A 72,089-nucleotide genomic window follows, 5' to 3' on the forward strand; every position below is an offset into this window, starting at 1 on the left:
TTCCGAATCAAATCCTACGTTTGACAACTTGTAAATCCAAGCAGAATAACACAACCCTAAAATACCGTTGACATTTAAGTTTCGTGATCACCATACTATACAGAGCAACCAATCCGATGCGACTTCCGCTCGTTCGCTCATTCGAAACACTCGGTACGTTTGGTCATGTGACTCGGCTGTAGCAACGTGAATGTGACTATTACGTGATTCAAGCAGACTCCGAACTAGGCCGATAAATCAGCCCTTCACCCGTTACGATCTTGATGTTGGGGTTAGGGGCTGATTTCATGTATTCATTGAACTCTGCAATTATCAGCAGACACTTTTGGCTGCACAAATATGTGTATATTTCACACACTTACCGGTATTTTTCGCGGCTGTTGAGCTCCCGTCGGCTGAAGAGTTCATTTTGCGATATGTACAGCATATTTCCGAATCAAATCCTACGTTTGACAACTTGTAAATCCAAGCAGAATAACACAACCCTAAAATACCGTTGACATTTAAGTTTCGTGATCACCATACTATACAGAGCAACCAATCCGATGCGACTTCCGCTCGTTCGCTCATTCGAAACACTCGGTACGTTTGGTCATGTGACTCGGCTGTAGCAACGTGAATGTGACTATCACGTGATTCAAGCAGACTCCGAACAAGACAGGTAAGAAACATCCTTTGTAGTACCATTCTCGTACAGTTAAGTTAACGCGTGATTAGAACGAAATGAATGCAAAAAATTAGACAATGGCGGAAAATACATGCTCGCTTTGTGGTGTTCACCTGGGCGCAAATCGATCCAACAAAGTTAATTTACATGGAAAACTGAAGAGACAGACAGAAACAGCTCAAGATGTGCTACATGATCATTTGGGGCTAACATTTACTCCAGACAGAAGTGCATATATATGTTATGCTTGTTCTACTGTGATTAGCAAGGTGAAATGACAAACTTCCAAGTTATAAGGGTCCCAATAATGGTGCATTTAAATCCAATTTTAGAGATTCAAAACAAGAATATAAAAAAATTACAGCACTTGTTTACAAAAAGTGTTGCCACTTTTTCTTTATTTATTCTATAGTAGTGAAATTAATAATTAAATAATTAAATATTCACTTAATAATCAGTATGACACCCAACATTAGGAAAATCTCATTAAACAATGTTGACCCTAAATCATAATGCCTATGCAGATTCCATATCATAAACATCTCTCTCTCTCTCTCTCTCTCTCTCTCTCTCTCTCTCTCTCTCTCTCTCTCTCTCAATGTTATTTGTAACCTTTGACAGTAAATTTCAGATACATATATTTTTTTAGAAAAATAAACAGTAGTGAAAGGTATCAATTGATGCTTGAAAAGAAAGAAAGATAAAATGTTGATTAAAGTTTTGTATGGTTTTAAGAACTGCCCAATTCCTATAAAAACTATCAACACATTTGTGATATTTTAATAATTATTATTTAGATCAATAAATAAAGATAACAGACTTGAACTATAATATCTTGAATTAACTATTTGTAAATAATAAAAATATGTCATACAGTTTATTTAATTAATACTATAATTCAAATGAGATATTTTCATTTAGTTCTTTAACAGATAATTGTTATCTGTGATGGATGCCAATAAATTTTGATGCGTTTGGACAGGTAGTCTCTCATTAACATAAATAACAATATGCAATATATTGCTAACAACATAATATGCTTATTCATGTCAACATGTACTAAATGCATTATCATAAGTGATAATAACATTAGTGCAGTTCAACCTCTCAAATTAATGTGAGCATTGTCTAATATATACATCAGTTACATTAGACTTCTGTAATTACTTAAACCTTTACAATACAAGTATCATTATACTGTGCATTTTATTGAAACAAAACAGATTTCTGCTGGCAAGAGAATATGGAGTGAGGCTATCCAGGACCTGAAGTCATCCTCTAAGAGGGACAGATATGTTGGACAGAAGGTACTAGCTACAGCCCCTTCCACCCCCCAGAAGAGCAAAAGAAGAAAAATTGTTACCAGCACCCCAATCAAGGTAACCAGAATAATTATAAGTGTCATTGAGTTCTTGCAGCACAGTTATATTGTAATGAGAATTATGAGATATTGAAAGTTAAGAGAGAGAGAGATAAGAATAAACTGAGATTTGTGATAATGGTAATATTTATTAAATTTCCACATCTTTTGATTTTACTACATTTCCCATTTGGAAATTATATTTCTTTAATACATGAAGTTTAGGTTGGATTAAAACTGCCATTGTTTTTCCTTCCAAATAACTACACAAATTTAACTTTTATTATCACACCGAACCTGTTCTTTCTATTGTATACCTTTTACCCTGGGATCTGATGTTGATGATATATGCACCTAATAAATCAGTGAAAATTTATATTGAAGACATTTATTCAGAATATATTAAAACATAACCTCCTGGCTTAGGTTAATCAAGCTTGAATTAGATTTTTAGACATAATATTGCTTGCTACTATCCAGAACTACTGATGCTAGGTGGCCTCACACATCTTCAACATGAAAATGGTACTAGGCACTAATATATTTGTTTGGCTTTATTAACTGTTATGATATAATCTTGCTAGACATTCTGCAGTCTTTTAGACTGCACATATTCAAATGTATTTATGTGGACTATCACTTAGAACAATTTGTTTAACTACATGCTGTTATTAACATATAAAATTTTAATCTCACACAACAACTTACTGTACTTGATAGGAATTACTAATTTTCAAATAAATATTTCACAATTAAAAATTCTCCTTTTTTAACTTCCAGACAAATGTAAAGGTTACTATAAATAAGAAGATGAAGCATATATCCTATGCAGCCAGCCTCATTAAGAAAAGCAGACATGTGACTGCACTTCATCTTCTCCTGCAGAAAAGTAAGACATTTAAGATGGCCCTTCTGAAGGTAGTGGGGGACATAATTAAGAAGGAGATGAAAGCAGTATGCCACCCTGCCTTTAAGTCAGTATGGCGAGCAAGTGGTGACCCTTACTTACAGATAAGCAGCTTCAACTGGCAGAAAGTCCTTGCTGAAAGTGAAGAGAAATGCCCTGTGCTGTTGTCATTGCTGAAAGCAGCAGGAAGTAAAAGCAGGACAGAAAAAAGCTTTGCCCGTGGAATTCATTGGCTTGCTCCAAACATAGGAGCTATCATAGGCCAGATAGTCTTCATGAGGAATCCTGGTCACATGAAGCTTTTGCAACAGATGGTTGGGGTGGAGATGTGGCTTGCTGGTTGTTCAAGAGAAGTAAGTTATAATTGCTAAGGATTAAACCATCTATTTTTCAGGAGGTAGAGCAGGTCAACCTGAGATTATCGCTTGAATCCCTTGAGCTCCTGTTTTTAACAATATTAATATCATGCCAACAGATTTGTGAAAGGATACATTTTCAGGGCAATAATTTTTAAAAGTGAATCTCAGTCACCATTAAAAAAACAATTAATGTCTGATCCAAAAACAGTAGGAAATATTCCTCACACTGAAGCAGTTGTCTAATTTCATTAGATCTTGTATATCTATCAGTCAAGATTTAATAAACAGATATTGTAATAAACTTATTCTTTAATTGACTTTGGTATATTCTAACAAGAAATGCAAACGATCACAAGAATAAAGACATAAAGTTAAATGTTAAATATATAACCATGCATTAATAACCTTTTTATATTTCACAGGCCTTTGCTAGACTGAACCATCTGGGACTATGCCTGAGCATACATGCAGTCAGGAGATGCATTGACATGATCCGTCGGCAGTATGCAGATGACCTCCTGCAGCAGAAGTCACTCCTGACAGACAGAGCACCACAAGCCAGGAGACGCCTTTTTGACAATGATGAGCCTTGTAGGTATCATTATTAATTGGGAACATAAATTTGCATTACATAACTGAATTGATAATATCATCCACTTCCACCACATAGGTGGTATTTAACAATGAGAATTAAATCTATGTGTGAAGTTACCACAATTGTTAAGCAGTCATTATTTTGTAATGCGTGTAGTTAAATTATTTCTATTATTCAATCGTTTTTGTTACTTTCAGTGTTCTGCATAAGACCAAATTTGTACTATGAATGGATTTATGAATACAAATTTAGTTCCGTATATGCAAATGATAGATTCATTTGAAATTACCACTCTTCGGTATTGTATAAGAAATACATTAACACTGTCAGTTGTGGTAAACCCATGAGAAAATATGTTTTTTTTGGTTAGTATGATTTCTCAATTGAATTTGTCTTCTCATTCATTTTTATATTCTTTTTCCAAATTTTAAGTAAGTTGATTCTGGTATTGCTTCTACTTTATTAGTCAGTGAGGAGGTCGGTGTGAGGATGTTGGATGAGACAGGAAGCACTGACATGTACTATACATTAGAGCCGGATTCCTTGTCTGAGTCAAATGATGACCAGGTCAGCAGTACAGATTTAATGGAGGATACCATACATTGTGAGTAGGTAGTATAATATGTATGGGCCATGAATCAAATCCTTTCTTACCATTTGGCTATCAGATCCATTTACTCAGTTGTAGAAATATTCTATTTTTTAAACTTCAAACACACACACACACACACACAGAGTATGAAATATTGTCATTTTGCAATGAATATTAATTAACATTTTCAATAGAAAACAATTCAATATCATGGTAATTAATATTAATATTTTTTCCATGGGATATAATTGACATGTTTCATTATCAGATTGGACATCTAATCATAAAAGCACAAAAGTAAGATACAGAGTCATGTCAAATCACATTTTATTTTATTGCTCATCAGCATAAAATAAATACTGAGTAAAATTCAGTAAGTAATGGTGCTGAGATTGAATATATAAATTTAAAGGAATCCATGACTATTATATCCAACTTCAAAAATGGCTCTAATAACCAGTATCGGATGTATTTTGTTTTAAGTTCTTTGACATGATACACTAAATGAAACATGGAACAAAAATTAATTTCATCAGTTTAAACAAGTGTAAGCTAATAACCAAACAATGATTTCAGATGGTTTCTCAGATACAGATGACGATGAGATAACAATGGTTCCCATGGGGTACACTTTGGTATTTGATAATGTAAACCAGAAGACTCGTGCCCGCTACAGTACACGGGAACATGGAAATCAGATGCTCAGTATGGTTCAGGCTTATGCAGCAATTGACAGTACCTTGTATGGGTCTTTCTGATTACCCCCCATCACCCATGGACATCATGCATATCCCAGTTGAGTCATTCTACCCAGATCATGCAGACTACCAGCTTTTGAGGTTTGTTATGTATATTGATATTGTGCATTTAACTATTGTCCATTATCGTAGAATGTAATAATCATTTGTAAACAACATATTAGATACCTAACATTTTGTCCCCGATTTTAGATTACATAATAACTTATTGATCATTAATAAGCAACATGTTTAATTTCAAGTTCAGGACATTACTTGTTCCCTTTGCAGAAACCATGGATTACCTGATTTTTGTCAAGCTAAAACTTATATAAATTCCATTGTAAGTGATATAGACCCAGGGTCATTAGTAAGTTCCCATATTCAGATCATAATTACCTTAAGATTTCAAAATTTTCAGCAATATCTCACTGCCTTCATCAGCGAATAATGTTGCACTTGACTTATAATGGTCACATGGTGCAAGGAGATTGGTGTAGATGGACGGTAATTCAAGCCCTTCATCAATGTTTAGGTCATGTGATCAACATTTAGTTACTAATGATTATGAATTATCTAGAGCAAGGAAGCAACCTGTTCAATTACATGCAGGGTATATTGTTGCATTATAGTCAAGTCACAGTCTGTAAATAACTTTAAAGTAAACAAGATTTTATCATTCCTGTTTAAAGTTCAGCACTAAAATAATATTTTGCCGTGTATAATTTTAGAGGAATCATTTATTTAAAAACAATTAACATTCTGTATCATATCATTGGGATACATAAATCAGCTCACTCAAAGCTATAGGCACAACAGCACATCCAATACTCAAATTCATTCCAAACTTTCTATACTTTTGGACTTAAAGTTCTAATTTAAGTTTCACTTTGTATTCCAGGTAATTAATTATTAATTGAATTTTACTGAACTGTTTGGATTACCTGTTCTCCGTTACTTTGCTTAAGACCATAGAGTCATAACAGGTTCATTAGCTGATTAAATATAGAGATAATTACAAATGCATTCATACTTACATATAATTTTCTGTGGGAGGAAAGTACGTGCATGATATTACCCCCCCCCCCATGTGCAAATAAACCTGTAAAGATTATCATTGCTTTCATTCCTAATATAGTTATGCACAATAATATTTGCAAAGAATTTTAAACTAATATTAGTGTCAGTTTCTTGTAATTAGTGTCAGTTTCTTGTAATTAGTGTCAGTTTCTTGTAATTAGAAAAATTAACCTGAAAAGAGAAAAACTGTTATCTGTCTTGAATTTAGTATGTTATGTTAATTAATACTTAAGAGTTCATAGGTACAGATACCACTGAACTTCTGTATTGCACTTTATTTTCATAAAAACAGTTTTTGTTTTACAGATATGAATTCATTATATTAGTGCAAAGAATACTGGTGCAGGAAGAACCATTCAAATGCCTCCAGGATAGAGTGCAGGCCCACATCCCCCATAAATATTCAAAAGAACTTGGACAGAGGAGCAAAGTTGTAAGTATATATATATATATATATATATATATATATATATATATATATATATATATATATATATATATATATATATATATATATGTATGTATGTACTGAATTTTGCCACTTTGTGACAAATTAAGAACATATTTACATTAGAGCTGATCAAAGCAAAAATCATCTTGCAGTTAGTTATGCAGTTCCCAAAATGAATACTTTTTATCTTTTACATTGGTTGGTGTCCTTTGCTACTGAGGAAGAGAAGAGGCCCTTTTCCAGTAATGTGATAGGCTTGATGTCTTAGAAGAAGATCAAAGTTTTAGATAGTTTATTTGAGGATATTAATTTAATAGTCACTTAATGTTTGTAATTGATTGTATATTATACAAACCAGTCTGAATTATTATTTGCATTTGATTGTACTTAATTAAATACAAACTAGTCTGAATCAACCATTTTTGGCACAGAGAACCATTTTGTTTTGTCTATATTTGAATGTTTATTTACATAATAATAAAATTTCACCATTTTTTTTTACAGATTCCCTTAGGTGTTTTGGCAAAGGATGAGACCAAAATTGCAGATATGGTTGATATCTTGGTAGAATATCAACAATATGTCCCAGGAAGATTGGACTCGGACCCAGTATCCTGTATTCTTTATGGGGATGCCCTCAGTTGTGAAAGGGCAAATGATGCACAAATTGCAAGAATCAATGGGGGATCCAAGTGGGACCGATTACAAGGGCTTGTTCCAGCAATAAAGGAGTGGCACAAACGTGGCATACTATTAGAGGTAGGAATAGGAAGCAAACAATATATGTGATTGCTATTTAAAATTCAGTTTCCACAAATTTTAATTGTTGATATGCTTTTTCTAGTATTTGAATATCTTTTGATCAGAAGAAGTACAATATTCCTTGTTATAATAAAGGATCAAGACTTAATTGAAATGAAATAAATTATAGATATAAACTCCCTATGCAAAATTATATTATATGCCCATGGATTCATGTGGCCTCATTTACAATTAACTAATAATGTTGAGGACTGCTTATCTATAGCATTATTTACATTCTGAATGGAACTTTTTTCATTCTCGAGATGTGTAAACTAGAATGACCTAAACACCGTTATTAAATCTAATATTGTAAGAAAGCATTTAAAAACTAATCCACATTCATATATTTGAAATAAAATTATTATTTAGTATTAAGTAAAAGTATAACACAAAAATTTTATATTGGGATGTTGTTTTGTAAATTAATTAGACAATATTTGCAGAGGGTGCATGCTGATTCTGACTTGTCAATTCATCTAGTAAAACTCCCTGCCAAGGCCTCACAAAACATACTGGAACGACATTTGCTCAACATTTATTTGCATATGCATATATATCTGATCCTATTTCCAAGTCATTATAAACAAAATCTCCAGATGTACCAATCTTACTTTTGACACATTATCATACCCAACAAATATTTACAATATATAAGTAGTACAGACCCAAAACCTTTCTTTTGCAGGATACATTCAAGCTGTTGTATAGACCCCAAAGTGCATGTGATGTGGGCACGTTATATTATATTAGAAACAGATACAGGCACCACAATGTCAACATCAAAACCAGCTCCTGCTTCAATTATGCCACCGATTTACTACGCTTTGCTACAGAGGCCTATATCATAGCCAGTTCAAGATCAATGATAGACAAAGACCATATTCCCAAAGACATTGAAAAGTTATGGTGCTATTTTCAGTCTATTGCAAAAAGAAAGTGGCAACCTTAGGATTCCATCCTCCAGAGCTACAAGACTGTAATGCTGATTCCAGCTATTGTGGCCTGTGCCAGTTAGAGAGTGATACTGAAGAGTTTATATGTTGTGATAATTACAGTTGTCCTAAAGGAAGATGGTTTCATCTCACATGTTTAGGGTTAAGTGACAATGATGTCCCAGCTGGTGAGTGGTTTTGCTCTGGACAGTGTGAGGTCATGTCAACAAAATGTAACAAAGACTACAAGTCAAAGCAGGATCACGTATTTGAATACTCCAAGGCTCTTTTATGGAGAGGTCTAGGAGAAATGGCCCGTCATGATGCTATCAGGGAAGGAGATGGAGATAGAATAATCAGCCACTGGAGGCATGATATGATAGAGTTCTTTGATCAGCACCACCCCAAGTACTTTGTATGTGGCTATAATCTTTTAAGTGCAGTAAATGGTGGAGTGTCCTCTCGTCTGGCACACCAACTTCGATGGAACAGAACAGTCAATACTGCAGGGAAAGAGGGACACAATATTGAAATGGACTTACAAATGGAATTTTTCAACAAAGAATACAAGGAGGCTGTCAAGACCGCCATTGGAAATCTGACTGATGACACCATAGCTAGACACAGCCAAATGGTGGGGATAAAGAAAACACTTCAGTATGTTTTTGATCACAAGATACTTAACCGTGGCAATTTCAAGCGAACAAAAGGTGTTGTGAGGAGGAGTGCAGATATTGAGGACCTTGTCAAAATCCTCTTAGACAACAAATGCTGTGAGTTAATCTCAGGAAGATGTCACTCAGCATTCCCTGATATTCATTCTCTTTCAAAATTTAATCAAATGGAAGAGTTTAAGAAAAGGATTCAGAAGCATCTAAAGAAAATGAGCAAAAGACTGGAGATTATAGTTGATTGAGACAACTTTATTTGCAACATTAAGTATATAAATTCATACTCTTCTTAATCTACTAATACCCAGTGTTACAACATGTGAGTTATGGATGGCTTTTGCAGAGAAGACATACCAGACTTGTTGGTTTACACCATGTTATATCACATAGAATGTATTGATGTATCTGTGACTGACTGTAAACCAAATATATATTTGTTATTTACAAGTACATGTAATATATAGTTTACATTAGGTTATTTAGCATAGAATGTGCTGATGTGTTATTGAATTTAATATTTAGTCCAAATCCACTGTAATATATGGGATTTTACAGCCATGATATGTTGACGTGTCAATTAAATAATGTCTAGGAAGTCTGGAATGGAAAGTGGAGCACATGGCTAGGCATTTTTTAAACATGTACTTCTAATCAGCTTTTTCTTAAATGTCAGCTTGTTTCCAACAGAATGATGAGTCAATGAATTATGTGCAGTCCACTTGTTAGTCACCAGTTCATGTAGTAAGCCTTGAATGTGATGATATGCCAATCAAATTTCTATGATTTTTTCATCTTCTGGTAGTTTCAGTGTTGTATAGCCCAGTATGTGCTGAAACATCAATGAGTTACATCAAAATCCACTTAAAATGGTAATATAATATATACATGTTACTGTACATGAGTACCGGTACATGCAATTTTTGTATGACTCATTGTTAGTATTTGTTTCCTGCATTACTATATATATATATATATATATATATATATATATATATAAATCAGCAGATAACTTTAAACCAATCTTATGTAGTAATTTGTTCTAAATTAGGTTAGAGAGCCTTGAATACTGTAATGTTTCACTGAATTACACATAGTGCACATTCCAATCTGTTAATATGTATTTCAACCAGAACTCTACAACCGATCAATGACATTCACAGGTTTTCCCGCACATCCACATCTGTACATACAGTTAACACAACACATACAGGCTTTACATTCACACCAATCACAATCCTCTTGAGTACACATTCTGGACGATGGTAAAGATGATTGGTCCATGTTGGAGAGAAGGAATTGTTCCAGCACACAATGTCTCAGACAGTCAGATTTGTTACAAAGCTTCTTCATATATTCATCTGAACAGCGGCTAAGAGACCTAGGAAATATGTAACATAATCCAAGTCCTTTATGCCCATCCCTAGAACATCTTCCAACTTCTTGCCAATAGGAGAGAACTGAATTTTCAACCCCCCAATGTACTACAACATCTATATCCTCAACCTGAATTCCTATACCAAAGGCAACGGTAGATATAAGAACTCGGATGGAACCCTGCAGTTTCACAAAATCTTCCAGAATTCTAGTCACTGATTCGTTATCTGTCCTGCTGTGGAACATCTCAACTAGACGATTATTGGAAGCTGACTGTTTATCCTTGTATGCATTCTCTGCCAAGTCTTCCATGAGCCACATACAAATGTTCTGGCAATCCCTCATGCTTTGGCAATAGACAACTATCTTCTGGGACTTCTCCTTCCTGGACATGACATGATGTGGCAACCATGCAAGTACTTCCTCATACTTCTCTGAGCACTTCTCCATATGTATGTAGATATTAGGTCTGAAAGAGAAACACTTTTTTAATACTAGTGTTATGTTACACAAGAAACAAATACAAGTCAGGACATTTTGTTTCACCTTACGTTTTATTCAATAATTTTTTGTGTCTGTTTAAATGCTCATATTTATCTGACAGAAAGCCCATGATCACTATTTATAATTTGTTGGAATTCATCACACGAAAACTGAACACTGCATTGCAAAAAGTGCAGTCACTTTAAGCAGACAGCAAATGGTTGATAAGAGAGGTGGCAAGTTTAGATAGGTAAAATATGTATGTAGAATGAAGAGAATGAAATTTGTACCTTGCTTGAATATAAGAGGTTTTCATCAGTGGAGAAGGGTGTGTGTATCACCACTATGGGAGTATGTGTTGAATAGTATAGAAGTTATGCTATAACAACTTACATTTCCCCTATTTGTTTCAAACAAAACAAAACTAAATAATGTGTTAACCCTATTTCTACTCAAGTATCCCTTGATTCTTGCACTTACCACTGCTAGTAGTTGTTTGTATTTGTATGTCAGTTCTTTATCGGATAAAAGTTTAATAGCATGTGAATAGGTCGGTAAGATGTGCGTAATGTTATGAATATCCACAACCAATGTATAGTTTTACTGTGGTGTTGGGGTTTATTTCAGGCAAATACAGCTAGAGACAGGTTTGTACAATAATTTACATATTTCTTGAAATAGTAATAAACAGACAAACAAAATACTTAAAATATAAGTGAAAGTGAATGGTCATAAAAATCATAGAACAGATGTTAAATAAAAGAATGAGGTACCGGTCTGGAAGTCTGGCAATGGTATGTGTGTCCCCAGTAGGAAGTGCAAGTAGAGTCCTCAAATCCTTCTCCACTTTTTTCTGTTGCTGTGGCAGTAAGGAGAAGAGATGGAATGTGTTGGAAATGAGTCACCAGCTCAGCCACTTTTCTATACTCCGGTCTAAAGTCAAGTCCCCTGTTATGGAATAATTAAACTTGCTATAAGAATGATTGTACTGAACTTGAAGTAAATGACCCAAGGCACTAAGAGCTACACGAGTACATGCAATTTTTGTATGATTCTGATTCAGAGGTAGTATTTGTTTACTGCATTATTATTTTCATATTGTCTCATTTGAATTTAGAGAGCTATTTTATCTGATTTGAAATACACACATCAAAGTCTTTAAATAACAGAATTTTACTGCATGGAAACAGGGACAATATTGTATTTAACTCCTATAAACGAAAGACAGACTCTGTGCCAGATGTTACACAATATTCTATTATGTTGTACAATAAATTTTAGTATAAAGAATATAATAATCACCATTGTGAAATGCAGTGAGCCTCATCAAAAGCAAGGAGACATAGCTGTGACCACAAAGGTTCTTGATGTACAATCTGTAACCATTCCTTCTTCATGATAGCCTCTGGACTGGCCAGAATAACATCTACATTTCCATCTTTGATATCTGTAGAAATGTGAAATTTGATTACTATCCTTTTCCTACATTAACAGTTTTTACTTTATTATTGTGTAATAGATTTGTTCTACATCTTGTCTTTGTAAAAGAATAACAAAAATATAAAACAGGTTATGTTTAAGATAAATACAGATCTGAATGAAGAAACTACTTCTTGCACCAAAATAACTTAAGGTTTCTTGTATAAAGATAGTCTACCATTAGTGTATGATCACAATATCCCATGCTAAATATAACAGTTGATTTATTTCTTTCAATAATTATTTGTATTACCTTGATTGGTATGTAGTAAGGACAAGAACAGAAATCAACACCACCATAAATCTCTTAGTATATTAGATACTTTGTGGAAAGTTATTAATTGGTTTGCATAAATTTTTATGCCAAATTTTAATAAATCATTTTCTTTTACACACACTGTTTTATATATGCATGACTGTCAATGGAAAATTACCTTGAATGGATTCCTTTGGCATGTCTTTTATAATGCATTGGGCTTTGATGCTGTGTGTCTTCATTATTGCCTGTTGGTCTAACATCAAGGCCCGTAGTGGTGATGTAACCAGCACTGTGTGGTGCTTACCGGTCAACTGAAGATCAAAAGAACAAAAAAACTATTATTTCATGCATGTTTAAAAAAATATTTTCTGAATTGTACTTTATCATTTTTTTATACAATGTCACATTTAATATTTTTGGCTTCCATGCACCAGTAATAGCCTTATCACAATGACAATATACAGAAACTGTTATGTGATCATCTTTATATGTTGTCAATGTGTTCTTACTGAATGCATGTTTCATTATTTAAATTTTCTAGACAAAAACACATACATGAATAATTTATTATATTCATTAATAAGAATAAAACAAAAGAACACTGTCATTTAACACTGCTATGAAGATTGATAAAGAATTTTCATGAATTGTGTGGTAATTATGTTTTATAATCTAGACAGGCATTCATAATTTATATGAATCAAAACATCCCATATTAGGTCTCCAAGAGAAATGGCATAATCAGTAAGATTCTGTCTAACATTCCATAAATCAGTGTATCCATCCAACACTTTCCAATGAACACTGGCAAGATTTAAATATCAAAACTATGAAAAGGACAAAAGAAATTATTATAACTTCATATTAATCCTATTAATCCAAAAAATGATAATGTCATACTGTCAATAATAATCATAATAATTTTATCAACGACTCCTGCTACATAATACTTTAGATCATCACAAATCTTGCTCCACAGCTTTTATGGTCACACTTAAATCCCCTTGTTTGAATACTGTGCAGTATATAGCTATATAACTTATATCTGTAAAATGCAATAATTATTACTTTTACGTATATTACTTCTTATAACTACGATGTTCTTTTGTTACGCACTATGACATCTTTTTTGTACCACATGATGTATGGATATGTATCTTGGGTTAGTGGCCTAAAACACAAATAAATATTATTAGTATCACCAACACAGCTCGCCCAATCGATTATCACTATTCTCACATACAAATAACTCCTACCTCAATAAAGAGCAATGTCATTTTATCAACATTTCCTAAATTCACGTTACCTTTCTCTTGATGATAGGGAAAAGAGTATATATCAGGCTTTTCCCGAAGCCGGTGGGTCAAAATGCAATAACATGCTTTCCCTCAACTAATTTTAATAATGCTTCTTGTTGTTCCACCTTTAATCTCACGTCATAGCCCAATCCGTCAAGAACACCCGCAATCATTTCGTCCATCATACTTTAGCGCTTTCCAGCATAACAACAGAGTCACATGACCAAGCGTACCGAGGGTTTCGAATGAGCGAACGAGCGGAAGTCGCATCGGATTGGTTGCTCTGTGTAGTATGGTGATCACGAAACTTAAATGTCAACGGTATTTTAGGGTTGTGTTATTCTGCTTGGTTTTACAAGTTGTCAAACGTAGGATTTGATTCGGAAATATGCTGTACATATCGCAAAATGAACTGTTCAGCCGACGGGAGCTCAACAGCCGCGAAAAATACCGGTAAGTGTGTGAAATATACACATATTTGTGCAGCCAAAAGTGTCTGCTGATAATTGCAGTGTTCAATGAATACATGAAATCAGCCCCTAACCCCAACATCAAGATCGTAACGGGTGAAGGGCTAAGCCCAACATCAAGATCGTAACGGGTGAAGGGCTAACCCCAACATCAAGATCGTAACGGTGAAGGGCTGATTTATCGGCCTAGTGGAGCCAGAGCTTGGGGAGACTACGATGAGGTACTAAAATTCATACTCCTCATTAGATAATTAAATTATATTAATATGTAACCGTGGGTGCCAGCACATAGCGGTGGATTTCACCTCTAATTATGTTTTGGTCTACATCCATACAACTTAACAGCGGACAACTAAATGCCCCCCCCCCCAAAATACTTTTGATGGCGCCCATGTATGTAATCAAACTATCTTTTCTCCTTTGATTTCCTTCTTTCAGATCTTATGAAAGGGGTAGAGAGAAGGATGGGAGACAATGTGATGTGTTTTCATTTACATAATTTATATATACAAATATTATTATCAGTCTTCTTTTGTGTGTACTATAACTGCTTACCTGGAATCTAGAGAAAATTTAAGTTAACATCCTCTTCATACTGTCAGGTTATCTTCAAGTTATAACCGGTGACTGCTTACATGTTTTCGCTGGTTTTTGAGATGGAATAAGGCGCCCACGTTTGTCACCTACCGTGCATGTCACTTAATACCACCAAAGCATGCCAGGGCGGTCTAGTGCAGGCGTGTCCAACCCGCGGCGTGCGGGCCACATGCGACCCAGTATTCCATATGGTGCACTTCGTGGTCATTTAGGCAGTTCTTTTGAAACTATGCATTTTAATTAATATTTATTTCATTTTCTGTATTGCTTTTTGATATGTATCTACCACAATATGTAAATATCTTATTTAATAATATTACAACCATGTAAACTGATGTTATTAGTGTTAGATACTAAATGTGTTTGATTTTAGTATTTGATGATTAAATTGTTATTGTTATTGCGGCCTTCGACCTCAAGCATTTTAACTCTTTTTGCTCCCAGTCAAAAAAGGTTGGACGCTCCTAGTCAGTGGTCAGCCTAATTTGCAGGTACAAATAGCTTTCTTTAACAACAGTGCACGTTCAAGTATTGCTTCTATATGTTAAACAGCGTATAGGAAGGTGTGATATGCTCGGCGAGGAAACGAATCTGAAAATGGTTTCTCAAATATACGCAGTTTTGAAAAATGAAAAGCTATTACAGAAACTTAGTTCTATATTTGTCTTAAGTTAACTCTCATAAGAATTGTTGCTAAATATGTATTGTCATTGTCGTGTAAGACACGTACAGAACGTGAATTTGAGTTGCTATGCTTTGAAGCGTAATCAAACCCAAATTCGAATGAAGAATGGTTTGTATGAGAACATGTCTTGTTCACTATTTACCGAGTTGCCAGCCGTAGACAAATACATGCTCTTAAACGTATTTCTCATCCCGTAACTTTTGTCGCCTTGGACATTTTGCATATCTGCAACGTTGACATACACTGGTTCTTCAGAATAGTTATCCTGCATTTGTAACTGAATATTTTTCATTAGTACCAAAGTCCCATACAAACCATCTCCTCTGAAGTATAAAACAATGGTGAAAAGTGAGGTATTTCAAAATACACATTACTTTTCCTTATGCATGCATGCATACATACATACATACATACATACATAAATGCACACACACACATACATACATACATACATACATACATACATAAATGCACACACATACATACATAAATTATATATATTACATACATACATACAGACATACATACATACATACATGAAGTCACTATATCATGAATGCATTGATTACCACCGGGAGTATAAGTCTATTTATGCTATTGTCATACCCATATCCTTCCTTCTGAAATCAGGCCTAGTGGCTAGAGCGTCCGCCTCGGATGCGGGAGGTCGAGGGTTCAATCCCCGGCCGAGTCATACCAAAGACTTGTGACTTATACAAATGGTGCTAACAGCTTCCTCGCTTGGCATTCAGCATTAAGATGTTAGTGTTATGACTGGTCGGACTGGTGTCAGGATAATGTGACTGGGTGGGACATCATACTACATGTCACACTGCCACGCTGCAGACATCGTAGCGATATGACTGAAAAATTGTTATAGCTACTTTAAAAATCAAAATCACTCACTCCTTCTGAAAACCAAGATACACCCTCTCCTCTTGTACGTATTTCAGTCGTCCGTTAGGATATGCCACAATACAAAGCGTGCAATACTCGTGTATTTCTCTTACATGTATATTTAGAACGCTAATTTTAGATAACGGAAAGCCCCCACATATTCCACCATTCCTGGATTTTATGCAGGGATTGGTCAGGAAGGAGGTAATCCTAAGGTAGGGATCTCTCTCTCTCTGTCTCTCTCTCTCTGACACACACACACACACAAAAACACACACACATGGAACTTCGTACAAATGAATTTTTGTTAAAGCTGTCCTAAAGAGAATATAATTATTTAAGGCAGTATCAAAGAGTGTACCGTAGGATTAATTCTAAGGTATATCAAATTTTTCAATGCTATCGATGAAGCACACGTTCGAATAGTATGCATTATCAACTCAAACTTGGGACATCCTCTACTATTGATCATAACATGGACAGTGTAGACAATGGGACGTCATGGACAATATATAATCTCAAAAGGGTAATGATTTAATATTGAATTTACGAAACATTTTGAATAATGTCCACCTTTTGCGAGCGTTGGAGCATAATCCGGACATTATTTAACGAGTTTCGTAAAGTTAATATTTATTCACTACCCATTTGAGGTTCCTTTTATCACATAGTTTTATTTCAGTAGAAATTCTTTAGATAGAAAGAAGAACGAATAATTTCGTTCATTCTGACACTGTACCTGTCATTTGTTTTGCGTAAAAAAAAAAGTCGAGAAACAAAGTTGAAATAGTAAAAGTATGTTGTACATTTTTGATAACTATAAATCAAAGTATAAGCGTCCATCCAAAAAACAGAACATTTTACAAAATACAAAAAAAATTGTCAACACAAGATGTCCAATGCGTGTGATGTCACATTATTTGATAAGGTGAATAGTACCGGTCTGAGTTGGCCAACACAACACAGTGACAGTGTTTAGGTTGAAATTCCACATCACAACAAAACATTACATTGTTGCGATACGGTTGTGAAAAGAAGATTACTGGATGCAGAAATATACATATTTACTGTAATATATTTGTGACCGGATATTTGCAGTATTTGATTTGGAACATTACATTGTACAGAAAATGTAAACAAGTCTCTTTTTGAGTCGGCCTTGCATCACATATTTACCATGTAAATACGCTGTGGTTGGATAAAGTTCTGTCAGTTGGGGAGACCGGTTTATTTTTACATTCTTCTGTGAACAAAGGTGAGTTTATTTACTTAGTAAGTTCGCATTTAAACCAAGCTTGTATATAGGGTGGATTCAATGCTACAGATATACCGCCCATCCATCTCCACCCCCACCCTCGTTATCATCTAAGCAATACGGTAGTTTTACTTGTTTTATTGTTCTTGTCTTGAGGTTTTTGCCATTTTTCATGTTATGATATGTTATACATGACATAAAAAATCTCTGTGGGGGTAAATTGGCAATATCGAAACAAACGAGACCATTTTTTCCCAATTCCCTTTCGCGAGTCGAATCAAAATATGGCGGCCAAAAATGTTCAATGAAAAATATTTCCAGGAGGCGAGGTTAAAAGGGTTTTCCACGATCGCAGCCAATCAGTAAAGCGAATACTGCACAATAATTTCATTTGCTTATTTAGACCAATCAGAATCACATAAAGTGATATGTTCACATGTATAATATAAAAATATGAAACTGCACACCCTGTTGTCAGAGTGTACCGACATTGTGATATATATATATATATATATATATATATATATATATATATATATATATATATATATATATATATATATATATATATATATGGGAGTGCCGAACATACAGGTTAAGTTACCATAGCCGTATAAATCAATAGACTTTAAAAAGGCATTTAGTTCCCTTTGAAATTATTTTTAAAGGGAACAATAGAGTTGCATTGAGAACTTGAACACGTACTATGGACTGGTTCTATCAGGAATCTTTTGATAGGCATAATGTACGTCATAAATACGATTGATGTCAACATGTTAGTGTCAATGATTAAACAATTTTGTGTGTCTATAGCGTTTACATTTTATCGATTATATATCTGTCTTAATATAGTATGACGTTATTCTGTTTGCGAGAAAGGTTTTATTTGAATAGATCTGACAATTCAGCTAAGTCAGGAATGTTATTGTTGGGATATTATGTCATACTGCACGTACCCTTAATATTTCGTTGTTGTGAAACCGGTTTTCTTAGATCATTTGTATTAAAATCGGAGCTGTTATATTGTGGGCTAGACTTCTTACTGGAGAAATAAGTAATACATTGTATGATATTGTGTTTATTATGCATTTCTCAATGAATTTTCTTACAGAGACAAATTTAGTATAATTTAGGATTGGAAAATGTAGCAATTGCAGTTATTCCTCCTTGCTTATTGGATGAAAAATGCATATATACACATTGTACTTTCTAATGTTTTATTTCCTCTAAACGTAGAACGTATCAATATGAATTTTTTTTGGGAACAAACATATGCAATAAAATGAGAATAACTTTTTAAAAGATTTCGAACAATGACTGATAGGTTTCCAGTTGAACCCGAAAGGTTGTTAAATTTGGATATATTGGAAAGTGCATCGCAACATATAGGTGATCCATTTCACTGTCTTTCCAATGTCAATATGTTGCTTAAATAAGAAAGCAATATATAAGCAAGAAGTATCGATAACAGGTTAATACTTACACATTTTGGAAGTTGCAGAATAATACAAATTTAATTTACAGGTTAAATTGAGTAAACTTACTGCACTGATATTTAAATCATTGTATTCCAATTAGAACTCGGAATAGTTATGTTCATTACCGTAAATGACTTTGTATTATTTTTCAAATGTATCCTTTGTTTGAGACACGTATTGCTGAATGATCGGGTATGTATACTAATTCAACTTCTGTATTTTCAAAATCTCTAAATATGAAAGAAGACAAATAAAATCGTTTTCTTTGTTTCTATGTCCCATAAATTTTTTATATAAAATAAATATATGAATTAGATTAGCAGAACTGTGTAATCTATTTAACAGCGTGATGACAACAAAATGAGAACCAGCCTGCTCCGTTTGATTCTAATGAACCGCCTTCGTCATAGGACTGGTAACTTCCTAAGTCTGTTTGTGGCAATTCAATGCCACCATAACATGATCTGTGATGAGTTATGCAACTGTTCTCTACTGTTTTGAACAACACGCATGATATAAAAGTGGATGACATAGTTCATTTATTAATACAAATATTGCATATAAATAACTTCTGTTCAATAGCTCTATTCACGCAATACCTCACTGCAACACGGCCTTTTGACGTCACATTCAATTAGCATTATTATGCAGGTCTGGATGAGCTCTATAAAGACTTTGTTATATTTTTTATTGACAGTTTCGTTCACTTCTTTCGTAAGCCGTGACGGGGATATTTTGTTTATATCTAACTTGCACATCGTGACTGCATATCGCGTTTCCTGTATATCGCGTTTCCAATCACAAACTGACACAGATGTGTGAAGTATTAATACAAATACTGGGAACGTTATATGCATCAGCTTTACATCTTTTAATTTAGATAAGTGATTGCAATTTCATGTTTAGATCTAAAAGGAGATAACAACCTTTGGAAACCTGTAATTTGATAGTACAAATCTTTTTCATGTTTTCCACCGGGCAATTGCGGACATGGTTTCAGGAGTGTGTATCGCCATCTTTGGAGAAAAGATGCTCTCCAAAATTAGTTACGAACGCCATGTATAAAAGGAGACATTCCTACAATTCAAGTTACTACATTGCTCAGGCTAAATTTGTTTTTGGAAGCAATATTTTACCATTTTCTAACAGAGGACGTTCTCAGTTGAAGGTGTGTCCTCAGTACGTTGTTATGCCATTTTATGAATATCTTCTATTTCTCCAAATACAAACGTACACATATTCATACACATTCATACACAAAGACGTATGCAAAATATATCCCTTTTACGCCATCGGCTGGCTGCTTGGGCAATTATACATTTTCACTCCTGACACCTGTCCCTGGCCCCGGTTCCCCCCCCCCCCATCTCTCTCTCTCTCTTTCACACGCAAACACAAACACACACACACACACACACACACACACACACTAACGCTTATACACATGCACACTGTTTTTCCAATTAACATGGTCCTCTTAAAAGTTTTACACTTACTCATATATTGTACATAAAGACGGTCTGGCAGAGAGAAATATATGTTACTTTTAGGACCAAAAATTAAAAATGTAAAAGAGACAACTATTGGTTTATATTAATACTGTGTTCTGAGCCAGAATTTCTATGTGGGGTACATTTTATTTTTTTATTATTCCTTTGTTTTAGTTTTTTTTTTCGCTTCTTTGTCTAAAACATTTGTGGAAACCATGCAAGCTCATTATAGTAAACGTTCAGTAACCTGAACTAAGAAACGAATCCATTGTTATATCAAGATCATATGCTACCCAAACGTAATCCACACATGGCAAGCAAAGTATTTAAGGTAACCATTTTTTAAATTAAAAAATAAATAATAAGTTTTAAAAACCTTTAAACATCACTCATTGTGTTTGTGGACACGCGAGGGTATGTGTGAAACAGATTAAAACATGATCAAGTTCTTGGATACGGGAACCCCAGGGTTTAGTGGCATTGTTGTATGATATAGGTGTAATCATTTGTCCAGTCTTAAAACTTCTCTGTCACCCCTAGACGTGTTGTGATTGTATTTTGTCTTCAACCTAAATGTTGTCAATACAAATAGTAGCAACTGACAGCTAAATTCGAAACACATTGTAAACTTTAATTTGCATTTACTTCTTTGTTTAGACTTCTTTGTAAGCATTTTCGAATTAAAACATGATCTTGTATGCCTCATCGTTTGTTATCTGGAGAAGATATTCTCTTCAGGGAATGCATGTCACGTGACTAGTCCTTACATTTGACTTTCAGCAATAACCAGTTGACACACTCGCGCATAAAAACTATTTCATGCAACATTTTGGGATATAAAGGGGAAAAGATCGTTTTAGTTGATGCTCTCCCATGTATACGTTGTAAAAATCTCTTCTTGTAAGGGATTGTTTGTTGCATTTGCAATTTGAGGTCAGTCATACGGATCATACATCGAATGTACGCCTACAGCTGTCGTGCGAACCACTTGGGCTATTTACGAAACAAGGATTGGCCGATAAGTTACGAGCGCATTGAGCTCTATTTTTTTCATTCGTTACATCTCGGTCAATCCTACAGTCAAACCAATCATAGACTGTGCGGTTTTTAAGCATGGTTTGTAGTAGGCCGATAAATCAGCCCGTCACCCGTTACGATCTTGATGTTGATGTTAACCCCAACATCAAGATCGTAACGGGTGAAGGGCTGATTTATCGGCCTATGGCTCCACCACACTGTACTAAAATTGCAGCCGAGGAAGATAAATTTTTTACAATATATTTTTCAAGGCAAAAATGGCATTTACACAATAGGTTAGGATTCTTAATATATCCTAATTAAAACTTTTGTGCTCCTGTGTATTTATCAGGCAAAAAACCAATTTATCACTATTGTCGGTCTGTAGATTTGTATGTGAATTCTTTGTTCTGCAAAGTTAATCGAACATGTATAGTTTGTGTTGCTATATGAAATTTTCAATTCACTTGTAAGAAAGCAAGCATTCGAACTACAAACTTAGCTTTTCACTGCTTACAAACCACAAGTGCTCGACGCGAGTATGATGAAGAAAAAAGAACAACAATAATCTGAAGGAAAAAAATCATACAGAGTGACAAAAATACCTTAGATTACCCCCATGACCCGTTCTGACATGGGACCCTCTCTATCATACTATATAAGAGAGAAGGTACGTAACTTCAAAGGTGCCCCGAGTAGTATAAAGCGCTATCCGTTACGGATCACTGCCATCTCACCTCTGTCTGTGTGGGTTCGAGTCTAGGATTCGGCTAATGTGAGTATGGGAGAAAACTTGCCAGTAGCCTCTCCTGGGTCGGTGGTTCTTCCTGGGGTTTTCCCGGGTTCTTCCTCCACCATTAATACTTGCTGCCATGCATAGCCTATCGTGTGCTGAAAAATGGCGTTAAACCCCACAACAACAACAACTTCCAAATACTTCGTTCCACCCATGACCCTCGATTTCCTTCCGCTATTTCCGTCTTTAAAGGGACACCACCACACTATATAGTTTGTTTTACTCCTGAGATATATTTCTATTTAACAAGACATATTGACTTTTTTGCGTTGTACCAAACTGACGTTATGGGCTCCGAAACGTGCGATTTTTGCGAATTTCTACTGCTAAGACAAGTCCGAACTCGTGTGACAATAGGTATAACCTTTTGAGCCAATCATATTTCGGCGTTGACGTGTGTGCAGCATAGTTTACCTATTTTAAAAATAGTCGCTTGTATACGATGTATGTGCAGTGAAGCAGACAATGCCGAATTCTTCCTTGGAACAGGATTCCTAAAGTTGAATCAAGTTAATGGTAAGTAAAAACTTACTTTTGCATCTACCACTGTTCTGTAATTAAAGAAGGGATGTATCGTAGAGTCGCAAACATGGTACATGTAGCTCTTTTCACCGGTAGGTAGGTAGGTAGGTATGCATGTATGTCTTTATATCTGTCTGCACGAAAGTATGCAGATGAATGTATTTTTGTGTATCTCCCATACGACCCATCTTTTTGCCAACCTTTGCTCTCAAATGCTTTAATATTTTATGCAGAAAGAAGCAACAAATATAGCAAGCTATTCTTTCCTCTCAGACCTCATTTATTTCAACCAAGTTAGAATTCCGAATTATGCATCTCCGAATATTAGTACACATAATAGTTCTGTTTGATATTAAATACATGAAATGTGAATGGGGATACCGAGGCTTGCTTTTATACGGTTCGTACTTTGTAAATGTATTTTTAAGGTATTGATATGTTTGCCAAGCGAAGAGTTCGCGAGATACAAATCATGATAGTATGTTAACCCATAATTTCATTTAAAAGTAAACATACTTGTAATTTGTTACTTTCATTATTTCATAGCAAAATCCATATGCTAGTATTTAATTAGTCTGTTAATTTCTTCGTTAATTAGTCTCATAATTTCATCGCTAATAAGTCTCATAATTTCCTCGAAAAATGTACTATTAATTAATCTGTGTCACGATGAACACGCATTACTTGGACACCTGCAAGATGAGAAAAATATCAAAATGGCGTCGATGAGGAATGTCAGTATTTATTGGTTTATACTAAGCGTTATTTGTTGAGAAAATACCTTATTGAAAACTTTTATTTAAAATTGACTTTATTGAAAACTTTTATTTAAAATTGACTTTATTGAAAACTTTTATTTAAACGAACCTATGTGATGAAAGCTGATGAATCGTAATATGATAAAATTATGTTCACTCTCGTAAAATATGCGTATTTACATTTGAAACGAGGACTCGTGTAATGTCATCTGATTCCATCCTCAACAAGAAGTCTGAATAATAATGTATGTGTAATTACATTTCATTAGATTTGTAAATTTATGTATTTCTCCATATTCACCATCAAGTGTAATCTGTATTCGATAACTGTAAAATTAAAGAATCTGAATCAGTAGACACTGTTGACATCGTCGCCAGTGCATTGATATCGTCAGCATTCACTGATAATGCCACGCCAGTATTCACTTCTAACCCCACTGCATTGATATCGCCAGTATTCACTGATAACGCCAGTGGAGCGATATCAGTAGTAAATGGGGTCACCCTAGGGACAATGGGACTTAGCATTAAAAACACCCCTGGGTCACTCTAGGGACAATGGAAATTTAACATGGAGAAAAATCGTGGGTCACTCTAGGGACAATGGGAATTTAACATAGAGTTTGGGCTTGTCTAGGGACAAGGGAAATTAACATGAGGAATAGAGTTTGGGCTTGTCTAGGGACAAGGGGAATGGAACAGGGGACTATAGTGTGGGTCTGTCTAGGGACAATGGGAATTTAACATGGGGAATAGATCGTGGGACTGTCTAGGGACAATGGGAAATTTAACATTACGGAAACCCCTGGGGGATATAGCCTCAAGGGAATTTAACATATGGAAATTGAACATGGTGGATCTGTATAGCGTCAAGGGGAATTGAACATGGTGGGACTATCTAGGGACAATGATGGTAGAGGGTCAAACACAACAGAGACAGAAACATACATACACTAGTACAAGCGTGGGATTTATATATAAAGCATTACGAAGACCTGAAATCTTGCTGGGGTGTTCAAAAATTTGCATAATTGTAATGATGCTATAAATAGCTATAATCAAGGAAATGCTCAACGACAAAATGGATGTGACTAAAAGTAACGTTAAAATGACGAAATTGTCCCAGAATTTAAAGGAAAATAAACATATCCCCGAAAATTAAGTTACAATGGTTTAGACTAAAATGGATAAAATTAGTAACTACTTACAATATCAACTTCTGTGACGATCGTGGATAAATACCTATGTATCTATAATCAGCTGAAATTCCTATGAAATCCCACTATCTATTTATAGCTCCAACTTGTGGGTTTTTCCTTTGGAAAATCCCACTATCTTTTTATAGCCTCAGCTTGAGTGACGTTCCTGTTTATGAATTCTAGTATATATGTATAGCTACAAAATGTGGAAATCCCCAAGTCGATATTTATAGTCTCAAATTTTCCAGCGTCAGTGACGTCACTGTACTGAACACTAGGGGATAAATGGCAACAGTGTTGCAAGTGGCTGACCTGAATACGCGCTACTGTAGGTAGGTAGGTAGAGTGTATCTGATAGGGATAAAGCGAGTTTTATAGGGACAAACAGAGACCAATACACACACACACACACAACATACGCGCGCAGACTCACACACACACACACACACACACAGGAAAGAGGAAAAAACAAACCCCAAAATATACTATCCACACTCGGGAGGAAGAAAAAAAAACAACCAAATATACGATCTACACAACGTACGCGAACAAACACACACACACACACACACACACACACACACACACACACACACAGAGGGAAGAGGAAAAAACAAACCCCAAATATACTATCAACACAGAAGGGAGATAATAAAAAACCCCAAATAAACTATCCACACAAACGTACGCGAACGCATACAAACCCCAAATATACTATCAACACAGAAAGGAGATAATACAAACCCCAAATAAACTATCCACACAAACGTACGCGAACGCATACAAACCCGAAATATACTATCAACACAGAAGGGAGATAATACAAACCCCAAATAAACTATCCACACAAACGTACGCGAACGCATACAAACCCGAAGTATACTATCAACACAGAAGGGAGATAATACAAACCCCAAATAAACTATCCACACAAACGTACGCGAACGCATACAAACCCCAAATATACTATCAACACAGAAGGAGATAATACAAACCCCAAATAAACTATCCACACAAACGTACGCGAACGCATACAAACCCAAAATATACTATCCACACAACGTCGCTAACGCATACAAACTCCAAATATGCTATCCACACTCGGGAGGAAGAAGAAAAAAAACCAAATATACGATCTACACAACGTACGCGAACACACACACACACACACACACACACACACACACAGGGAAGAGGAAAAAACAAACCCCAAATATACTATCAACACAGAAGGGAGATAATAAAAACCCCAAATAAACTATCCACACAAACGTACGCGAACGCATACAAACCCCAAATATACTATCCACACAACGTCGCTAACGCATACAAACCGCAAATATACTATCCACACTCGGGAGGAAGAAGAAGAAAAACAACCAAATATGCGATCTACACAACGTACGCGAACACACACACACACACACACACACCACAGAGGGAAGAAGAAGAAAACCATTATACACTATCCACACGCAGTGAAGAAATAACCCTTTATATATATACTATCAACAGAGAGTGAAGAAAATAACCCATTATATTCCATCAACACAGAGTGAAGAAGAAAAAGTTTTTTGAAAGCACCTAAGCCCTCACCTGCAATGACCAACTCTGCCAAACACCTACACCCCACCCACCCCCACTCCCAACACTACAAAACCCATTTAACCCGTTATTTTATGGCATCAGTGTGTGATTTAGGAAACATCAAGACACAAAATGATGGACGAATAGACTGACTATTGTTTACGGACTTGCATGCCTAAAGAGCGTGCGTGAAGGAAAACATCCTTCCATTTCAATTCTAACTAAAACATGATCCAGAGGGATAGAGAGAGGTGAAAGAGCACAATTTCATAAAGTGTGAGTAAAAACAAAACACGCCATCCTTATTATACAATGTCAAGACCAAGAGACACTTACGTTTTCTTTCTGGTCTATTCTCTTTTAGAAGGTAGTATGAAATTTCACATCAGGGCCAACGCATCGGCTCACTTTGTCAATTTTTCTATTTCCATGTTTTTACTGGCACAAGTTCTTCATCATCTTCAATTTCTTCTTCTTCTGAATCCCTCTTCTCTGTTTCGTCTTGGTTTTGTTTCTTCTCTTTTCTCCTAGGGCACTCTGAATTCCAGTGTCCTTTCTCCTGACAACGATATTAGGTATCTTGACTTTTGTCTCTCTTTCTTAGACGAAGCAGGTATTCTGGAGACAAATACCCATTTACCTTTGCAGATATAGCAAACTTCATTAGCACTTACACACTTTCGTATGACTCTCAATCAATGCTCTCCATTTATGCCACAAAACCACGAGTCCTGATTCACGCCAAAAGAAATTTCGTTTGGTCCATAAAAAATAGTATCACATCTGAGAAACGCAAAAACGAACTTCCAGAAAACTGAGAACGACGGCTTACACCTACAACGTAAATGTGTGAGTTCAAGTAGTGCGTAAAACTTAGTCAAATTAGATTTTTATAGTCAAGACGAAACGATCTCTTTTCGAACAAGAAAGCAGACACCAAGCGACAATGGCGATCCGTGTCACACAACACTTTTCAAAATGTATATTATCAGAGGTTTGTTCTAGCGATCTGCACGGTTAAATTAAATGTTGATGTATTTTGCAATAAGACGGACACAATTTCCATGGGATCGCCAGTATTCACCGATAATGCCAGTGCATTTATATCTCCAGTGTACTGATATCGAGAAGGCACTATGCAGAGGTACACATTTCTTAGGTCAAGATACAGAAAGCAAGCAAGGAGGAATTTATATTCTTAAAATCATATTTATTTGTAAAGAGACCTTTTCTATAGCAATACTGCGTGATACCGTCATTTAAAGAAACAAGAACTATTCTAAATTTGGTTTGCATGTATTGTTGCATACATGTAAAATCTGTGGGAATTGTTAAAAATGTTGTGTAAGCTCATTTGAAATGTACGGAGACTCTCCATCCTATTTGACATAGTTTTCACAACTGTGCATTTTTCTTGAAAGAATTTAAGTGATTACAGGATGAAAAACGTCAGTCGTTGTCCAATTCAGTTTGATCGAGAAACACACCAACATATACATGAAATATGAGACATGTCGTTGTGTGAACTTAACATACTTGAAATATTTCAACTGTATGCAGGAGTCTACAGTGAGAATTGGGGAGTGTCATACTACCAGAACACGCCACCGATTATCTCTCTCACCATTGATTTTTCCCATATTAGAACGAAAGGTAATACACTATAATGAAATGAGATATGTTTTATCATCGGTGACTACACACTATTTTAAATAAGGTAGCTGTCATTAATGTAATTCGATACCCACTTACGTCATGTTAGCTGATAACCCACTCTTAATACATATTAATATCGTTATAATATCAGTGCACTATATGAGACAATAGTGTGTGTGTGTGTATGTGTGTGTGTGTGTGTTTTGGATTTTTTTAACGTAGCTTTAACACTTTTTCAGTGATATCGTTTCGATGTTTGCAGTGGGCCAGTTTATAGTGATGTCTAGCACTGGGTCATCATGTCGCAGACGCGTAGCATGATGTCCCACCCAGTCACAATATCCCGACACCAGGCTGGCCAGTCCTAACACTAACCTCTCAATGGTGAGCGCCATGCTAGACAGCTGTTAGTACCATTTTTATAAGTCTTGGGAAACAATTGGGCCGGGGTTCGAACCCGCGACCTCCCGCATCCGAGGCGGGCGCTCTAACCATTCGGCCACGGGAAAGGTCACATAATAGAGTGAAGTATTATCATTTCATCTGATTTACAGACTTTTCATAAATATATTTTCTTAAGGAACGTCACTAAATGTGTCGATTAAAATTATTTTACATTTGGTTAAGTTTATCACAGGGATAAGTGGGTCTCTGGATTATCAATGAATTTGACGTCATCCTCCGACGTTTCGCGTACATCAAAAGTAAAGCTTGATATTTCAGGACTATTGTGGGGGTAGAGCAAGAAGTCATTTTCATGAGCATTAAAATGTGCGGCCATGTGCTATGCCTCCAGTCTCTACTTTTATGTGATCATTAATATGGACCGTTTATTATTACTTAATTCATAAGTATTCATTTTCATTTTATTTGAATAAAGACCGTGTGCATCGTTTTGCAAATATTTGTTCTCATTTTTTATAATCCAAGCGCGTTGTGACCATACATCTTAGTTTCCGATTATTGTAGCATGAAACCGCTGTCTGTCAGTTTCAACGCATTGCCCCATTGTCACACTCCTCTCTTTGGCTCTAATAACTGGCTGAACTATTAGGGTTTTTTTAAATGTATATATGAAAGGTTAGTACCTCAGTAACATTACAGGTAAATGAATATAATATCAATAGATATTTGCATACGTGGTATTTACTTGACGCTGATAGTTTCATAAAAGTATAACATGGTTATGTCTTGTTTAAATGATTAATTACAAGATTCGTAGGCGTACATGTTCAATTATAGTAGATGAATATAATAATGAACATAGTAAGTTATACCACGTTGAATAGATCACTGGTCTTAAAGTAATAATAACAAACAGTAGTTCATGGTGTATGTCATCAATTATATACAGTGTATTGTGCAATATCTCGATAAATATAACATTGACTAAAACTGTACTTGAGGCCATTGAAGAGCGCTTGTTTCAGCATTAAAGTTTGATTTATATATTTCTATGAAAGATATATACTAAACAAAATAGTTAAAATATCCCTATTGAAACGGTGCCCATTTACATTGCAGTAGACGACGTATTATTTTCATGATGCTTTATCAAAAGTGATGCTTATTTGTGTCGCGGTCTTCAAGAGGTTTACTATCTTGAAAATTTCTAAAATCGGTATGTCTTTTTCATTCGGGCAAAGACATTGTGAAACCCACTCGTCGACGCTATTTTCTTAAACTGCTTGTGAAAGGCACTCCCATTTATCAACCGCTGACATGTACAGGGGGCATTCGCGTACGTCGCATTAAACCTACACCCAAAACAGCCCGCTTTGTTTTTGGTTTAACGGCATTTCTAAACATTAGTGTCTATATCAAGCTGAAGAAATGGGATCTAACTGATTTTCCCAAGGCACGTCAAGGCAACCGACCGAAATTGGTCTGGGTGGGTATCAATTGGGTTACTATTTGTCGCTTTAACAACTGAACTACCGTGCTCTCTGTAGTGACTAGATAAATATTGGGTATCGGTCCATTAGTCTGATTGTCCAACTGACAAATCGGTTGTTAATATAAAAAGCCGCCCACTGTCCGAGCACTGACAATCATCTGAACACTGTAGAATTAGATTCAGTTTTCGAGTGTGAAATATAATACCAAACGTTGGCTGCTGAAAAGCTGATATCAAATATCGGAATGGTCTCTTTTGATGAACATGCAGCATGACATTGATTTCTGAAAGTTCTGAGCATGAAAGCCTAACATCAGGCCAAGTATTATTGACATGTTTTGTGCATGAAACACAAACACGAGCACACAACTGTGAAATCGGACCCTCTATTCTCTCAACTGTCTTGACATCGAAGTGGAATTCTGGTGAAAAACACCAAAAGTAGGCCCCATATTCTCAACCGTCTTTTTAGCTAGAAATTATGTTGCTTTTATAAAACGCCAAAACTTAGTTGTGTTCTTCTTGGCAACTCTTTTTGTTATGGATTTGTTAGACAAGGTACTACAAACTGTTGGGTCACGTGAGCAGAGATAGCTCCGCCTATATTTTTGTATTGCCATTTGAATAAACTATTGTTGCCACCCTGTGGTCTTAAACTAAACACAAGAAAAAGGCGAAACATAGCAAGTTTAAATTCAACAAATAATTATTTTCCCTGTAATGCAAAGGTAAAATTAAAAGGAACTTGCAATGTTTTGAATTAAATCTGAAACAGTCCTAAAAGTTGTCACAAGTCCAAATGTATAGTTTCCGAATAGATTCCATTAGTGTTCCAAATCACTTCAAGTCTTGAATGAGCTGATGTGCCAATAGTCTTAAATGTTCTGAGTGGCTAACAATCTTGCTGTATCACAAGGCTATAATCCAGATTGTCCTTGAATGAATTCAGAATACTTCCAAATTAGTGATTTGGTCCTAAATTCGATGATAACTTTGCAATTCCAATGAATAATTTAAATAAACATATTCCGGACAAATAATAACTGGAAACAATTAAAACTGATTCCACTACATGTTAAAATAAGAATAATAATTTTGAGGTAAACAACTTAAATACCTTCCTACCTGACCAAGGTCACAGCAAACATTTTCTGACAATACTGTCATCTTAATGGTAGTGGCTATCATATTTGTAAACAGTCAGATCTGTTAACTTAAATTTTGGCAAACTATTGATAAAGATTATGCAGGGTTTTTTTTTTCCAAGGGGAAAACCAATATCATGAATTAATTAAAGATGTTTTCCTACAAGTGATAATTATCTTAAAATATAATTTATAATCATAAACGAGATTAACTATGTTAAGATGTTGTTTACAAGATGACCCTCACAATCTATAATCATAAACAAAAAGAATTAAACCCAATTTAAATAAAGATAACTATCAATGTCTTCATTACCGGCAACATCTTTACAATTATAATTCGTTTCAACTCCATAAACGCTGATCAGTTTGCAAAAATTACCCCAAAAATGTTAAAAAGTTTTTATTTTTTTGTATTTTGTAAATGTCTTGAAGTGAAGATCATCAAAGTGCCGGAGCAACTCTGACAAAACAGTGGAGAGGCTTTTGGTCAAATCTGATATCGCGGTATCGGAACCTGTGCCTAGGTTTTCTTATTGCTGGTAGAACTGCTGGTAAAACTGTCCACAATCGTTTGCCAGTATTAACGAAAGTCTGTATGAAAACACGAAAACAAAATCACACACATTTATCGGAAATAAGTCAAATCATCCGGACAGTGTAACGAAATAAAACATAATCAGGTGCACATATTACGGGCAAAATGATACAGGCACACTGTGTCCGATATTGGGTGAATCGATCAACACTCACAACTAGCCAGCAAATCTGTGATCGCAGTGGTCAGCGGGATATTTTTCGTGCATTAAAGTTAGTCTTACTAACAAGTCGGCAGTCAACCAATAGACTATTCCGCAATCCGAACGTCCCCTACACGATTACTAGGTTAGTTTTTGCTACAAATCGGAAGGAACGTTATTCACTTTAACAAGATAAAGATATTCAGATAGAACTTGTACGTTCGAAGCAGCTAAATACGGAGCGACTAAACTTCTAAAGCAAAATTTGTGTGAACGATACGAAAGCATGCATTAAGCAAATTCCAAGTTTTTATATATATATATATATATATATATAGATATATATATATAGATATAGATGGACATATATAGATAGATAGATATATATATATATATATATATATATATATATATATATATATATATATATATATATATATATATATATATATATATATATATATATATATGTAACACGCTAATGAAATATATCCCTTCGTAGGTATTTTGTTTGGGGAGATGTAAATATCTATACGTTTTCTCCAGAACTAACATCACAGCGTAATTTACATGCATTTTCGTTCAAGTTCTGCAATTTTTCTCTTCGTGTCTAATGAAATATTGGTCTTAAATTGGGAGACTTTGCATGTAATTAGCACTCACTGAGATGTACATTTTGTCAAAAGCATTGACGTACTATAATTGGAATTTATACTAGGTCTAAATCAGCTTTATTTATGCTGCGTATTTAACAAAATTTTCAGTAATATTAGTTTGCCCTGAGGAGTAACAAGTAAACTGAACATTTTGCTTGAAAGTTATCCTTCAATTAGAAATGTATTTCATAAAAAAAACTTTTATCTTTGTGCATCAGATTATATAGCTAAATATGTGATATTTAAAGCTTACGTGCTTTAGAGTCCTTGCACATAAAGGTAGAACAATTTTTGAAACATTAAAATTATAAAACAAAATCTTCTAATAGAAGTTTCTAAAAATATTTGTTACATCCGGGACGTATGACCTGCGTCATGGAGATACATTTTTATAGCAATAAAACAAAATGCTTCAAAAGTCTAAAGCTGGCAAGAGATTTATAACCATGGACAACAGGAAAAGTAATGTCAAATCTGCCTGTCTTTGCACTTAAGATAGTTTATGTACGTTTTCAGTTATATGCAACGTTACAGAAGATGGAAACAAATTATGAATACGATGTGTTCCTTGTTCACTGTGAGGATGATAGAGGTACAGCTGAGGAAATTGATAAGGTATTGTCCGAAGCCGGTATGAAATGCATTGCTTCCTTCAAGGAAAATGCATTCCTACCTGGAAAAGAAATTTATGAGAACGTTAAACATGCCACAGAAAAATCGAGAATATCGCTGGTTCTCCTTACAAAGGAATCGAAGGATAGACCCTGGGTTACATTGGAAACCATACTAGCTTTGGAGAAATCGCAGCATCTTAAGCAACTCTGCATTAGGCTTCTCATAAAGGGAATACAGAAGTCGGATGAGGCAGAACTGAAAATCGGAATCCTTGGCAATCTGCCTCACCTATTCCTAGACGTTGGGAGCAGTGAATGGCCGGACAAGCTGGTCGAATCAATCAAAGGTGAGAAAAATACCTGAAGATGCATAATAATATAAGGTTATATTTTAGAAACTGGCATAGAATTCCATATATACCACTAATTATGTATTGGCAATATAACATGCTTAATTTGTCAGTGCGTCTTCGTATTGAGCAATTACATTTCATTGATGAAGGCTGCTCACTGAAGTTCATGAAAGTTATCCAAATTATTGATTTATATGTCCATTGCCATTAGGAGTATTTCTTTATAAAGGAAAAGGGGTGTTTCAATAACTATTTTGCAATTGCTAATTTCTCTCCTACTTCCTCCAAATTTATATTATACAATCATAGTTTCAGTGTCGTCAGTGCAAAATTATATCATCCCTGTTTTGTGTCATCTGAATATGCACGCTGAGTCTGTTTTATTTGTTTTACTTTAAAATAAGCATTTTTGTTTTTATTTTAGCACCTCTACCATTCAAAGAGATTTTACCTGCCGGGAATCTTGCCCTTGGGCAAGTATACAGTCTAACACTTGGTTTCTATGGTTACGTATTACCAGGTAAATCAAATTCAATTCTTTTATATATCCATGTGTCTACTGATGTTAACATATGGTAGGAAAAGTACTTTTTGTATTTCGGTGGGGTGTATCAATATCGTAAAACCTCAGTGATTCAAGTTTGTGTCTTTACAGATGGTAGGGCCAATTAGGATTGAAATGAAACTCTTACGTTGTATAGAATTAAGTGAATTATTGATATCAAACAGAAGTTGGCTTAGAAAATATTGAAAGATCAGTTATTCAAGACAACATAAAAATTTTCAAGCACCTTTCGTCTCTTAAACTTACTAAATACTATAAACACTGGGAATGTCATCCATTCAACTGACACAAAAATGCAAACTTTGTTTATTTATTGGTAGCTTTAAAGAATGCTCTGACCAGAAGTGACTACTTTGTCCCCGGAAGAACGTCAATGAAGTTTTTTATTCTACTGCCACATGACTCCAAAACGTATCCAAAAATTACCGATTACGAGCAAAGAATTATACATGTTGGCAAAATTGATGTCGCCCAAAACGTTCATGCTGGAAAACCGAGAGAACACAAAGTTGATTTGTACAGCATCAAAGACGATTCAACGGTAGGACTAACACCACCGAAATATTTATTTGTTCTGTCTGTTCCTCTTTATATTCGTATCATAATATAATTGGAGCGTTTTGACTATCCACACTAACTGTAACTTATTAATGCTTCATTGCATAAACATGACCTATTTTAACCATGCTGAGTTATCATCTTATACTGATGGTGTTCTGTAGTAATTATGGACTTAGTCAAATGGCGCAAATTTATAATGTTACACAGTTCTTGTAACAATGAATTTCGCTACTAACAATACTTAGCACAAGGATATATTGGTTGTTCTGATATTTGGGTGATATTACTTTTGTGATCCTTTAGGAAACGTTAGATCCTTAGTGTCCTGTACTAAAACTCAAACCATAATGCAAAGGTGACAAGCGTTGATTATTTTCAGGAGTATTACTTTGTTGCGGAATATCCCAATGTTTTGAATACCATGTACCAGATCCAGGAGCAAGGTATTGCTAAAATTGACCTCCGACTTCAAATGGCACGATTCTACTTCACGTTGAGGAAAGTTCTTAATCATGCAGTACACAAGGACTGTCAAAGTACATTCAATATTATCCCATATGATAGTAAGTAGTCTTTTTCATTTGTACTCACTGTTATGCTATGTGTATATAAAAGTATGTAATTTATTTTCATTGTAGGTGTAAACAGACCTCCTGTTATTAGACAAAACCTCGAGGATGTGCATTACTGAAATACAAAATCCCATATCCTCTAAGTATTGTAAAATCCAAATTTTAGAGAACTTTCATGTTTATTGTCCATTGTGTTAAAATATAGAGGATAGGGTGTATATTTCTGTATAACTAAAAATTATAAGGTCAAAGTAAAATCAATAAAACTTTGTTGGCATTGGTCTTCTATTATATAATAACAAATATAAGCGTATTAACAATCTGATGTTATTAATTGTATACTAGCTGTTTGAACATATTAAATGATGAATGTTATGGAAGAAAGAAAAGTAATTAAATATACCTTAAATGTGTTTGTACCGAGTATACTATATGGTGCACACATATTATATCATTATTTCTTTTGTCCTCGTGCTGTGTATTTTCAAGGGTTTGTTTAGATTCTGAAACGATCTTGTCCATGCTTGATATTTTCTAAAAGCAATCAACCAAGAGGATTGTGTGTAGAAGGGGCCATGGTCAAAGTAGCAAATATTAACGTTTTTCAAAGCTGCGAACAGTTTCTTAAATAGGAACAATTCAGTTGCGCAACGTTTGTAATTCGCGTATAGTGTTGAACTTGTATTTAGGGTTTATGTGTTGATTTTGTTTCTTGATGTTCCCGTTTAGAACATCCACTAAAGTGTTAGTCTGTTATGATTTTTCATTTGCTGTGAATGAGTCATTGTAAGAATTTACATGTACTAAATATGTCGCTCTTAATGTACCTTAAATGTGATAAAATTCCTTCAGCTACAGCAACTGATGACACGGATAGTCTCTACAACATTGTCTTGAGAAACATTAAAGAAGAATTGATGAATAGTCCAGAAGAAAAGGTGAGTTCAGTGTGATACAGTTCTATATTATATTGAAAACTCTAGGTATCAAAATGTGACACAATATCTTGAATCTTGACCAAAATCACGTTTACGTAGGAATGTTTCTTTATCATTTTCATCACTATTTTCAAACATAAGGTACGTACGATTTTCGTATCCGTCTCAATTTTTTTCAATACATAATGCAAAAAGTCACCATTTTGCATTTTTACAGCCAATTATTGTTAAACATATATATTCTTATGTGCCATTCCAAGCTAATCAAAATCGTATTTTCACGTAAATTCCAAACATTATATGTCGCTTTGTTGTTGTAAGATATGGTAGTTGAAACATGTTTTGTTTACCTTGATATGATCAGTCAGACGATAAGATAATTCAAACATTGAAACAAAATTAGACTTTCTCAAGGTTTTCAAACATTGTAGTAGTACTAATCAAGGACCACCTATAGTACAATCACAGCTGTGTAATGTCATAATTTATACGTTCTTTGTTTTGATTACGCTTGACAATGTCACCGGAAAAGCTCTATTCTGTAGATGTTTCTAATATTGCAGTTTAGTTCTCTGACAATTAGAGATAGTCACATCAGGTTAGCAATCTTCAAGACTCAAATTTTCTACGATGTTTTCTTCCATTAAAAACGTGACGTCGTATTTAAAATAAAAGTTCGAAATTGACAACGAAGATATACATGTACGACATACAAAGATTCCCAACACATACAAGTTAATTTTATTATGTTTAAATTATATTGTGTTCTTGACCTTTGTAATTGATGGTACGAGTTTGTGCCTAGCAGACTAATGTAATTTGTTTATTTGTTTACTTGTATTTGGGTTCTACACCTTGCCTTGATTATGACCTTATGGAAGCGATCTTTTGTATATTTTCCTGAAATTTCCTATTAATATGGTAGAGTTATTTGTTCGTTTTTTAGTTTTTGGATATTCTTTGAGAGGAATAATATATTTAAATTATTTATTAGAATTACAAAGTGCTCGTTAGCTTTTATGATTTAAACAATATTTTGGGATTACTGAAGACTCAAAAACATTCTGGATTATATCATTGTGATACATCAAGACTATTGGTACATCAGCACATTCAACATTATTGCAATTCAGTCCAAACATTCATTAACTTTGGACTTGTGATAGAACATTTAGTATTATTTGGGACTTCATTCACATAACTGTAAGTTCCTCATAAATTTTATCTTTGTCGAAACTTAAATTATTTGTTGATTTCACTAAACCTGTTGGTTTTGTTTCTTTCTATCACATACTTTGCGTTGTAGCATTATTTTTAAAAATGTTTGTCATTGGTTAAATTTAACGTGACATTCAACTTTTGTTGCATTAACCAGTTGGACTCGTTTCCTCATGGGTCTTTATATGGATTTCAAGGTCATATATATTAATAACCTTGTACCTCCACGACAGTCGCTTTGCCCTGCTTATCCTCAGACTTGGATAAATAATATTTTGTAGACCTTAGTTTTCAGGAGAAAGTTGGTATAGTTCAGCAAGAGTACCGTCAACTGTATATGTAGTGACTAGTATGGTGTGATTGGTTTCGGAAATTGGTCATGAAATGATCTCAGTTTGAAAACGAACATATGTCTTCTTTCAGTCACAATGACGTTGCCCTTCAACAATTTTATCCCCAAATCGATTGCCATTTTTCTTACTCAAGTCTACGCCATCATTAACCTTTGGTGAAGGAGCACGGTCGAGAACCGGTGTTTTGTCCAGATCACATTTTACATCTTTCTGCCACAGTAACAATGACCTTGGACATTTTGAAACTAAAACAAAAATTCTTTCCTGCATCAAGTGTAAGTCATACACAATATTTCGTCTACAGTGACTTTAGCATTCGATTTTTCAAGCCAAGAAGGAAACTTTCTTTTTAAAGTGACATTGTACATTTTAAACTTAAAAGCTGCTTCTTTATCTCAAGTACAAACCATCTACAAAACTTTGCAAATATTGTTGGTATAAAGCCAAAGTTACTTTTCAGGAATGAAAACACTAAAGAACATAATAAATTTTGTGCATATTTAATTGAAAATTTTAAGTTTATCGCATGTCTTACACGTGGAATGAATATATTTTGAACATCTTTGGGGCCTTTTATATTTTATATAACAGGTTATCACTGTTCAATATGTATATAAGAATGTTTTTCAAAATATAATACCTTTAGTAGATATCGTTATCTTTTATCCCTTGACTATTCTTACATCCCATATTATTAAGCAGCATTTTGATTGGTGTATAACCACTTTACTTGGACCATTCTGTGTGACGTTTGATATATATGACGTCATGATGTCATGTCTGTCTGCTCTATTTTAGCACTTTAATTGATCTATTTATCTAATCTCTGTGAATTAGTAACATTTCCAAGTTTACACTGAGCTTTTCATTATAAATAAAACCTTGTACGCTCTGTCTAAATATGGAAAAATAATTTTCTTTCTAACCTGCGCTTTGTAGCCAAAAGGGAGGAAACAATAACTAATATTCACGGGTGTTGGATGGAAACTTCTGACCAGAATTCGATTCTTACCTTGAAGTAGACTTTTCCTATTTTACACATATTCATGTGAAGAATTGCATTAGTCTAACATACGCACAACATAAGTAAAACATGTACATTAACAGTGACTGCATAATAGTGTGCCATTGCTGCCTTGGTATGATATCATCTGTTCTGCTTCCGTGTCTTTAGATATGTGATTCTACCGCTTCTTAGTTCTGTTCTTGTTATAATGCAGATTTTGAAACGAATTTGTTGTGTTGACCATTTTCAAACTTTTTAGGTATCCATCCCTATAACAAGGCTTCTTGTGGCTGAGGAGGACTCGGAAGTAAAGGATGCCACAATCATGTGGTGTAATGATGTACCAAAAGATTGCGAAGTAGCAGAAAGAATACAATCAGCCCTTAAAACCCACAACCTGACATGTGAAACTGGTGAGGGAAAAGGCAACTTCAGCTACATCAACCTTGGTAAATGGAAGATCATCGTGTTGTCAGAAGAAGGTCTAAAGAGAAAAATACTAGAACCTCAGTTCAATGCTGCTATGACGGATAGCATCGAGAAGAATCGTCTTTGCGTAATACCAGTTCTGCATGGTATGAAGATACAGGACGTGCCAGCTTTCATCAAATGGGTTACGTATCTCTCCGCTGACGAGGAGTGCTATGAGGAAAGGCTGATCCAGATAATGAAAGGTACTGGTAGCAAATGTTTTTTTTGTTGTTGTTTTAGATCTAAAGAACTGGCCATGACGTATATTCGTGCTGCGATGATAGATGACCTGTCATCTACTTCTTTATTTCTTCATTTCAAAATGAATATCGTCTCCAGATGTCATTATGATTTCCATGTGTATTATTGATACCCTATTTCAAGTCTTATCATCTAACATGAGCTAACTCCTCCACGTAGAGATGGAAATATGGCATGATCTAAACAATGAGAAAACAAAGCATTGTTTATATTGGTCAAGAAGTGACGTTCTTTCCGCCCACATATACTGCTAATTTCGATCTGAGTTAAGGTGTCTGGAAGACTTGTAGATTCTACGCCATTAGAGATTTTAAGAATATTCTGTCATTGTAGTTTTGTTAGGAATCGTACCAAGCCTCGACAGACTATTTGGTTTTGGATGTCAAAGGATATGTATCATGATGTTGTTTCACACCATTCTTTAAATAGCTCTAAACTGGGAATAGACCTCAGTACAAAAATTATCATTTATATATCGGTATGTACATGTATATAACAATATTGTTTAAATTGCACTTCAAAAGTTCCTGCTTGACAATTCAGTTGTCTATTCTTCGTACGTGTATTGGCATGTTGCCTTAATAGCAATATTGATCTGTACTAAATTCATCTTAGTAGTTAAAATTATATTTCCAGGTGAAGAAATGAAGATGGAAACAAAATTGCCTGCTGGAGATATCGCTACAGGACTAGCCTGGGGATTCATCCTCAACTACCTCCCCATTCCCTTACTTGGTATGCATATCTCTCCCTTTTATAGTGACACAAAATTTAGACAGTCATTTCTGTATAGGAAAACGCATAAAACAGGCACAAACGACTATAACTTAATAAAATAGCATCCCCTTGTTTATCGGATATTATGTGGTATATCCTGTCTGTGCTATATTCAAGTGATAAGATTTTTGCCGTTAGCGTAAACGTTTCTAAAATTTGGCTTCAGACGATATCCGGGTTGAACGGTAATCATTGTCTAACATTGACCAATACTGAATGAAAAGAAACAAGGAAAGGGCACCAAACATGGAACCGTTGACAGTTGAGGAAGTTCAAAGACCACATGCATCATAAACATTTTAGTTAAATGTCCCCTCCTACATTTTAATTTAGATCTCAATGCCAGATATAAAACTTCGTAGTTATCTACTATATTACATCTTTAGATGTGTGAAACGAGGTTTACTTTCTCAGTTATGTTACAAACTGATAATTTATACCTAGCACAGCAGAATTTAGTCTTGTCCTCGTCTCATTTTTGTAGGAACATCTGGAGATAAAACTGGTAAGTACAAAATGTGAATGTTTGTTCCATGTTTTAATTAAAGATTGATTAGTTTACCATCCTCTATTACTATTATAATACAAAACCATGTACAACACAAGGTTGTTTGCATTGTTAATTTACATCTGGCTAATATACATTAACATTTAAATTCCATTAAAATTAAGGTTGCAAATTCTGTACATGTGCCACGTTGTATTATTTTATCAAAGATGTATATGATTCGTCTTTTTATGTCGGTGATATCAAAATTGCTGTAATATAACCTCATTATAAATCATTTACATCTTCGTATCCCTTTTATCTTAACGAGTATGGTAAGTAGTCTGGGTTTCCAGCACTTCTTTAACAATATATTGTAAAATTAATAGAATATCCATGGATTTGGTCCACAAATGCATTTTCCGGCAGATATAGCCTGATTATACTTAAACGTATAAATGTCTGAAGAGAATATATTAACACACTTTAGTGCAACCTTACACTTTGCATTAGAAGCCTACACAGTTTCTCTCTTGGATTAACATTTTAAGATGAAGCACAGATAAGGTATGAAAGTTAAAAGCAGATCAACGAAAAGAAGGAACCCTTGTACACTCACTGTTGTTTGCTATATATTTGTCTAATCTAGTAGTTACTTAATATGTACAATTAATCTTTTTTCTTCAAATTTTAACTCTTATACTGATCGCATTTATTTAAACTCTAGTGGTTGAACAATACCTAGAGATGCTATTCTCTATCGCTTTTTCCATCACTGATTTATTGCTGCCTAAAAATCAGTCCGTGATTTCTTTAGTTGCTATTTCCATCATATGTTTGTTTTCACATTACACGATAGGATCGAGAATTCGTTTTCTCTAAGTACTGTCCAAAGACTAATGTCCTCAGAGTGTGTTCCTGATTTCACTCAGCTATACAACTTTGCCCATGTACAATATTTTGCCGTACTGTAAAGTAATATAAATACTTACACAACTTGTATGTGTAATAATTGTGATGTGACGAATTAATTCCTCAGAGAATTTATATCACATAGTTAACTAAGCAACACACTACCTATTGCAAAAACACAAATAATAATTGTATCATCGTGTCAATGCGTAAACCAAGATGGAAAACGTTATGGTCATTCAATAAATCACTAGAATGCTTTCATTTGTAATTTGTAAATGTTTGTTTTAAAATCCTAACAATAACGACAACTAACACAAAGAAGTCGCAATACCACTATTCTGCATTCAAGCAACGTCCATATCATTGAGCATGTCCTTGTACCATTAACAGAAAAGAAAGAAACTAAGCACAAATCCACCAAATATTATATAAGAAGAAAAAGTGGCACTTGCTACGCAATATATTATTATGATTATATAACTATACGGATTATCCTGGTAAAAAGTTCCTTTCATTCCAGATGTATGCAATCAGCTTTTGTGCCTAGAAATCGAAGTATAGGAAAGTGATACCTAAATACTCTCCCAGACAGCTCAGTACTTATTATTTACACTATCCCTCCTTCGGTATAGTCATTGCTTTGTTAACGTTGTTAATTGATTTTTATGATGGATGTATTCTTAAACTCGTACGTGCGAGATTGCCATTGTCTTGGTTGTAATTGGTTGCTTTGCGTGGTGGAACTGTTCTTGCAACTGTTATTTCCGAAATTGAGTATCGATTTACACAAAGCTACCTAGCTCCGTCCATTATCATTCTTTTTCAATGTGCATTTGTCGTGGTCGCCATTGTTTGATTTCTTTAATAGTACGTATTATTTTAGTTATTATTTGCCTTGGGAATCTCGAGGCTTCAGATCTATATTTGGCTGAATTGTGGAATAGAAAGTTATTCCTTTGCATGCCAATCCTTGGGAATGGTAATACGTCATGTCTGTTATTAATTCATTTATATGGTTATACTTTCTTATTTCTTTTATTTTTAAAAGTGTTAGCCTAACCTGAACGCCTGCTCCGCCTACCGTTATTAAAAACAATTTTCTTGTTCCTTATAGTATTGTTAACTACTTTTATGTATACCCAAAACGTCTTCATCTGTTTGATGGATTTATAACGATATATGCATTCAAGTAATTGTTTTTGTAGGCATGGTAATTCTAAACAAATGTTTCACAAAATGTATTACAACCTAATATAACAATACATTTACACACTCAAGTTCTCAAAATATCATTTGTTTAGAAATTCACTGCACTTTAAAACTTTTCCTTGGGAGAAACACAATTTCTTTGTATATATAGATTTGACAGGAAGGATATGGAAGAAATTGAAAGAGAAAAGCCTGAATTGTGCCTGCATTAAAAAGCTGTACATCACTGTTCCCAAAACATGCCAGTCAACACCTATCGAAAGCAACATCGAGAAAAATCCGAATTCCGATCCTCTGATAGAAAACCTTGGGCGACTGGAGACTGTCAAGTTTATGTCTTCGGGGACCGTCGACAGACCTTACGAGCTGGTCATGTATAAAATGACAACCAACCAAAACAAGCTACCCGACGACAAAACAGAGGTATTACTTGAACTTGATTTGAAGATGGATCGGAGTAAGTCCTTAGACCTAAATTATGAGCAACTGTTGGCCACGAGTGTTGTGAACGCAATTATGGCGAACCAATCTAATTATGGAAGGTCAAAGTTGCAGAAACACTAATTGACAAAGGCAAATAAATTAGCATCGAATAAATTGTCGGAATGATAAATAAGTGCAAGTATTCGTCCGCTGTTTAAATCTATCACGAAGTTGGCATAGCATTCTCCTTTCTAAATAATTTCTCTTTCGAGTGTTAGCTTGATTATGATTCAAAGCATAGTGACTCAGATTCATGTCCTGCATCTGTTTTACATGGCTAAGGTAATATATATTTAACAACTATAATTATGAAATATAACTAATGACCTAAGGAAAGTGTTGAAATTAATTTTCTAAATAGCTTTGCATGTTTCAAATATGCATATACTTTTAAAATCAATTTCAGATTTGTTTCCTCGCCGAACAAGCCACACCTTCTTACACTCTCTTTAACATGTGTAAGCAATACTGCGATGCTGGCCTCTCTCAAGAAGATCTTATGGAACAAGCCAAAGACTTCTCTGACCTTTGTACTACACTCATATCAAGCCAGAATTTCAAGGAAAAGGTGGCAGATATTAAGGACCTCTGCAAATTTATCTACTTTGATAGTAAGCTTCCTTTGCCTTTTCAATGTAATGTTATGCACGATAACTTAAATATAATGATACACTTTCAAACCTGTCACTCTGTATTGGGTCTAGAAGTCATTTTGATGTTTATTTGTTATCGAACTACGAGAGGAGAAAAGCATCATCATTTTCTTTGATTTTCTAATTGATGAGAGGTCAAATTCTGCAAATAGTAAAGTGTGTATTCGTTTCTTACTTGCATGTAAGTAATATTTCTATTAAATTTAAGTACGAAAATTTTTCAATTAGGTTTTATTTCCTCAGTCAAAAGAAAAGAGCACAGTATGTTAGCAGCGATCGATCTATACATACCTAAGACAACGAGTGCTTCTGAGAAGTGATCTGTCGCAGAACAGGAACAAAGTCTCATGTTTATTGGCATACAATGACGTAATTTTTCTCACTAACAATTCCGTAAAAATACTGTACAATGCAAGTTCATTCTGCTGGTTTATGGAAAGTCGTCTGGTGATGGTTTAGTGAGGTAATGCCATGTTTAATGTGGTACAAGAGGGAGTACTAATTTGTCATATAGATTATACTGTGTTTGGTTAGACATAATTTATAGTATTTGTAGTAAATGAGGATTGCTACAGGCCATTACAGTTTTCGTTGGTAGCACTCTCCCTTTCAAATCACTTGAAAAACAAATATAATTAGTTCGTATTGTGCTTTTACAAACTTGTAGATGTGCAAATGTGTATTACCTCAAGGCTGTGCTTTTAAAGTGATAAACAGTATATATTGATATTTGTATGTCGGGGCATAAAACATTTAAATGGTATCTGGATATTATTATTCAACTTTTATTTTATTTACTTCATAACCTGTAATTAATTCATTAAGCCTTTTCAAATAATATTGTGATACAATTTGGCCACACACTTGCCTAGTTCTCACAACAGCTACTAAACTTTATTTATGTGACTGTGTTTAATGATTTAATGAACAAGACTACATTTAGTGGGGAATGTTTTTATAATTTGTTATATTCATTCAGTATTTCATATTGCATCTGTCAAATACCATTATCTTAATTTCTTAACACTACCATAATTATAGGTAACTCGGGTGGTTTAAATATATTTGAGCTTCTCTTTCGGTGTATCACATGTCCATTAAAACGCAGATCTTCCTGAGAATTTTTCAGCAATGCTTGTAGTTAGAGTATCCATAAATATCATTTTCGGATGAAAAATATATTTTGTACAACTCCTTTTTTTCAGATGAGAGGAAAACTGTGGCAGAATGCTTGTTGGAAGAAATCCGGCAGGACTTGTCCTTTGATGCTGAACTAGTTTACTGAACTGGACATTTGAATTTGTGTTTGTTTGTCCTTTTATGTGATGCTGAAATGTTCTGGAGTTGGACAATTTACTAAAAGTGATATTGAAATGTTTTGACAGTTCGATATGTACAATACTATTAACATATCATGTTAAACAAATTGTGAATGTAATCCTAAAATGTTAGAAGGTAGTTACTAATTTGATGCTATTGAACACGTGTTATAAATCATGTTGTTAAAACTCTTAATATTAAATGTCTGTTTGCAGATAAATCATCTGTATGTGGAATACGTAATAAATTTACAAGACACTGTAATGCAGCCTTGGGACAAATTTATAAGACGCTGTTATGCAACCTTGAGATAAATTTACAAGACACTGTAATGCAGCCTTGGGACAAATTTATAAGACACTTTAATGCAGCCTTGGGACAAATTTATAAGACAATGTTATGCAACCTTGGGATAAATTTACAAGACACTGTAATGCAGCCTCGGGGAAAATTTACAAGACACTGTAATGCAGCCTTTGTATAAATTTATAAGACACTGTAATGCAGCCTTTGTATAAATTTATAAGACATTGTAATGCAGCCTTTGGATAAATTTATAAGACACTGTAATGCAGCCTTCGGAGCAGTGTAGTTGATTGGAACAGTAAATTATTTGAAAATCTACCTGTAGCAAACATTATAGCGTCATAACAAGTGTCCCATTACGTTATCAACGTTAACGTTGCATTATTTTGTACTTAAGACGATTAGTCCCTATCTGGCAGCATAGTTTATTAATTTAGCGTAAGTACATAGGACAGTTTGTAATTTAATATAAATTCATGTAAGCTTATTAGGTCGTCTGCCAAGTACATTAAGTTGACAGATATCGTAGTAAGCTTAAGTCTGACACCTGACGAGGAGATCATTATACAAACTGTAATATGGACGGTATGAGACTGGAAATATTGCTAACATTTGGAGAAAGGTTCAGTCCGTCGTAGTGGTCTTTGAGACAAAAACGAATCAATGCAACAGAAACTGAACATTTCCATAGAAGTTGACGGCTATACATGTTTGGTTTTTATGTTGAGCCGATCCTATTTCGGCTCGTAAAACTAAAATGGAGATAGGGTATGATGAATCTGACGAGTGAATTAAATTACCTAATCCACATGCCATTAGGCACATTAACCATGAAGAGGTTATTATAGTTTGAGAAATATTTTAAGCGTGTTGAATGGAAGAAGCTCATTATCTGCAAAATGACCTAACTCCACTATTGAGTTCATGTGAGGGAAATCTAGGATGGACCTTGCAGATGAGATCGGGTGATACTAGTGTCAGGTGGTGGTTGTTTATGATAAATGTTTATGTTGAACTGCATACATGTATAATCTTTGCATATTATATTATTAAAATTAAAACTTTCATATCTTTTTATTCACTGAAGTAAATGAAAAACTTAAGTGAAAATACATTTCTAATAGTAATTGAGAAAATGGATTAATTTATCTGCGAATCATCCAAAATTATAAGCCAACAGTCTATAATTTTAATATAGTATCAATAAAATATACACGTACTTGTATGCTTGTCTAATGCGACTCTCTCTCTCTCTCTCTCTCTCTCTCTGCTGTTAGGTGTATTGATACTAGAGAACTTTGTTATTAAAAAGTACATTTTAATATGACACGTAAATGTCTTGGACCATAATACCGATCTTTTAACTGACAAACAAGTTGAACTTAAATTTTGATTGTTTTCATTGTGTTTTGTATGTATGAAGGTAGGTTTTGATTCATGTATGTCCGCATGAAAGTATGCACATGTGTGTATTTATTTGTGCATATCATCTAACCTTCTAAACATTATTCAAACTGTGCAGAAATTAGCAACATTATAACCAGCTATTCTGATTCCCTCTCTCACCTCGCAAGAGGCAAAGATAAATAGAAGCAATCATTATAGTGTGATAGTTCTCAATTCCAGTGCAAAATCAATGTACAAGTAATTATTAGTCTGACAGTTTCAGTGAAAAATAAATGTACCAATAATTATTAGTCTGACAGTTTCAGTGCAAAAGGAATGTACAAGTAATTAGTAGTTTGACAGTTTCAGTACAAAAGGAATGTACAAATAATTAGTAGCCTGACAGTTTCAGTGCAAAATGAATGTACTAATAATTATTAGTCTGACAGTTTCAGTGAAAATGAGTGTACAAGTAATTAGTAGTCTGACAGTTTCAGTATAAAAGGAATGTACAAGAAATTTTTAGTCTGACAGTTTCGGTGCAAAAATCAATATACTAGTAATTAGAATTCTCAGATTTTCATCTTTTATCTGATACGCAACGTCCAGTCGACGCCCTGCGTAAAGTCATACAAATCATCAAACAGTAACATCTGATCGTCCAGGTAATGATAAATATGCGTTACGTCGACCCTTGGAAGGTCCGAAATAGATCAAAGTGAGGTTGAGGACGCGTGCCAGTATTTTTTGGTTTGTGATAACTGTTGTATATTGATGAAATACCTCATTACAAACAATTATTGAAACCTCCCCAATCTGTTTAAAAGAGGCAGGAAATGAATTGTTCTTGTAGTAAAAGATATTCACTTTAGCAAACTAAGTACATCTTCAAGCAGTAGTCTCAAATTTAGTTTAGGTGTAATTATATTTCAATATACTTTTGTTTTTCCCTATTCATGGTAAAGTGTGTTGTACTATGTTTTAGAGTAAACCAAGAAATCTGAATCAGTAGACTCGCTGTTGACATTTATCGCCAATGCATTGAAATATCTAGTATACACTGATATCTAAACATCATATACATTATAAATAACACGACTTTTAAAGTGTCGGTATAAAGCAATTTTATATACCAATAGTTATTTCAAATTATGCTCCACCAATGACTCATTAATACGCATATATAAACATTGCTTTAATAGTAGCATATTGCTTCTATATCCTCAAGATCAGTGATGAATTTCCAGCGAATAATCAACGAAATAAAAAACGAGAAAATATTAATCCTAACGTTCTAAATGAATTATAAATAGTAAACAATTTCATTGAAATGTCGCTTGCTTTCCATTTCTCAATCGTGCGCATGTGGAGTAAGAGAGAACAAAAGTTTGGGCTTTATGAAAGCTTTGAAACTTCTTTTATACCAAGTAACCTACAAGAACATTGGGCATCGTGGATTTATCTACACCGTTCACAATACCACTGATATCAAGTTCGAAGAGCCTATTGAAATTGTACGATAACGTTCTTTGATAGGAGGTACATACATACTGTAATATGTTTAATACTTTATTGCTTTTCGTTGTTTGTTCAAGAGCCTATAATAAGGTTCTATGGACAGATCATTTTTAAATATTAAAATGTCCGATGACAGTTACCGCCGCTTTCTCTCTCTCTCTCTCTCTCTCTCCCAGTTTGTTGGTCAGGCAGCAAACTAATCGACCAAAAGAGAAACACTGGGATGGACAATACAAAAATCACATATGGAAGCATTCTCCGCACCCACTTCTCTCTCTCTCTCTCTCTCTCAATCTTATGCACGCACACACACACACACACACACACACGCACAATCGTATCAAGATGAGGCTGAAAAGCCGTGTAATAACGTGCGTAGCTGAATTTCGCCTGTCGTGCAATTATGTATCTGGACTATCAATGATGGTTAAATTTCTAGACAAACCGACCAACGGAGAGGGAAAGAGTTAGATGGGGGATATTTTCGGTACCAATGTTAATTAAGTCGTAATACTGACTCGCTATAAATGCATTTAACTGTTTGAATTACCTCTAGTTTATTCATCATATGTCTAAGTTTATATTCCCCACTCGTTTCAATATGCTCTCCGGTAAGTGAATGGATACGTGTTCATTGTTCAAGAAGCTAACAATGTTATATTTGTGTTGCTCGACTTCCCTCACTTAAAACATCTTTATTGTTCAAATCATGAGTCTAGCTTATATTCACTTAATCAATATGAAATATATATATATATATATATATATATATATATATATATATATATATATATATATATATATATATATATATATAGAGAGAGAGAGAGAGAGAGAGAGAGAGAGAGAGAGAGAGAGAGAGATTGTGTTAGTCAGTTCTGAATAAATAGGAGCCGTTGCAAATTTGTTTTGCATGTATGTACGTTTAAAAAATAGTTTGGTAAATTTAACTGAAATCGGAAAGGATTCCCATTTTGATTATGGCACGTGTCTTCGCAAATGTGCATCGTACTAGTAGGAAAAATAAAGTCGGAGAAATCCACTCACATATACTCTCTCTCTCTCTCTCTCTCTCTCTCTCTCTCTTCCACACGTTGCTTATTTCTCCCGACAGAAGGGTATGCAATGCACCATACACATGTAAGCATAGAAATTTGATCTGCCATTATTGTAACAGTTGTAACAGACCAAGTACTAGTCTCGTGTTTCAAAAGCATAATTACTGTTTTGGAGCGTATATTGTATTTTAGAACAGACTTGCCATTCATTGCATTAGTTCAGTTTATTTGCATTTATTGACTTGTTCCAAACAAAGGACAAGGTTAAATAAGGATCTAACTGTCCCAAATCAAATTCAGATGAAACTCGTACAGATAAGAGGTCCCTGTCTCTTCGCTAAATATACATTTAATTCTTACCCAAGACCGCTTGTAATAATAAGAAGCGACTGAAGCTATTTTTCGTGGATTAAAGACGATGTCTCAAAAGCCATTTTCAAGCTGATGGCAAATGATACGAAAACTTGCGCATTTCATACAATACAAAATTATCAAAGGTATTGAATGTTTAAAAAAAAGCCAGAAAGGTGACATATTCCGGCAGATTAGACCCTGCTAAACATAATTTCCTTTCCTGTCCGCGACACTGGGTTGCTTAGTGGTTTAAAGCGCTTAAATTTACAGATCACAAACATCTCGCCTCTGTCGGCGTGGGTTCGAGTCTCGGCACGGCCAACGTGGGTATGTGAGAAATCTTGTGTATCCTCCCGTGGGTCGGTGTTTCTTCCCTAGGTTTTCTCGTGTTTTCACTCCACCAAATATGTTGGCCGTCACGTATGTAATCATGTTTTGAAACCTGGTGTTAAAGCAACAAAACCCTTGCTGCCAGGTACTTTTTTGGCATAATGTACCATGGATACTTTCTTATTTTATATCGAACTGTTCTCCAGAATGAAGGTATGCAATATAGAACTAAAATAGCTGACATTGATACAACTGTATTTGCTCCCGTAAGCTACTCCTCTCATTCCTCCACTATCTTATTGACGTCTTTACTCTATTAGAAGTCATCAATTTATAATTATAAAAAGAATACATGACATTAATCTTAAAAGTTCATCCATATTTATAGGTCAAAATAATCATAATGGTACAAGATTTCGGATTTGGATGAATTAATGGCGAATATGATATTTTTATTTTCACGAATTTCTTAATTCTATATTAATTTATTGAATTGTTTCTTTAATTTTTGGAACTTAATTCATCTTAAATACCACAGTGATTTCTATGTTTAAAATATTATCTTGCCTTGTGTGTGCATGTATGCGTGCGTGCGTTCATGCATGCATGCATGAATGAGTGAACGATTGAATACCTTGTCACCGACGTGAACCGTCGTGAAGTAGACAGAAAAAAAGGAAAATAAATATTGCTAAAAGTGGTAAACTCGAAGAAACTCGAAGTTTGGCAGATTCAAATCTCCCCGAATATATCTTACTTTGTTACATATGGTATGACTCAAGAATGTACAAAACAAAATGTCTTAGATTGGTATGACAATCAGAAAAATGATCCTTGCCACTTTTCCACATAACTAATACATAAATAAACTGTTCTGTCCAGATAATGATCGAAGATATTTTGTATTCTCAGATCGTATCAGTTGTGCTTTGGATATAGTTTGTTTTGAGCTGACAATATATTAGCAGCTTCTGGTTTCATATAATCTAAAGGAAGCTGACGGAAGGTGGTTTCTAGTACTACTGATATGATAGTCAAGGCCGGACGGAAGGTATAGCAAATGAATCGGTTTACCCTGGGCCTCAACGAATTGGTGGTTTGAATCTTTTAACGTATTTTTTAAATGTATTTTAGGGAAAAGGGACATTTATTTTAAAGAAAAGAATCTCTCCGGGGTCTACAGCCGCCTTAATCTGATCTCACTGATGGTGGTACCTATGCATAAAAATAAGATGTTATTTAAGGTACAGTTGGATATTATTGCTATAGAATATATGTTACTTTGGAAATTAGTCGTGTAAAAAGCACTTTACAAAAATCAATGTAAAGAAATAAACATTTATTACAAAGTGCTTGCATGTTAATGTTTACAAGTTAAAGAAATAATTCAGTTTTATATACAATTCTTGCACGTTTTAAATAAAATTTTATTTCTTGTGGAGGTGTAAATTACCGGTAACAGACAATTACAAAAACCGATTTTATATATAACATGAAACATCGCATAAGTTCCTGTTTATGAGTGAAACAGCATGCAATATTCATAAATTTCAACTTACCTAATAAGGAAAACTTCTTGAAAGTGTCATGGTGTTTAATTACTGGGGAGATTAATGTTTTATAAATACATTGCAGACAGCTGCAATTTTCAAATTTTTTGCATTCTACACCTCACGCGCCGACCCCGATGACTTCATCGCACGTGATGACCATACAAAATACAACGTAATTTTTAAAGACAATGGTATGTCTATATAAACAAGAAAAACATCTTTTAAATAAAGAAAATACATTTTGGACACTTTCTGAAGCCATTACATAGTTTTAGAATTCCTATTCCTTGCATATGTAATTGAAAGGAATATGTTATACAAGTTGTTACTGTTATTACACTTTCCGGTGAGTACAATATTCTTGTTCTTTTTTAGGAAATGGTTACCTATTTTTACCACATTTTGGTCTTATTTAAATTAACTGTTTGCAAGACTAGATTTCGAGTTGAAAATCATTCAGATCGGATATGGGACAGGCTGGATGGTATTTGTTTTCTTCTAGATATCAAAGTTAATGTTTGAGAAAACAACTATTTTCGCTCTAGTTGGTAGACTATTCAACAAATATACAACTTCACTGAATCTGGTACAAATATTCTGAGCAGCAGAAATAAGATTTTTTCGAGATAATTGTCTCAATAACGGGTTTACAGTTAAATGATACCTTAATAAATATTCCCACACCTGGTTGGTACAAAATAGCCTTAACCTTACGGAAAAAATTGAAAGTATGTATACACAGAGACATAAGTCTAGAAATAGAAAACACCGATTATAATTTCAGAAAATTAAAAATTCGAATGCCCACACTCAGTACAACGAAGGTCCCGATATTGTTTAATGTTAAATAAATTAATCAAGCAATTACTAACATACTTCTTCAACCCTTTTACATATTTAAATCTCATTTCGCACGTGAATGTTCTGTTGTAGGTATATGTGCCTTTTAAAGGTTTTGGTATTTTCGGTATTTCGGAACCAATTTTGATGGAAATGTTTTTTGGGTCTTTTGTTTTTTTTTCAGACAACATTGCATCTCCATTATATGAGAGCCTTGTGAAGGGCAAAGGTCAAACACAATTGAACACATTCTAGTATTCTTTGGTGTACATATTTGTCTCATAGACTTAGATGTGCCTTGTATGGATATTGTATTATGAAAAGATAAATGGCCCTTAGCAATTACTCATATTCTACCTTTCGTCCGGTATCCTTATATTGATGTTGGTTGTACCTTGCGTGCCTCTGCATCCCGTGTATATCATATCATTTGATGGTGAAATTCGCTTTGTCTTTAACAGGTTTCGTCTTCTCAGATTCAGTTATGACTGCTTTGTAATTCTTTTTGTACTAATATAACATCTCCACTACTGTACATCATTGTCATCTGATATAGCACGTGAACCATTCAAAATATATTATGTAATGTGGTGTGTACTTGTGTCTTTTATAGTGTTTGTCCTCTCAAGTTCATTTTAAGTAGAATTATGGCCCTTTACAATTTACTTTGTATTTTCACATGGCATTTTGTTTGTAACCAGCATAACTCGGCCAGCATAATATACCACTGAGTGCCATTTAGTAGGTGATTTGCCATTCATTGTGTTGTATACATTGTCTGAAGAATAAGATGTGCTTTATATGTGGTTTGTTTCTGATAGAGGCACGGTCCTTGAGAAATAAATCCATGTCTGCGCATTGAAATATAGCATGTAACCAATGTAGATCAGCAAGGTGCAACTTGGAATGAGCATTCTCTGATAGTCTGTCACGTACCTTATATAGTCTTAATCCAGCGAAAAAAATTGTGACCCCTGATTAATCGTCCTCCTGACTTTCCTTATCACATGATAATTTAATCAGAATGTATTGGTGTTCGTATACATATTTTTTCTGTGTGATTGACCTTTGTCCGTAATTGAGGGTAGAGGCTGTGTCTACCCGGCTAATCTTATGTTTTGTGTGATGTTTGTAAGTTATAAATAAGTTGTTTGGTGATATCAGAGTTCAAGGTCTAACCTTATTTAGAAACTTAGAATGTTCTCGAAGCGAACTTGTGACCCGAATCATCGTCATTGCGTTATGTCTCAGACCTTTATATAAGTTTTGGTAAACAAAATTATTCATTCCTGTTTTAATGACAGTATGTGAAATTTCCCTTATCTGCGTTCAGGTAGATTTTGAGAGGAATCATTTATTTAAATTATTCTTTGGAATTACAAAGTGCTAACTGACTTTTGTGGACTCGAACACTATTTTGGGATTATTGTGAATTCATTCAAAGACATTCTGTACCATTGTGATACATCAAGACTGTTGGTACATCAACCTATGTGGCATATCAGCACATTCATATTTTATCTTGTAAACAACCCAGAATGTTCTAGAATGGAATTCCTCGAAATATTGGAATTTATTTGGAATATTGTACACCTTTTGAACTTGTAATATAAAATTTAGGATTATCTGGAATAGAATGAACAATACTCTATGTACCTTTAACTTTTCTTTTGTATTCCAGGGAAACAAAGATCTTGAATGTTTAGAAAACTTGTTGGTCTTGCTTCTTTCTGTTACTTAGCTTTATACCAGAGTCCCAACATTATGTACAAATTAAGCTATTCTGCGACTTCAGATAGACTTTCCATTGATATTAGTCGACCTCAAGCGCTGAATGACATTATTCACATGCCATATTGATATGGTATGTTCGTCTTCGTATTTGCGTGTTCATTATAACTGGGCTGCATTTCGATCAAATCTGGCACACCTTTTACTAACGACAACTTGACAAAAATACGTAAAGTGTTCCACATTACGATCTACAGTTAATGTCGTCTTAACTATGTTTTGTGTAATCTAACTATACTTTAAAGTATTGCATTCTATCCCAAATTTGAATGCACCTTTATATTAATAACACATTCAATATACATTTAAGACAACTAGAGTTGTTGTTGTTCTTGTTATTGGGTTTCACGCCATGTTTCAACACAAGACAGGTTATTCATGGCGGTCAGGAGGAAGAAACCGGGAAAACCCCGGAAAGAACCACTGACCGACGAGAAGCTACTGGCAAGCTTTCTCACGTACCCACATTGGCCGAGCCCAAGACTCGAACCCACGCAGACAGAGGTGAGATGGCAATGATCCGTAACGGTGAGCGTTTTAGACCACTCGGCAACACGGGGCCGCCAACTAGAGTTCTAGAAAGAGGCGTAAATGAACACAGGGATGAAGACCTTATGGGTCTTCAAAATTTATCCAGCTCAAACAATGGTGTGAGTTATTTACTATTGGTAACATATATTTTTGTAAAGATTACTAAGAGTAGTGAGACTTAAAAATAGAGCAGCTATGGCGCTCATATAATTATAAAGTCCGTATCAGGACATGGGTCGACGTTTAACTGCTGCTGGCAAATATAAGGTTGCAATTCGACTTCTCTATACAGATATATAGCTACAGTGCATTACCTTACTATATGAAAGACAAAACAACCCCCCCCCCCCGCACCCACAAAAAAAACCCAAAAACAATCTACAATAGCTAAGGGAACATTTATCAGTATGATTTATGGTTTTCTGTAAAAGTAAAGAAGTCATGTACACAGACAGACAGACAGTCAGACACACACACACACACACACACATATATATATATATATATATATATATATATATATATATATATATATATATATATATATATATATATATATATATATATATATATATAGTTTGTTAGGGGGTTTTTCTCCATCAATGTCCAATAATAAGTTTATTGTCTTACTGATTAGAGACACTGATTTTTATTCTGTAAATATATAATACATAGTTAATCTTTCCCTAGGAGCGTGGGTAAAATATTAGGCTTATTATCAATGGAATTGAACATATTTAACTGGGTGTGGGTCCGCGATAATGGAATTCTCCCATAAAAAATACCTAGATTTCCTGATGTTTACCACACTTTTATTATACTTTTTGTTAGCATACTTTGTCTTGTAAACTGCCCTGCATGTTCTAGGATGGAAATCCTCTAAATAGGCATAGTATTTTCAGAAAATGCTATTTGTCACCTAGGTAATGTAGAGGGGTTTCAAATCTTCAGAAATTGCTTAATCTTGCAATGACATATATATCAGAAATCATTGTATTGTTGTGTTCAGTAAATTATTTGAGTGTATTTATTTATGCAAATTAATTGTTTACTAGAAATACAAAGTGTTCTAAAATGATATTCTTGGACAGAATCATCAGTAGTGAATGGGGCCACCCTAGCCTCAATGGGAATTATCATTACAGAGACCCCTGGGCCACTCTAGCCTCAATGGAAAATTAACATGGAGAAAAATCGTGGGCCACTCTAGCCTCAAGGGGAATTTAACATGGGAAATAGTCTTGGGCTACTCTAGCCTCAAGGGGAATTGAACATGGAGAAAAACCCTAGGCCACTCTAGCCTCAAGGGGAATTGAACATGGGGGAATAAAGTGTGGGTCTATCTAGGGACAAGGGGAATTGAACATATGGAAATTGAACATAGTGGGTCTGTATAGCGTCAAGGGGAATTGAACATGGTGGGATTGTCTAGGGACAATGATGGTAGAGGGTCAAACACAACAGAGACAGAGACATACATAACTAGTACAAGCGTGGGATTTATATATAAAGCATTAGCAAGACCTGAAATCTTGCTGGGGTGTTCAAAAATTTGCATAATTGTAATGATGCTATAAATAGCTATAATCAAGGAAATGCTCAACGACAAAATGGATGTGACTAAAAGTAACGTTAAAATGACGAAATTGTCCCAGAATTTAAAGGAAAATAAACATATCCCCGAAAATTAAGTTACAATGGTTTAGACTAAAATGGATAAAATTAGTAACTACTTACAATATCAACTTCTGTGACGATCGTGGATAAATACCTATGTATCTATAATCAGCTGAAATTCCTATGAAATCCCACTATCTATTTATAGCTCCAACTTGTGGGTTTTTCCTTTGGAAAATCCCACTATCTTTTTATAGCCTCAGCTTGAGTGACGTTCCTGTTTATGAATTCTAGTATATATGTATAGCTACAAAATGTGGAAATCCCCAAGTCGATATTTATAGTCTCAAAATTTCCAGCGTCAGTGACGTCACTGTACTGAACACTAGGGGATAAATGGCAACAGTGTTGCAAGTGGCTGACCTGAATACGCGCTACTGTAGGTAGGTAGGTAGAGTGTATCTGATAGGGATAAAGTGAGTTTTATAGGGACAAACAGAGACCAATACACACACACACACACACACACACACACACACAACATACGCGCGCAGACACACTCACACACACACACACACACACACACACACACACACACACAGAGGGAAGAGGAAAAAACAAACCCCAAATCTACTATCCACACTCGGGAGGAAAAAAAAAAAACAACCAAATATACGATCTACACAACGTACGCGCACACACACACACACACACTATAAAATGGATAAAATTAGTAACTACTTACAATATCAACTTCTGTGACGATCGTGGATAAATACCTATGTATCTATAATCAGCTGAAATTCCAATGAAATCCCACTATCTATTTATAGCTCCAACTTGTGGGTTTTTCCTTTGGAAAATCCCACTATCTTTTTATAGCCTCAGCTTGAGTGACGTTCCTGTTTATGAATTCTAGTATATATGTATAGCTACAAAATGTGGAAATCCCCATATCGATATTTATAGTCTCAAAATTTCCAGCGTCAGTGACGTCACTGTACTGAACACTAGGGGATAAATGGCAACAGTGTTGCAAGTGGCTGACCTGAATACGCGCTACTGTAGGTAGGTAGGTAGAGTGTATCTGATAGGGATAAAGTGAGTTTTATAGGGACAAACAGAGACCAATACACACACACACACACACACACACAACATACGCGCGCAGACACACTCACACACACACACACACACACAGAGGGAAGAGGAAAAAACAAACCCCAAATCTACTATCCACACTCGGGAGGAAAAAAAAAAACAACCAAATATACGATCTACACAACGTACGCGCACACACACACACACACACTATAAAATGGATAAAATTAGTAACTACTTACAATATCAACTTCTGTGACGATCGTGGATAAATACCTATGTATCTATAATCAGCTGAAATTCCAATGAAATCCCACTATCTATTTATAGCTCCAACTTGTGGGTTTTTCCTTTGGAAAATCCCACTATCTTTTTATAGCCTCAGCTTGAGTGACGTTCCTGTTTATGAATTCTAGTATATATGTATAGCTACAAAATGTGGAAATCCCCAAGTCGATATTTATAGTCTCAAAATTTCCAGCGTCAGTGACGTCACTGTACTGAACACTAGGGGATAAATGGCGCGCGCACCACAGAGGGAAGAAGAATAAAACCATTATACACTATCCACACGGAGTGAAGAAATAACCCTTTACATATACTATCAACAGAGAGTGAAGAAAATAACCCATTATATTCCATCAACAAAGAGTGAAGAAGAAAAAGTTTTTTGAAAGCACCTAAGCCCTCGCCTGCAATGACCAACTCTGCCAAACACCTACACCCCACCCCACCCCCCACTCCCAACACTACAAAACACATTTAACCCGTTATTTTATGGCATCAGTGTGTGCTTTAGGAAACATCAAGACACAAAAATGATGGATGAATAGACTGACTATTGTTTACGGACTTGCATGCCTAAAGAGCGTGCGTGAAGGAAAACATCCTTCCATTTCAATTCTAACTAAAACATGATCCAGAGGGATAGAGAGAGGTGAAAGAGCACAATTTCATAAAGTGTGAGTAAAAACAAAACACGCCATCCTTATTATACAATGTCAAGACCAAGAGACACTTACGTTTTCTTTCTGGTCTATTCTCTTTTAGAAGGTAGTATGAAATTTCACATCAAGGCCAACGCATCGGCTCACATTGTCAATTTTTCCATTTCCATGTCTTTACTGGCACAAGTTCTTCATCATCTTCAATTTCTTCTTCTTCTTCTTCTGAATCCCTCTTCTCTGTTTCGTCTTGTGTTTTGTTTCTTCTCTTTTCTCGTAGGGCACTCTGAATTCCAGTGTCCTTTCCCCTGACAACGATATTAGGTATCTTGACTTTTGTCTCTCTTTCTTAGACGAAGCAGGTATTTTGGAGACAAATACCCATTTACCTTTGCAGATATAGCAAACTTCATTAGCACACACTTTCGTATGACTCTCATCAAATCAACGACCAAAAGAGTAAGTTTTGTTGCCACTTTCGCCTGTGAATTATGCTTTCGTATGACTTTTAGCAAATATTTGACCAGCAGGTCGGTCTGTGCTGACTCTTCCATCTTCGTTATCGTTTGAGAGCGGAATGAATACTCTGACGCTAAGACACTCTCCTTATATACAGGGACCTGCTGCGTATGAAACCTAGTCAAATGTAATTTTGCAATAAGATGAAACGATTTCATTGAGGAAGTAAAAGGCAATGATGTACCGTATCGCCTCACACAAAACCTGAAGTGTTAGCTCAGATCCGTGTCAGCAATTTCGAAGACGACATAACTGAGCTTTCATCAATGTTCTCCAATTATGCCACAAAACCACGAGTCCTGATTCACGCCAAAAGAAATTTCGTTCGGTCCATAAAAATTAGTATCACATCTGAGAAACGCAAAAACCAACTTCCAGAAAACTGAGAACGACGGCTTACACCTACAACGTAAATGTATGAGTTCAAGTAGTGCGTACAACTTAGTCAAATTAAATTTTTATAGTCAAGACGAAACGATCTCTTTTCGAACAAGAAAGCAGACACCAAGCGACAATGGCAATCCGTGTCACACAACACTTTTCAAAATGTATATGATCAGAGGTTTGTTCTAGCGATCTGCACGGTTAAATTAAATGTTGATGTATTTTGCAATAAGACGGACACAATTTCCATGGGATCGCCATTGGTATGATTGTTCGTGCATTAGTTTAATTTTTAAAAATATTTTTAATATAAATCGCCTATAGGATAGACCCAGTAAAGCATGGCCATTCTCGTCACTGTCTGAATAGCTACTCAAGTCAATTCGAAGTGAACGCGGTAAGAAAATAAGTATAGCCAATGAAATGGCTTACAACGGGTGATGCATTGTTTTGTTCTAGGACTGTGTGGCATAATAATCCCTATGTTCTTGCGTTGTTACCATTACAGTACAGACAGACTGAAATGTGAACTTACAAGCCCTCTTTGTCTGTGTTGTACCATTTCTTCTTACCACATCAAAATACTGAGCGTCACAGTATTGGTTCGCGTTTTCAAGCTGACCATTTTTTTTATATCTCACTTAAACATTTTAACATAAACACTCACACTCACATCGGTAGAGTCAGAACAGATGTGTTACAGTATTGAGGGGCATGTTATCTTTTTTTTCAAACTAATAAATTTGGGGTTTGTATGAAGTAAAGAACCGAAAGTACAGTGAAACTCAAGGATGATGACCCAATCTGTCTGTCTATTGATGCGTGTATTTACTTAAGAAGAAATATGACCTCTAAAACACAAAGAGACACGGCAAGCATGATTAGAATGAACATAACGATGTTTTCCTTCCCGCCCGTTGTAATTTAGAGCTTCAATCCTCTTTGAAGACAAACTTGGTCTCCTTTTGTAGGGCTTGAAATAATAAAAAAACCTGAAAAAATCTTAAGCACTTTGCTATAGATAATTTCATCAACAGACTAAACAACATAAATACCGTTACAACACCAGAAAGCCTTAAATCTTCTATCAAAAAGAAATGCATCAAAAAATTAAAGATTAACGATAACTAACCAGTGAAACGGAATTTAACAAAGGCAGTGACATGTGAAGAAATGGCTCTCACTTTGGAAAGGTAGGCGAATGTACTCTGTCATGCACCATCAACTTGAAAAAAAATTATAAACAGAGAGAAACCTGAATTCAAAATTCAGTTGTTTTTTCTTATAAATTGTTTCGTTTCTTTTTTCTTTTTTGGAACAAATCTAAGCACTAGTATAGAGTGGAAAAGGGAAAATGCACATGCAAGCTTTGATATTTCTGAAAAAATGAGGGGATATTCCTAACGTTCATAACCACCTATGGACTTGGACTTGTCTGTGACTTATCCACAAAACAAGATGTACATATTTCTGGTCAAGCTGCAAGTGTGTGCGTGTTTTTGAAAATGGTAAAAATTGGATACACAATTTTCTCGTGACACTTATAAAGTGAAGAGTCTGTGCAAGTGTCAAAAGCCAAAGTCATATAAGTTTTGTATTTTGTACGGCTTGTAAAGATTTCCACTTTAGAAAATGTGAAGTATCACAAGTTATTATCACAAACAGAAGTGGAACATAGGGGCTTGCAAGAAAGAAAATAACCCATACAGTTGGTGTCATCAAGAGTGCTAGAGACGGTACCCGAACTTGCTTGCTTGCTTACTTGAATTAAAGTGATTTTCGCTCTAATGGAGCATATATCACTGGTTTAATAACGCACCGCGTGATTTTTAATTACTCCTGGGGAAGGAAAAAGAGCCTCATCCCCCATGCTTTTATGTACTCACAGACTACTTTTAAATTTAGCCACTCAGGTGTAGGACTAACTAATCCTTAACAACCTGACTGAAAGGCTTTAAACATGAGTGGGAATAGTCTCACCACACACTCATTTTTCTGTCCGAGCGTGGTAAAGGAGGGAAAAGGTGCTCAGCAAGACAGCCATGGGTGTTAAGTACTCAACAAAACGCTGAGTAAAAAGAACCAATAATGTGTTAACCACTTGTGCAATTAGTTCAAATCTAACGATTCTGTTAAATTTCCTACTTCCTAACATATCTATCTAATATTAGTACTTAGTGTACATAAAAATAGCCATACTGATCTTATTTAAATTATTATGTCTAAGCGACATATACCAGTTTGGTCACTGTTAGGTTTAAAAAGTTAAGTTTGTTGCGGTGTTCCAATGGGTCAAGTTTGTTTCGAGAATAGTTTAGTCAAGGAGGGATACCAAGCCAAATATGGTTCCCTAGTTAATAAAAAGCAATCTTTTGGAGCCCTAAAAAAGGCTGTTTTTTTCTGTTAGAAGGTAGCACGTCTCTCTTTTGCTTTCACGTTCTTTCCCGCACTCCTAGTCTCATGATTCTTGATATCAGTAAATGCGTAGCCATGATGGGCGGCAATGTAAGCAGCGGCTTCTACCAGTTGACTGAGGGGGAGCAGCAGAGAGGGTGAACAGACCATAGAATTCCGACAAACAAATAAAGCAAACAAATAAAATCATCTCGTAGAAAGGTCAAGATTTTTACAAATGAACTTTTCCTTGAGATGTTTTATTTCTGTAATGACCGATTGTACTAATAAAACCTCAGTTCGAAATAGTATCTGAAAAAATAAAGTACTCTACGTGTTTATTTATTTCTTGTTTATTTTTTTGACGACCAACGTTGGTAGGTACCCTCTCTGCTGCTCCTCTTCTGCTGATATTAATTAAATTATTATGTTATAATAAAATGATACATCCAGAATCTCATACTGCAAGAACAGCTCGAGAACGATTAGAAGCAATTAAAAAATTTCTTCCTGTCAAAGACTCATTTAGAAAAAATCTACAAGCGCAGCAAGAAGCACAAGTTGAGTATGAAGAAGAAACTAAAAAACTATTTAAACCCGTCACTGCAGCTACTGAGAAAGTTACAACTGTCATCAAAGAAGATCTTCTTCCGGTATCAGAAAAAATAGCAAGAAGAACTAAACAGGCAAAGAAGATTTTACGAGACCTTCCAACTGACATAGCTGCAGCTCAACCTCCACCTGTTGGTGAGGAAATACTTGAAGGTATTGGAGAACTTCGTACTGAAGTCGCCGATGTGAGAAAAAAACTTGCATCTAAATCCAAATCAGCAGGAGAAAGCTTAAAATTAATTGCAAGATTTAACGAAGGAGTTGTTGAGGAAATTAGAAAAACTGAAAGAGAGAAATTACCTAAGATGATATTAGATAATATATCTGATAAATCTAATTTTTTAAAACCCTTTTATGGAAAAACAAATGATGATGATTTCATTAAATGGATATATCGCGTATATTACAATAAAAAACAAGCTAGAGGTTCAGAATTTAAAAGATTTAATGAAGAAGTAAATAGACTTAGAGGGAGACGGGAACAACTAGGACAAGGAGAGTCCTCCCAGTATCAGCTTCCTCCACCTCTGCAACAAATAGAACAACAGCAATCTTCTTCGCCGCAGCAAAGGTTGAAGTCGGAAATTAAAAGGGCTAAAGAGTCACTTAAATCACCTCAGCGGAAACTTCCTTCACCTTTACGTAAAATTTCTGCACCGGATATAACATTTGCACCGATAGATTCACCACATGGATTTCGAGAAGGTGACTCACCCCCGGTCACCACTGAAGTACTTACTCCGGTAATGCAACCACCAGTATTTAAAACACCTCAAGATGAACCTAAAACAGGATCTGGTTTATGTCCTGATAATATCATCAATGACGTGTCACGGTTAGAAGTTCTCATAGGAGGAAAACGAGCTGGAAATAATTCACCAGAAATAACCAATGAAGCAGCTGATATTTGTCGGCGACTATTTCAAGGTGGTATCATGGATATTGGCGTTTACCGAGAACTTATTGATGAGCTCGTTGATGATTAGTCACCGCGATTAGATAAATGGTAAATAAAATAAGATGATTGTGCATGATAATCATCGCAAACCTGCACAGGTCAGAGCGGTAAACTCACGATTACCAATCTATAGTGTTATTTACGGAAATGGACTTGGTGATGTTATTCAGGGATTATTTACAAGGATAGCTCCCAAAGTAGCACCTGTAGCAAAACAATTATCGATGAAGGCTATTGATATTGTTCGTGATAAAGCTCCTGGTGCAATTGTCAATGTTGCTGGTAAGGCGTTCTCGGCGATCAAGGAAAGACTAGCACGATTATTGCGACGAAAACAACAACCACCGGTGAAACTGGCAAGTACTGAGGTGATGCCTGCAGATGTTAGTAAAATAATAAATCAAGCTGCAAATCAAAAACTAGCGGCGATATCTGAAGAAGCAGAAAAAAATATAACAGCAAATTTAATAGCAGGAAGCGGTCTTCGTCGACGATGATCATCATTTGAAAAATGGTAACTATAATAAAAATGTTCAGGCGCGAATCAGACCCAGCATTTGATATGGAAGCACCTGTCCTTAAGTACGAGTCGGTACGTGATTATCAATTTTATTCTTATGACGCAAGACTACCAAATCAGCGGGGGAGAATCGAATTACAGGTTCATGATACAATTAGATATTTCTTGCCCGCTGAGGCGTTTATTGAAGTAGAAGGTAGACTTGTAACGAATGTTGTAGCTAATACGCCATATGGTGCCAATTTGCGTGTTGGTTTTGTCAACAACGGGATTATGGCGTTGTTTGATAGCGCCACATACATGATTGATGGAAAAAATATTGAATCAATTCAGGAGGATGTTGATGTTGCCACAACAATAATTGGTCTAGCGAGATATTCTGACGACTTTACAAGATCAGCCGGTCCAACAATGATGTTTGCCAAAGATATTACCAACAACGCTGATCATGTTCAGTATACCAAAGTACTAGCAGAACGAGATACTGCAGTTGATCCACAGCCAGTTGACTTTGAACACGCAGCCAGACCAGCTGCTGCTTTTGATATTATAAAAAGTGTTAATGCGACTTACAACCTGGGATTTGCAACACGCCGAGCAGCGCTGTCGGGAGATAATAGAAATTTTTCCTGTGCAATTCCATTATCTCACATCTTTGGATTTTGCAGAAATGTTAGAAAAGTCATCTTTGGAGCTAAACACACAATTGTGCTCGTAAGAAAAGGTGATGATAATGATGCAATCTGGCGAGGTGCTGGTGTTGCTGATGCTGGTAAAGTAGATATAACAAAACTTTCATTGTGGATGCCAGTAATGACTCCATCTATTACTGAGGAACAAAAATTACTATCTTTTATGGATCAAGGTGGTAAATCATTGCTATCATGGTTAACAGTAACCACAGATGCTGCTCAAAGTAATATTAATGGTTTATTTACATGGCATATAGCATCACAACAGGGTGTTTCTGCACCGCGACATATTTTTATTGCACTGCAAAATATTGACCGGATAAATAATCAAGAACATTCGCATATGATATTTGATAACCTTGGAGTTAATAAAGTTTCCTTACGGATAAATGGACATCAAGAACCAACAGAAAATATACAACTAAATTATGCACAAAATCATGTAGCGCGCGCATATCATCGTTTAATGTCATTCATGGGACGTGATCAAAATATAGATACCGGTTTGCAAATATCACAATTAGATTTTACAGGTCTATATCCGATTTATTATTTTTCACTAGAACATCTTGATTTATCCAAACAATCTGTCGTTGATATACACTTTCGAGCTCATGTTACTAACCCACCAGGTGCTGGTGCCTTCTACAGAGCGATCGCGGTCATACTTAGCGACAAAGCCATGTTACTTGAAGGTGGTAGTGGTCGAATGAGAGTTGTTGATGCACCAGTGGAAAATCTTTAATTATTTAGAAAAATATATTTTATATAAAAATGTCGTATAGTCATGTTAATGTTACTCTGACTCCCGGTCAGGTAAAAAAGCTTCAATCAAAAACCGCCAACAAATGCGGAACTAAAATATCACTAAAACGAGATCAGATTAGTGGTGGTCCAAACAAATTATCGCTGACAAATAATCAGATTAAACATTTCAATAAAGCCCTAGAATCAAAAACTGGAGTTCAATTCCATCTCTCCCCGAGCGCCATCAAAGACATGGTTAAAACGGGTGGTATATTTCCACTTGTCGCGGCCATTCCGGCATTAATAGCTGCAGCTGTTCCAGCCGTAGCAAAAGCGGCCGCGTTAGGTGCTGATGGAGCGGCGGGTAAAAAAATTTTTGATAAAATTACTGGTGGACGATATAGCAAAAAAAAGGGACGCGGCTTAAGATTGCCAGGATCTCGTTGGGGAAGAGGCCTAAGGCTTCCAGGATCACTTCGTTAGACGTTCCAGCATCAAATTTTGATTTACTTGATGCTGCTAAAAAATTAAAAATATCTGCCTTTAGAGGTGTTTTTATGCGAGATCAATTACCGAAACAACCAAACAAACTTGAAACAGGTATTATTAATCTCGATGAACGTTCCGGACCCGGTACTCATTGGGTATCATACGCGGTTGATCCACGTGGAATTGTTTATTTTGATTCGTACGGGTTAGCTCCACCTGTTGAATTTATCAAGTATGTCGCACCACTTCACGCAACAACCAGAGGTTCCAAAGTTTGGTATTCAACGCTACCCACACAAACAATGACAGATCCGCCAATATGCGGCCGTGAAGTAATTAATGTACTCGACGCTATATCAAAATCATCCAGGCCGCCACATAAAGTTGTGCACGATTATACAAGCAACCGATTTGTTGCGCGTAAGGCGTTTTAAACAACGGGTCTTATTATAATGGTTGATATTTACGGAAGATCTTCTACTAGTAAGAAAATAAAATCCGACGTTGATCTGTCAAAGTATGCGACTAAAGATGACCTTGCTGATATCATGAACCTGGCTGGAGTTGACCCAGATGAAGTTGTTATTTTTCAAGATCGATATGGTAAACTAAAAACCAGCAATATCAAATGGAATGATATAGTTCGACGAGTACTCGGTGCAGTTACAGATAATATTCCCGTGTTTACTGACGGTGGTAGAATCAGAGATTCAAGTATGTCACTTAAAACCATCAGAGATGAAATTGCAAAAAGTGTTGCTAATCGCGTGAGAAACACCGGTGACACAATGACAGGTGAACTTAGCATGAACGGGAACAAAATAGTAGCTGTAACAGCTCCAAAATCTGACAACGACGTCGCAAACAAACTATACGTCGACGAAGTGGATGGAAAACTATCCACGCTGCGGGCCGAGTATGACGTTCACACGGGCGCGTTTACAAGGCTTCGAAGAAATTTTCAGAAAACCGAGGATGCCATAAATAAGTTCTTTGGAACTCCTTCCGTCATCGATATAAAACTTTCTGATATCAAAAGTAACCTAGACACGATCAAACGAACACAGCTAGACATCGTAGCGGGAATTCCTGAGATTATCAATAAAACCAATTTGATTAAAATTCCAGCTGGAATAACTCCCGGGCACATCACAAACATCGTATGCACGGTATCATCGGGATTTGCAACATGGTCGCAGCAAAATAATACCATCAAATATACCGCAACAGTCACTGGCGTGTACAGGCTGTCTGTGTTTAGTGCTGCAAAATTTGAAATATTTACAACGTTTCCATGGCGTCATTCCACCGACAGGTTTTCCGGGGTTGTATCTGTTGTATTAAATAGCGCAAACGAGGAAATATTTATTCTGGAAGCAGCTGATAAGAAATTAACCGCAACATCCTTCTGGTGGTGTTTGGAATTTGTAGCTGAAACACCTCAATTGGTTACTGCATAAAAATATATATGGACGGTGCACAATACAGATACAATCAAGCGCGTGAATGGCAGGCGGCGCTAAAAGATCAAGTTGATCAATATACAGTAAAAGTAAAAAAATATCGACGACGATTGGTTATCGTCGACGTGATTGTTTATTCAGTATCCGCTGTTGTTGCTGGAACCGGTGTAATATTATCAGCGTTGACAACGATGGCACCAGTAGCTGTAACTATTTGTATCTCAGCAGCAACAACTATTGCAGGTGTGCTTAATATCATCACAAAAAAAATATGTACTTGTACGAACGAAAAATTATCCGATTACACAATAAAATTACATACAGCGACGGTAGCATACTCGAAATTATCCTCGTTGTTATCAGCAAGTCTCAGTGATGGAATTATATCTGATTTCGAATTTTCAATGATAACTAAAATATACGACGAAGGTATCGGTATTAAAGATACAAGTATCAATAATGACAGAATTACTCCAGCAGATCGTGACCAACACAACTCCGCCAAAGATAACGATGATCTCGGTAAGTTCAATTAATCCTGAATTTAGTGTTAATTTTCCCACTGCAATTCCAGTAAAAGAAATAGCACTAGCACAATTACGAGTATATTACAGCTGGCCAAATATCAGATCAAAATCATTTAATGGTACACCAGCAAATAATTCGCTTGTATTTGCTAACAAGAACAAACCCGATGGAACACCTGACTGGGTTGTTGTTGGAATACCAACTGGCAGTTATGAGATTGAAGAGATCAGTGAGGAATTTCAACGTAGAATAAAATCAATAACCGGAAAAGAAGCAAAAATATCAATTAATGTTCATGAACCCACCCTGTCCTCGACGATTGAAATAAACTCGCCTGATTACGTAGTTGATATTTATAAATCTTCAATCAGATCCGTGCTAGGATGGCCTGAAATTCCCAGGGTGTATGAAGGACCACCAGAACCAACGAGGGGTGATTTTACGTCAAAGACCAGTCTTCGTCATGATATTAAAATGAATTCAGAATGGTTAGATTACATAGAAGTAAAACCAGGACGGAGGGGGAGGGCACCTGTATATGATACTAGAGCTCTTTTTTATAATCTTAATGAACGTGTTATTGCTTTGAATATTGATTCTATATTTGCTTCAATAAACTTAGACCATGAAATACAGGTAAATAATTTACGTGATAGTTTTCAAGAGTATTTATTTGATTCAACATCTGCGCGCGATAATATTATTAGGTACATAGAAGTTTTAAATTATATAGTTAATTCTTCTGAAGTTATCTATAATAGAATTAGAGATATGGTTCTTAAGTCATCAAGCGATTATAAAAAATCCTTCGCAGCCAAGTACAAAATACCCGAAGCTGACATTGTAACGTTTAAGTTTCCTGATTATAATCCGGATAAATTAAGAAAATCTGTCAATGATGTCATTGATGAGTTTTTTCCTAAAATACATGATGCATGGAGAAAACTAGCACCATATCCAACCGTTCTCAGATATGATAATGATCCACATGGCGGCGGAAGACACATATCTCCGGGAATCGTTAATATAACACCGACGGTCGCGGTCAATCTGGTTTGTGACGTAATCGATGGCAGCTATCAAATAGATCTCGGAAGATCAAATCAGGCTCAACAAGGATACATCCTGTACACGTTCACACCACAAGTTCCCCCTGGAAGTTTAATCGTGCAAGAACCAACTAATCCTGTGTATTTGCGGTGTCACAATAATATGTTAACACGAATCAATTTTAAACTCACAGACCACCTTAATCGCTTAATTGACATACGTGAAGAAGAACTTGTAATAAATCTGTATGTAAAGTCGTAAGACTTTTATCGTAGATCTTTGATTTTAAAGATCCAGTAATGTACCAGCACGTGAGGGTTTTTATACACTTGAAAACGCGCGTTTTCACAATTTAGTCATTGATGAACACGGAAACGAGGATTTCTTATTAACACAAGAACAGTTAGATGAACTCCGGCGCACTCCTGCATCAAAGTCGAATAAATATATCTGATGAGGTAATTCATCTTTTTTAAAATGTTTTATTTTTTTTCTGAAAATTTGATCATTTTCACATAAATAAGAATCTTCGATTCTAAGTACCAACTCACCCATCAAAATTGCAAATTGCATAAATCTGAGTACCAACTCACCCATCAGAGTTATAAATAAATAATAATTCAGAAATAAAATAATAATTCAGAAATAAATAATTTGTAAAATTAAGAAATTTGTACAATTTTATGTTTTTGATGGGGTAAATGGTACTCAAATTAAGAAATTTGTACAATTTTGTAAATTTGATGGGGTAAATGGTAGTCAAAATTAAGAAATTTGTACAATTTTGTTAAATTTCAGTAAAAAAAAAAACAAATTAAAATTAATTCAGAAATAAATAATAAATAAGAATCTTCGATTCTAAGTACCAACTCACCCATCAAAATTGCAAATTGCATGAATCTAAGTACCAACTAACCCATCAAATTCAGAATAATATTTCTGATCAAAGATCTCAGTCATCTTCAAAATTACTACTTTGGACGAAGTTACTCTGGATCGTTTCACCAGTAACGAAGTTACTTTGGATCGTTTCACGATCTAACATAATTTTTCTTAATTGTCTTATACGGGTACTAATCGTTTTCTTTTCCTCGTACTCGTGGGATAATAACGACTTAATTCTTTCTACGGCGGCAGAGAGAGGAACGAACTCCTTCACATGATCATCTTCTACGGTAGCTAGCGACTGAAACATTGCCGCCTGAATCCGTTTCATGAGCCTGTATTCAGATGATAGTGTGTGTGTCCCCTGGGTTATACGTTCTTGTAAAATCTCAAAGTCAGAAACTATTTTTTCAGGATTAAGTTCATCAGATATATTAATTCCATCTTTTTTCAATTTTTTAATAGCAACAATTACATCATTGATATTTTCATGGTTCATTATATAATATATAAATCTTTAAAATAAAAAAAAATATCCCTAGAACCCCTATCGAGTGTTTAGCGAGTTCGTCGGGATGTTTCAAGGACAGCACAACCAAGAACTCGTAGCTTGCCACCGCAATCTACCAAGTTCATTAGGCAAATATTCCCTCTACGAGAGCCCCTAACCCGCCAAACAACGGTCTAGAAGGCCCAAGAGGGAGGACGGCACAATCCTCATTAAACTCGTAGCTTGCCACCGCAATCTACCAAGTTTAGAGGATATACACATAACATATAACTAACTAAGGACGGCACAAGGACAGCACAATCCTCATTAAACTCGTAGCTTGCCACCGCAATCTACCAAGTTTAGAGGATATACACATAACATATAACTAACTAAGGACAGCAAAATCCTCATTAAACTCGTAGCTTGCCACCGCAATCTACCAAGTTTAGAGGATATACACATAACATATATACAATGAAATGGATATATACAATGAAATGGATATATACAATGAAATGGTTATATACAATGAATGAAGAGCCCCTATCGAGTGTATTAGCGAGCTCAGATTATGAATGAAGAGCCCCTATCGAGTGTATTAGCGAGCTCAGATTATGCATGGACGGCACAAACATATAACTAACTAAGGACAGTACAAACATGTACGGTCAGCAAAAATCCCACCCACAATAATTAATCCAGTGGGTGATACGAAAATATGTATCAACCACAAGTCAATATTGTGGTTGAATTTTGCTGAGCGGGGGGGGGGGGGGTTTGCGGTTCCCCCCACTATTATAAAAATCGCAATTATGCGCACACCACCGACAAATTGTCAGCCATGGGGGTTCGATCCTGGACCGCGAGCGTCACAGTCCAATACCATACTGATTGAGCTATCAAACCTTGTTACGAACATATGTTTTGGAAGTTAATATATAGCTAAGGAACCAATATTTACACTAAAACAGCGGTTTCTGAATAATAACAGTTTCTGAATATAAAACAGCGGTTTCTGAATAACAACAGTTTCTGAATATAAAACAGCGGTTTCTGAATAATAACAGTTTCTGAATATAAAACAGCGTTTTTCCTAAGCAGACTGCGAATCAATAATAACAGTGGCATGAACACACCTGCAGATCGATTACCATGACAACGGTTTCTGTTCTGTACCTACACAGCTTCCTTGAAGATCAATAACATTATCATGATTTCTCGTAATGTTGTATGATGGGAAATATTTAAAAACCATAAATAATACTTCTACGAGTAATTAATTACGATGTAATTAGTTAAACTGACTAATTACGATCATAAAAAATCAAAAATCTACGAAGAAAACTATATATTACAAAGTAATCTCCCTTTTATATA

General features: G+C 35.2%; 4 protein-coding genes across 7 annotated transcripts; 3 read left to right on the forward strand and 1 right to left on the reverse strand.

Moving 5' to 3' along the window:
* Window positions 1-238: 238 nt before the first annotated feature.
* On the forward strand, window positions 239-7,537 carry LOC149799140 (uncharacterized). Its single transcript, XM_089958142.1, has 8 exons — window positions 239-661; window positions 1,891-2,046; window positions 2,808-3,287; window positions 3,716-3,884; window positions 4,355-4,492; window positions 5,057-5,212; window positions 6,600-6,730; window positions 7,253-7,537. Exons 3-8 carry the CDS (start codon window positions 2,838-2,840, stop codon window positions 7,535-7,537), a joined length of 1,329 nt encoding a protein of 442 aa, XP_089814268.1. The 5' UTR covers window positions 239-661; window positions 1,891-2,046; window positions 2,808-2,837.
* On the forward strand, window positions 7,281-9,400 carry LOC149799141 (uncharacterized). The gene is made up of 2 exons (XM_089958237.1): window positions 7,281-7,507; window positions 8,238-9,400. Exon 2 carries the CDS (start codon window positions 8,456-8,458, stop codon window positions 9,398-9,400), a length of 945 nt encoding a protein of 314 aa, XP_089814363.1. The 5' UTR covers window positions 7,281-7,507; window positions 8,238-8,455.
* LOC149799142 (uncharacterized) lies at window positions 9,393-13,409 on the reverse strand. Of its 3 annotated transcripts, none has more exons than XM_089958239.1 (4): window positions 12,926-13,409; window positions 12,315-12,459; window positions 11,786-11,960; window positions 9,393-9,984 (listed from the first exon to the last, which is right to left on the reverse strand). In XM_089958239.1, exons 1-4 carry the CDS (start codon window positions 13,008-13,010, stop codon window positions 9,925-9,927), a joined length of 465 nt encoding a protein of 154 aa, XP_089814365.1. In that variant the 5' UTR covers window positions 13,011-13,409; the 3' UTR covers window positions 9,393-9,924. The 3 variants fall into 3 exon arrangements, with proteins under 3 accessions (XP_089814365.1, XP_089814364.1, XP_089814366.1); XM_089958240.1 differs by lacking the exon at window positions 9,393-9,984 and adding an exon at window positions 10,866-10,998 and having other exon boundaries at window positions 12,926-13,406; XM_089958238.1 differs by lacking the exons at window positions 9,393-9,984; window positions 12,315-12,459; window positions 12,926-13,409 and adding an exon at window positions 9,997-10,998 and having other exon boundaries at window positions 11,786-12,304.
* Window positions 13,410-14,606: 1,197 nt separating this feature from the next.
* On the forward strand, window positions 14,607-47,346 carry LOC149799143 (uncharacterized). Of its 2 annotated transcripts, none has more exons than XM_089958232.1 (12): window positions 14,607-14,739; window positions 33,410-33,854; window positions 34,285-34,380; window positions 34,746-34,966; window positions 35,366-35,549; window positions 36,411-36,496; window positions 39,333-39,747; window positions 40,442-40,540; window positions 41,067-41,087; window positions 43,345-43,616; window positions 44,083-44,287; window positions 45,535-47,346. In XM_089958232.1, exons 2-12 carry the CDS (start codon window positions 33,431-33,433, stop codon window positions 45,612-45,614), a joined length of 2,103 nt encoding a protein of 700 aa, XP_089814358.1. In that variant the 5' UTR covers window positions 14,607-14,739; window positions 33,410-33,430; the 3' UTR covers window positions 45,615-47,346. The 2 variants fall into 2 exon arrangements, with proteins under 2 accessions (XP_089814358.1, XP_089814357.1); XM_089958231.1 differs by lacking the exon at window positions 14,607-14,739 and adding an exon at window positions 23,106-23,249.
* The last annotated feature ends 24,743 nt before the right edge of the window (window positions 47,347-72,089 follow it).

This window comes from Sinohyriopsis cumingii, chromosome 5 (assembly GCF_028554795.1).
Source record: "Sinohyriopsis cumingii isolate HCF-2022 chromosome 5, ASM2855479v2, whole genome shotgun sequence".
NCBI classification, from domain to species: domain Eukaryota; kingdom Metazoa; phylum Mollusca; class Bivalvia; order Unionida; family Unionidae; genus Sinohyriopsis; species Sinohyriopsis cumingii.

What these genes read in the sequence shown, in the direction of transcription:
- LOC149799140 (XM_089958142.1), top strand. Translation starts at nt 2,838, where the DNA reads ATGAAGCATATATCCTATGCAGCCAGCCTCATTAAGAAAAGCAGACAT. An exon ending in TTTTGACAATGATGAGCCTT is followed by an intron (nt 3,885 to 4,354) that starts GTAGGTATCATT and finishes CTACTTTATTAG; the next exon opens with TCAGTGAGGAGGTCGGTGTG. An exon ending in TTGGACAGAGGAGCAAAGTT is followed by an intron (nt 6,731 to 7,252) that starts GTAAGTATATAT and finishes TTTTTTTTACAG; the next exon opens with ATTCCCTTAGGTGTTTTGGC.
- LOC149799141 (XM_089958237.1), top strand. Translation starts at nt 8,456, where the DNA reads ATGGTGCTATTTTCAGTCTATTGCAAAAAGAAAGTGGCAACCTTAGGA.
- LOC149799142 (XM_089958238.1), bottom strand. Translation starts at nt 10,979, where the DNA reads ATGGAGAAGTGCTCAGAGAAGTATGAGGAAGTACTTGCATGGTTGCCA.
- LOC149799143 (XM_089958231.1), top strand. An exon ending in GCTGGTCGAATCAATCAAAG is followed by an intron (nt 33,855 to 34,284) that starts GTGAGAAAAATA and finishes TTTTTATTTTAG; the next exon opens with CACCTCTACCATTCAAAGAG. An exon ending in GCTGATCCAGATAATGAAAG is followed by an intron (nt 39,748 to 40,441) that starts GTACTGGTAGCA and finishes TTATATTTCCAG; the next exon opens with GTGAAGAAATGAAGATGGAA.